At 44.1% G+C, this 71,892-nt stretch overlaps 1 protein-coding gene across 2 annotated transcripts; it reads left to right on the top strand.

Moving 5' to 3' along the window:
• Positions 1-34,848: 34,848 nt before the first annotated feature.
• Positions 34,849-62,977, top strand: LOC110203563 (SUN domain-containing protein 2-like). Of its 2 annotated transcripts, XM_020980071.2 has the most exons (17): positions 34,849-35,156; positions 46,261-46,311; positions 48,115-48,212; positions 49,414-49,567; positions 50,270-50,388; positions 50,611-50,706; positions 51,005-51,098; positions 52,322-52,395; positions 53,414-53,541; positions 57,647-57,690; positions 58,067-58,232; positions 58,641-58,865; positions 59,044-59,128; positions 59,364-59,479; positions 59,631-59,798; positions 60,610-60,702; positions 60,975-62,977. In XM_020980071.2, exons 4-17 carry the CDS (start codon positions 49,428-49,430, stop codon positions 61,086-61,088), a joined length of 1,662 nt encoding a protein of 553 aa, XP_020835730.2. In that variant the 5' UTR covers positions 34,849-35,156; positions 46,261-46,311; positions 48,115-48,212; positions 49,414-49,427; the 3' UTR covers positions 61,089-62,977. The 2 variants fall into 2 exon arrangements, with proteins under 2 accessions (XP_020835730.2, XP_078008948.1); XM_078152822.1 differs by lacking the exons at positions 34,849-35,156; positions 46,261-46,311; positions 48,115-48,212; ... (2 more) ...; positions 50,611-50,706; positions 51,005-51,098 and adding exons at positions 51,251-52,203; positions 52,670-52,781; positions 52,894-53,029.
• Positions 62,978-71,892: the final 8,915 nt, after the last annotated feature.

Here is a 71,892-nt window from a genome sequence, read left to right as displayed (position 1 = left end):
GGATAGCAATTTCCATCATGAATTTTTGGAGTTGTCTTATATTCTTGTGTTGCTGTGAAGAGTCAAGTCATCCCATAATGTGGCTGTTACTGTGTACAATGTTCTCCTGGTTCTGCTCATTTCACTCTGCATCAGTTCATGTAAGTCTTTCCAGGTTTTTCTGAAGTTGGCCTGCTCATCATTTCTTATAGCACAATAGTATTCATTACACTCGTATACCAAACTTGTTCAGCCATTCCCCAATCAATGGGCATCCCCTCAATTTCCAATTCTTTGCCACCACAAAAAGAGTTGCTATAAATATTTTTCTTTTGTGGGTCTCATGTTAGCTTTTTCAAAAGAAGCATTAAATTCCTAAATCTGGTATAACCATCTCTCTTGCCTTTCTACAGTATCTGGGAATTATGCAATCATTCGACTCAAACCAAACTAGCAAGTATTTATTGAGCTCCTACTGTGTACAAAGCAATGTGTAAGGACCATACAAAGAAGTATATTCCCTATTTATATGCTACAGCATTTTTCCTTAGCTATATGCAGTGTCCTACACATCCCTACTTACCACATTCCATGTCATTAATGAAGGTAAAATTCTACAAGTTGTCAGTCATCATAAGCGTATATCTGTATCAAACCCAAATACTATTCATCACTCACTCTCAAGCACTATGATACAGAATTTAATTTTTTTAATGGTCTTTCCTTTCACACATTATAAGCAGGGCATTATTACCTCTTTGGAATGGGCTGAGCCCTGATTTCAGTGCTGTACAATAACATGGAAAGGAACTTTATGAAGGCAGATTGATAATGGTGTAGGGTTTTGAAAAGGCAGAGCCACGTCTTGAGAGTAAGCTGCTTACGCGTTGTTACATAGGACATCTAACAGTGTTCTGGGTAAAAGATTGCATTTCACCATCTATTTGCAAAGCAGCAGCCCTTACTAGTCGATCCCCTCTTCTTGATCCTTTAGTATTCCTCTCTCATTCAGGGACGGTCATCTCAAACCCTTTGGGGGGGGGATCTCAGCTGGGCCTGAAGGCCCAATGCTCTCTACTGTGATATTTGCATTTCATACTAAATCTGTCTATAACATTACAAATTTCACACTCCTACATTTCTACAGTTACATCATCTTAATCATATTGAAGATCATTCTGGCACTTCTCTTTTATAAGTGGAACTAGCATTTCCACACGAACTGGAAATGCAAAATTGTTCATTGTCTTTCTAATGGGGAGGTTAATCTCTGCAATGTGTGTGCCTGTACACATTTTTTGTACTGTTTTTACGAGCACAGTTATATAAATTGTGTCTGTGTACACACATGTGTGAATCCTTAAAGGAAGAAAAGTCTGTGTGTGAGTGGGAGAGGAAGGAGAGGTAGAATGAGAGAAAAAATGAAAGGATTTTTTTTCCCTCAGAAACTACTCTGATGTGATGGGAAAGAACTTGTTGTTTTGGGGGTCTCCTGAAACTTAATCTGCCACAACCCCCACCTCTAAAGAATTTAGTCTTCTATTATTAATTTTATCTGTCCTTCTGAGGACATTGAGGCTTAAGGAGGTTAAATGAGTTACTCAAGCTCACCTTGGCCAGTAAAGGACAGAACTCATAGTCTTTACAATGACTACATATGAATGTATGTGTACATTTATACAGTACCTAATGCTTTTCACATATTCTTCTTCTCTTCATATATCTTTTTAGAGCATATTACTTCTCTGTTCTTGCGCTAAGAGCAAATAATGCAAAGACCCTTTCTTCAGCTTCCTCCATTTTTTTGAGGAAAAGATTCCTTTCCTCTAGTGAAGACAGACCTGGCCTTGGAGCCAGGAACATCTGAGTACAAGCCCTACTTCTAATACATACTGGCTGTGTGATTCTGGGCAAGTCATTCAACATTGCATTGTCCTGGACAACTCTTTAATACTCTATAAGTTGCAGAGAAGATGCTTTTGTTGGTAGAGGGAATGTCCTCACTATTTTCCACTAATTTTCTTCACTAATAACTTTCACTAATTTCCCTATACCAGTAAAATGATATGTCCACCCTATACCTCCTTGAGACGTGGTCATAAGGGAAACAGGAGAAAGGTCCTAACCCAGTAGAAATCAAGTAAGCCTCTGATATTCATTCCCTCACTAGTATTATAGGAGAGCTGCTCCAGGGCTACTCCATCATTTAAAAAGCCAGAGAAGGGTTTCTGGTACTGAAGTGAGAGGCAGGAATGACACACATAAAACTCCCCCTCCCCTGCCTTTGGCCTTATCTGGGTTTCTCTTGTTCCCTAATTTCCTCTTCCTAAAAGAATCTATTGCTCCATAACATGGGAAGATGTGGGGTCAAAAGCCATACTTGCTGAAGCTTTCTTTCTCTATCTATTAACTTATATCCCAGCCCCTCTAGAAAACATTAAGTGCCCATGGAAATGCTTCAACTCATCTTAGAATCATAGGACTTTTTAGTTTGAAGAGAGCTTAGCAATCAATTAGGCCAACTCCCTCATTTTATAGATAAGGAGAGAGACAAACAGATAAAGAGAGAGAGAGAGAGAGAGAGAGAGAGAGAGAGAGAAGAGAGAGAGAGAGAGAGAGAGAGAGAGAGAGTTAAGCAACTTCCCCACTGATACAAATTTGGTATGGTATGAGAGGGACCTGCCTTGGCAACGTTTTTGTAAAAAAAGATCTGGGGGTTTTACTTGACCAAAAGCTTAATATGAGCCAATAATGTGACGTGGCTACTAAAAAAAAAAAACACAGCCCAATCTTTGGCTTTATAAACAGTTGGGTAGTGTCTAAATAATGGGAAGTCACAGTCTCAATATTCTGTGATAAGCAGAACAGTGTCTGAAATATTGTTTTTGATTCTGAATACCACATTCTAAAAAGGACATTGGAAAACCCAAAGAGGACCAAAGGAAGAAGACCAGGATAGTGACAGGTCTCTAGACACTATTATCTATAAGGAAAGAACTGAAGCTGTTTAGTCTGGGGAAGAGAAGACTAAGCAGAGATAGGATAGTTGTTTTAAACTCTCTGAAAGACTAACATAGAAGAGAAAATAGACTTGTTCTGACAGAAAGTAGAACTAAAACTAAGAGGTAGAGTAACAAACAGGCAAGTAGATTTTTGGTTCAATATGTCAATTCAATTCAATTTAATAAATATTTATCAATTTTTAAGATTCTATGTTTGCATGCTTCTTCCTCTACTAGAAAAAGTTATCCTCCTTTCCCTCTCAGTGCTGCCCATCCCAAATTCTGAGAAGTCTTCAAGATTCAACTTCAATTACTTATTTTCTATGAACACATCCTTGAACCAGACTGATTTTTTCTATTTCTGACCATTGAACTTATTGTTTTTGTACCCTATTCTGGCTTTGGATTACATTCAATTTAACATTTTATTATGGCTTGCCATACATACACACACATACACACAGGTTGGTTTATTTTTTTTTCTATAGACAGGTTTATACTGTTCTCTTGTTGTTTCACATCACTAATGTCTATCCAAATAGATTGTAAACTCCTTGAGAGCAGTTTGTGTCAAATAATCCTCTTGTATATCCACCCAGCACCTAGCACTGTGATGGGCACATCTGTTGTTTTTGTTCAGTTCTTCAGTCTTGTCCCACTCTTCATGACCCCATATGGGGTTTTCTTGGCAAAGCTACTGGAATGGTTTGCCATTTTTTTCTTCAAAAAAGCAAACAGGCATTATGTGACTTGCCCAGGGTCACACAGCTAGTGAGTGTCTGAGCTTGGATTTGAATTCAGGTTTTTCTGACTCCTGGCTCAGCACTCTATCCGGTGAACTACTCAGCTGCATCCTATGAGCACACAGTAGGCACAAAAAAGTCTTTAAACTTAATTGAATCCTATCTTGTCTGCCAAACATAGATAAATGGTTACACTTGCTTTTTAAAATACTATATAGTTGTAAGGTATAAGTAGGGATCTTAAATAAAGTTTAAAGTGAAAAAAATAAGCTAAGACTTCTTGAAGGATACAAGATGACATAGGATGAGAGGTTGGAAGGCTTTCAGAGTAACATTTGCAAGGTGAGGCAAAAGATAGATAGATAGATAGATAGATAGATAGATAGATAGATAGATAGACAGACAGACAGACAGATAAGAGGTTGATTTTTTTTAAGTGCTGGGGATACAAACACAAGCAATCAACATAGCCCCTGTCTTCCAGGCACTTACATCCTAATGTGGAAAGACAGCACATAAAGGGCAGGAGGTCCTCCTGCATCAGCTTGCATTGGAGATGGCGGGAAGGACGCTGTAAGAGGCCTCCTCCCAGGAAAGAGATGATGAAAGCTCATTTTATCAGAGTCAGGTTCTGCAGGGGAGGAGATGGAAGGAGGTCTCCCGTTGACTCTGCCTTCCACTCAAGGATGAACAGTCTCACGCCTGGTCATTCCCTACACATCTCAGTGATTCTGAACCCCTACAGGTCATTATCCAAATTCATTTCCCATCCTCCATCAGCTGATCTCTTATTCCCACTACCTCAAACCTCCCATCCAGAGATCCAGCCAAACGACATCCTCTCTTCCAACTGTACCCTCTGGAATGTGTGTTCCATAGGCAAACTTCTCTTCATCCTAAATCTTTTCCTCTCCCACTCCTACCATCTTCTATTGCAGAAACCCCACTGATTACACAGCTTCTGGCCACCTTTTCCACTACTGGCTGCGCCTTCACTCATTCCCTTCAGCTCGCTGGTCAAGGTATGGAGTCCTCATTGCCACTTCCAAGTTCTTTCCCTACCTCCATCACTCAGGTACCTCTCCTACTTTGAGTCTCATGCTCTCTCCCATCCCATCAAAATCCTAGTAGCTGTTGTCTACAAACTTCCAAGTCACTCCCCTCCTTCCTTAATGAGTTTGGTACCTGGCTCACAATTTTTCTCTCCTCATCTCCTGCCCTCATAACAGGGGACTCCAAAATACATATTGATTCTCCCTCAAATACTCTAACCACTCAATTCCTCAACCCACTCACCTCTCATGAGCTACTCTTTCCACCCCCACCTCAGCTACATACAAAGTTGATCAACCCTTGATCTTGCCATCACCCAAAAATATACTGCCTCTATATTCAACAGTTCCAAAATCTCCATATCCAACCATAATCTATTGGCTTTTCACCTCTCTCTCTCTCTTTCCTTACCAAACCGTATTCTTTGTTCACACTGTGACCTCCAATCCCTTGATGCCTCAGTTCTCTTCCAGGCCTTCTTCCCTGCATTTACCACTCACTCGTCTTTTTCCCACCTTGACCCCTTGGTGAAGGGGTCTTCTTCCCTTAAGTCCTTAGTCCCATTATCATTTCACTGATTGCACCATGCTGAGCCTCAGCTTTGGATCACTTCCACATCTGCTGTCTTTGCTCCTACAACACATGCTGCTGAATGATGGTGGAGAAAATCACATAACTCTTTTAACTAGGTTTACTACAAATTTATGTTACACAACCTTTACACAACAATCTTACTACACCACCCTTATTAACTCACTGTCCCACTCTCCACCACAGCTCCTCCAAACCTTTTCATCCTTCTTCAAACCTCCCAGGGTTCCTCCTCTTCCCACCCTCATGGCTGAGAAGCTTGCCTCATATTTTACAGAAAAAATTGAGGCCATTCACTGTGAACTTCCTCTTCTCCCTTCTTCCTTAACTCCTATCACTCAAGTGTCTTCTGCCACTCTTTCCTCCTTCATCTCATCTCACATTATGAGGTGGCCTTACTCCTTACCAAGGCTAAACCCTCTACTTGTTCAAGAGATCTCATTCCATCTCATCTCCTCTACAGATTGCCCCCTCTATCATTTCTACACTATCACTTATTGTCTACCAGTTTATTCCTTACTGCCTATAGACATGCCCATGTCTCACCTATACTAAATAAAGCCCTTACTTGACCCTTCCATCTTGGATAACTATAGTCCTATATCTCTTCTGTCCTTTGTGGCCAAACTCCCTGAAAAATCCATCTTTAATAGGTACCTCCATCCACTCTGTCTCCTCCCTCTCTCTTCCCAACAATCAGGCTTCTGAGCTCATTATTCAACTGAAACTCCTCCCTCCAAAGTTACCAATGATCTCTTAGCTGCCAAATTCAATGGCCTTTTCTCTAACCTCATTCCACTTGGCCTCTCTGTAGCCTTCGATCACCCTCTCCTTCTTGACACTTTTGTAATCTAGGTTTTTAGAACAACACGCTCTCCTGGTCCTCCTCCTACTTCTCTGTCTACTCCTTCTCTGCTACTTTTGCTGGATGGTCTTCCAGATCACACCTTCTAAACATAGGTGTCCATCAGGATTGGTCCTGGGTCCTCTTTTCTTCTCCCTCTATACCGCTTCATTTGATGATCTCATCAGTTCCTATGGACCTAACATCTTTATGCTGATGATTCTCCTACCTATCCCACCCAAACTTTCTGCTGACCTTCAATCTCACATTTCCAAATGCCTTTTAGACATCTCAAACAGGATGTCCAGCGACATGTTAAAGTCAACATGTCCAAAATGGAACTCATTATCTTTCCCCTTAAACTTCCCTGCCTCCTACCTCTCCTATTACCACAGAGGACAACACTATCCTCCCTCAAACCTGAAACCTAAGTGTCACCTTCTACTCACCACTATCTCTCACAGTCATAATCAATCTGTTGCCAAAGCCTGTGGATTCCTCCTCACCTCCACCTTCCCTTAAATCCCAATCCCTTTTAATTCCAGAGCCTCTCCTTCTCTTATTTGTTTCTTATTTATCCTCTATAGAGCTTGTTTGTACGCATTTGTTTGCTTGTTAGATTGTAAACTCCTTGAGGGCAGGGAGTGTCTTTTATCTGTTTTTGTAACCCCAGCATTTAGCGCAGTATGTGACACATAGTAGACACTTAATAATTGTTTACTGACAGACTTCAGGGAAGAAACTAGTCTAACTTGCACAGGGGGAAAGGTTACCCTATTGCTCCCACCACAGTCAGACATCTCTCTCCAACTCTGGGCTACAGTCCCTCCACACTTCCTCTCTCTGGTTTTGTCACTCGGGGTGAGTGTTGTTAGCTCAACACTGGCCCTGACCAAGGTTTCTGTTTCTCTCCAACTTGTATCATTGAAATCTGCTGCCTTCTAACTCATTTTCTCAGCTCCAGCTAATTCAGTCTCAGAACTCTGCCTTGGGTCAAAACTGAATTTTGAGAATTCCCAAGGAAAGAGAGATTTCTTTATAGAATTAAGCCAGAATAGACTCTATATCATAATAAGATGAGAACTAAAGATGTATTCTTACTATGTATAATAATCTCCACTTCAGGGCAAGATGGCACAGTGGATAGAGCACCGGCCCTGAAGTCAGGAGGACCTGAGTTCAAATCCAGCCTCAGACCAAACATGACACTTAACTAGCTGTGTGACCCTGGGCAAGTCACTTAAGCCCAACTGCCTAAAAAAATTTTTTTTTAAATCTCCACTTCAATCCAGAAAAAGCCAAGTGTTTAGGATGAAAGGAGTAGCTTTCTTGATTAAAGAGTTCCAGTTAGGAGAATCTCTTTTTTAAAGTATATTCCTACTGATATGTTTATTTTTATATCACCTTCATTTAAAAATATATCTCTCTCCCATCCTCCACCCAGTGGAGGATGCCTCCACTGAGCCATCTGGAGGAATGTCTTTCTTATGGCCCCTGCAATCCCCAATACAAAAATCATTAGGCAAAACAGTAAGCCTCTCTTCTCAGTGTAATCTTTTCCATAATCCCAGACTACAAACATGAAGGCAGCTAGGTGATATTGTGGATAGAGCACCAAGATAGAAGTCAGGAAGATCTGAGTTCAAATCTCATTTCAGACACTTACTAGCTGTGTGACCCTGAGCAAGTCACTAAATCCCTATTTATCTCAGTTCCTCATCTGTAAAATGGGGGCACACTGGAGAATGAAATGGCAAACCCGTCCAGTAACTTTGCCAAGAAAAACCCACGGACTTTTGTCATGTAGATTCAGACGTCACTGAACAATAACAAATAAACATGAGAACCCACATATCTAACTAATCATTGCACCCAACATCTATTCTAAATGAATGCCTCTAAGAATCCAAGCTATAATAACAGGAGCCACTAGAATAATAGCATCAAGGCACAGAAGGCTCATACATGAGTTGTACATGAATTAAAATGAGTTATTTTTGTTATTGGACAGTAAGAGCTCATTTTTTTATTTTGCAAAGCACCTTAATTATAATTTTTTGTTATCTATCCTCATAGAAATGTTCTAATGTAGGTCAATATATTCTTCGTATTTTAAAGCTAGGGATACAGAGGCCTAGCAATTGAATCATTTTCCAAAATAATACTGATTAGCAGAGCCACCAGAATACATTCCCAAACTTGGACTGGTGCTAAGCCCACTTAGCAGTATTGTTAGATGGCTACTGAGGCTTGGTCCTTAATTAATGCATCTGTCTAGAACAATACTGAATTGTCATCTAGGGCTGTGGTGGGGTAGAGTTAATAAGTGATTACAAAACGCTATAAAGATGCTTAACATGTACGGCAACAATAGTAATTATCCTAATCACCATCTCTAGCATTTCCAGTGTTGAGAAAAGAGAGGTCTCCACTATCCTCATTGAGTATGCAGCTGCCTGTCAGATTCCCTTCCCCTGGGATTCAATCACCCTTCCATTCTACTAATAAGCAAAGCAATTCTCCACGTTCTAAATCCTTATGCTCAAATTGGCCCAGACTCACAGCATAGCTACAGTCTCTCAGGGTGACACTGAAGGGCTGATAGAGTCAACAAGAAAAAAGGAACCAGCTTTGTCCTTAATCTTTTAAAAATTTTGAAGTTCAAGTAGACTGGGGTCAAGGGCCTAGAAAAGCATGAAGTCCTTTCAAGTACACTGTCCCTACATCCATACCTGACCAAACCCCAAACAAAAAGGAGCTTTTCCTCTTCTCTCAGAAGCAAAATGGGACCAGCTTTCAAATAAGCATGGTGAAATGTTAGGTTGATGAACCAATGGTTATAATAGACCTTGCTATAGGTACTTAGATTTTTTTTAAAAAGGAAGTGGAGAAGCAGATACAAAAAGTACATGGAACCAGTAAACTCACATGTACACATAAAAAATTAGACATAAAAACCTACCAACGTCATGCAAACCATTAAGCTTTTACAGTGGAGCAGGAGGAGATAAGGTTGGAGAAGTAAGAAAAGTTCAGACTGTGACTGGTCTTGAATATGAGGCAGAGAAATATGGGCTTTATCCTACAGGAAAAGGCATACAACAGAGAGTTTTAAGCAAGTGGATAATGTATTCTAAAGAGATAATGTATGTGAAAGTACTTGGAAAAATATTAAGCTCTAACCTATTCTTATACGCAGATGCTGGCCATCACAGCAGAAACTGCAGAGGGCTGGAGGGCAATTCTGCATTTCTCCTTGCCTCATGAAATTGAAGGATAAAGATGGTTCCCCAACATGCTCCACCATTGGCTCTGTGACATCCAGAGAAAGCAAAGCAAGCCCCCCAGCATGGTGGGCGTGAGCCCAACTGCAAACTCACAGAAGGCGGGGGACAGATGCTGCATAGGAGTCACAGGCATGAATGGGCTGTGACCCACATCCTTACTGGGGGTGCCCACAATGATGAAATCCCAGATCCACCTCAATACATACAAAAGGTGAAAGTAATGACAAATACAAAAAAATGTCAAGGTCTAGCAAGAACTGTGATAGGAAAGTTAAAGCCTAACATCAGCCTAGGCCACAAATAAATGCTAACAACAATAAAAGGGCTTGGATTCCTGCTTGGTTTCAATCAACTAATCAGTCAGGTTTGGGTGAGAAGACAATGGTGGGTAAAGAAGAGAAAGTACTTGTTTTCTCTTTCAAGTAGAGTGATATACAGCCTCAGGACAGAACAAAAATGATTAAGAGGAAATTGAAATCCAAACTGAATAAGAGAGCACTTAGCTGCCCTCAATGAAGTCAAATAACCTCATCTTGCTAAACAATATCCCAAAGTGCTGAAAAAATTTAAAGATATGATTGCTGAAGTTGTAGCAGCGATCTTGAGGAATCATGATGAACAGGAGCAGTATTATGGGACCACATAAACAAAAATGTCCCAATTTTCAAAAACAGGAAGAAAATAGATATTTCATATGATAGGTTGGTGGGTTTAATGTCAATTCCTGTCAAAATTCTGGAATGGGTTATAAAAGAGACAGTAAACATTTGGGAAAGAAACAAGTAATCACAATATTTCATTATGGTTTAATCAAGGACAGGTCATACTAAACTTACTTTATTGCTTTTTAAAATAGGGTTGTTTTGACCAGAACTCGCTAATCAGAAATATACCATAGATATAGCGTTGTGTGGGTTTTAGGAAAGCATTTAACAAAGTGTGTGTGTGTGTGTGTGTGTGGTCAAGATAGATGCAGATTGAACAATGGTACTGGTCAGTAGACTTGTAATTGCCTGACTGGCCAGATCCAAAGACTAGGTAGGTATTCCTGGCTTGATGTCAACTAGGAAGGAGGTCTTTAAGAGGAGTGTCTCAGGAGCTTATTCTTTGCCTAGTGTTATTTAACAATTTTATCAATGACTTTCTTAAAGGAACACACTACTGGGAAGGACAGCTAACATACTGGAAAACAAAGGTGGGATCCAAAAGGTTCACCATGTGCTAGAATGTTAGGTCAAATCTAATAATATTAAGTTTAATAGAGATGAATGTAAAGTCTTATGCTTAGATTCAAACAAATTGAATTCATAAGTGTAAGATGGGGGAAGCATTGTCAGACAACACTTCCCCTGAAAAAGCTCTGGGGGCTTTAGTGAATTGCAAGCTCAATATGAGTCAGCATTTGATATGGCAGCCAAAAAAGCTAATGTGCTCTCAGCCCTTTAAAAGAGCATAATGTCCAGAACAAGGGAGAGAGAAGTCCTGCTGTGCTTTGCTGTGGTCAGACAATATCTGGAGTGTTTTGTTCAATTCTAGGTACTATATTTTAGTTAGACTATTAGTAAACCAAAAACTATATATATTAAATATATATATATATATATATATATATATAATATATATATATATATATATATACATATATATACACACACACATATATATATATACATATCAAGATAAGGGCACCCAGGAAAATGAATAGCTTTGAGATCATGAAATATAAGCGTTAACGGAAGCACTAGGGATAGATATCCTGAAGAAGGGAAAACTGAGGAGGCATATGATGGCTGTCTTCTTGTATCTGAAGAGCTGTCAGATACAAGAGCACTTAGGGTTATTAGACTAGTAGGTTAGAGGCATTAGACTGGCTCAGAAGACAGAACTAGAAACAATGTGTAGAAGTTGTGGAAAGGCAAATTTAGGCCTTGATTCAAGAAAAAGCTAACAATTAGAACAATCCAAAAGGGCAACTGGCTGCCTCAAGAAGTTTTACTTCTTGAGATGTGGAGGGAGACGTCTTCAAGCAAAGGCTGGACAAGCACGCTGGCATCCTTCAGAAGGGATTCCTGTTAAGATACAGTCTGGACCACGGGTTCTGATGTTCTGTCTAACTCCATGATTCTAAAGTGATAGAACACTGAACAGAAACTTTGGATTCCCAAGGTCCATCTCTAACTCCAGCAGGCAATCGCTTGTATTCTTGGGTAATGATGCCTATAAAAGAGGAGAAAAATCCTATTTACCTCACAGATAATTTTAATACTCTTCCTACTGCTTTGAGAAGTATCGAATGAAAATATTTATTGATAATATTAACAAAACATACATAATGCCTATAATTCAGACTCGAAAGATTCTTGCCATATTCCCATCCTCAATGACTAGAAAACCTGTGAACGTTTACCATTCTCCATGACCTTATATTTCAGATAGTTTCCATTATCTCCTGGTACCTTCCATTCCCCTTAATGTATTTTAAACTTGGTTTTTCCATAAAGATCTTAAACAAAACACATGCCTAAAGGTATAATTCCTTACTTGCATTCCCTAAGCAATCTCACATGCCATATGACCAGAATAACCTCCTTGGAATATCATGTTCGTCATTTCTGCAGGAAGAGCCTTTCACCTAAGGGTGTAAAGTTCTATGAATCAATTAACTTCAGACATTGGGAGAAAAATAGCAAGGACAGGGTTGCTGCAGTGTGAGAAGACAACTAACAGTAACTTAGAAATTCAACATGCCTGACACAAGCTGGCAAAACCCCAGTGATCCATTAAAATCACTAGTCTAGACCCAGCAGGAACCACAGACCCATATATAATTTGTTTTTATGAAATGCACCTATGTAGCAGTGCAGAGGAGTATCTGATGACAAATTGGGAGATCACCTGTGTGCTGGGCTGAATTATGGGAACCATAAAACAGTTCTTTATATTTCCTTAATTGTATAGGGAGTTGGAGTAGAGGTGAGGATAGGAAATTATACAATGAGCAAGTAATTACCTAATGCACTGGATTTGGAGTAAGACCTATGCTTAAATCCCAGGTCTGCTACTTATTACCAATGTAATGTTGAAAAAATCCCTTCACCTGTCTGGGACTCAGCTTATTTATTTGTTAAATGGGGAAACTGGTCTAGATGATCTCTGAGTCTCCATCCATTCAGCTCTAAATTCTATGATCCAAATATGTGTGGAGTACTATAAGCCAGCTGTGCCATCAGAAAGCTTTCTGATTGGTTGAGGATTAGCTTTCAGTTGACAAGCAAGAGGATGACCTCAATTCAGAGCACCCAGCTGGGTAAATTCCTAAATTAGGCAGGGGTCTCCTGGAAGCAAAGATATCTAAATAAGTCAAGTGCAGGGAGGATAACGATGGGTCAAATTTGGCCTAGAAAACTATAGCTTGATAGAATGGCTTACAAAGTTTAGGGCCAAGTTGCCTGGGACTGAGTGGATTTCTTTTAAATTCATTTCTATTTATTTGGTACTAGTGTATTATTTCTTTGTAAATACAGGTCAGTTCTGGCCTACTTCCACTGAGGGACCCTAGCTCTGAGGTCATATGGACCAGAATCAGTCCTATGGACTGAGCCCAGAGCTAGGGTCCTAGGGAGTTTTTCTAAAGAGAGAAGGTTTCAGACTCTTTCTTAAACTCTCAAGGTCTTTACACTCCCACCCCAGAGCCCCAGGGAAACTCACTCAAAGCTTAAATTTATTTCATGTCTAGAGTCTCTCAAAGGAAACAGATAGGCATTCAATGTACAATGTTGGACATGTATAGGACAGCTATTTATTTCCTACACACAAAAGAAATGCTTAAATCATAAAAAGACTCATAAGCACACTTTAACAAAGACCTAAAACATCAAATAGTAACCTATAGCTTCTATTATTCTCTCCTAGAAGGTTGATGTTTAAAACATCAAATGTGAAGCATTTTGTGAGACTGCTAGACTATTTTACTTTCACTTCAGTTCTATGCTGTATAAAGAACTCCCTCAAAGTCCATGGACTTGAGTTTACCCTCCTGTCATCCTCTCCTAGGAAGGTACAGAAAACTCCATTCAGCTCCAGCTGTCTAGTCAGCTCCAGCTGAGGGATCCAGAAATTCCTGACCTCTCAAACTTATGAAGTGGCCTACAAGGCTAGAAATACACATTTTAAGATCAGTAATTCTGGAGGACCCAAAGAACTAAATGTAAAAGCTATTATGACTCTCATTCATCTAATGATCTAGGGGAAGAGAACGATTTCACCACTCTTCCCCTGGTTTCCCCTGTTATAGTCTATGGTCTTGAGATCGGGTCCCAGACATATCTTATTCCTTTGCATGATGGTAGGTATGAATGATTTGGGAATTTCCCCTGCCATCCTCAAAGATCTGTGATGTTTAGCTGAAGCATGGTTTAGGACATAGCGAGAAGTGAATGGCTTGTACATAGGTGCATTTAGCCTATTTCCTTCTATTTAAACTATTAAAAAAAACAACTTTATGATCATAGTATGTTAAGTATCCAAGTCTAATTAATGTGGGGGGAATTCATGATCAAAGACAGTAAAGTTCAAATATGAGATGGGGGCTCTAGAACTGTGTATAGATTATAGACTTTATAATTTAATATTCTGAATAATATTATATTGCATCCCCTACATCAAGAATTTTTAACTTTTGTTTGTCATGAACCCCTTCAGAAGTCTGGTGAAGCCTATGGATGCCTTATCAGAATAAGGTTCCTAGATGCATAAATGAAACACAAAAGATTGCAAAGGAAATGTATATTACAATTAAATTATATATTATACAGTTATATACAATGTTATATTATGTATATGTGTATATGTATGTGCATATACATATATGTGCATTTTTTTCATGAATCCCAGAATAAGAACCCCTGCCCAAGATTAATTCTGGACCTGGCCATTGCTCTTCTTACAGCTATAGATTTGGTAGCGGAGGGAGCAATCTAAGAATATGTAGCCTAAGTGCCTGCTGGCAGTTAGTAGGGATACCGCAGCCTTTTAGGAAGGCTATCTCATGCATAAGACAGAGACTTTGATAAGACATTGGGCTGGTGCCTCAACTACAGAGCCCTTTTTGTGGGCAACTCAGATAATGCAACCTTTCAGTGAATAATAAATAAGTAACATGTCTTTCATAGGCTTAAGAAAGCCACATGACCCAAGGGCACCAGGAAAGGGAGGTTATAGGTACCACCCTAACAATCAAAATAATCCAAAAGTTGAAAGGACTGCCTCAGGAGAAAGTGAGAGGGACAGCTAAGTGGTGAAGTGGATACACAGAGTACCTCCCCTGGAATCAAGAGGACCTGATTTCAAATTGAGCCTCAGACACTTACTAGCTGTGTGACCCCGGGCAAGTGACTTAACCCTGAGACAGAGACAGAGACAGAGAGAAGACCCCCCACACGCACACTAGAGGTGTTCAAGCATAGGCAGAGATGTACCAAGGACTCTTGGTCAAGTAAGGTAAGGACAGATGCTCTATGATAGCTTAGACAATGAAAGCGAGGTCCCCTGGACCCATTCTAGAAACGGGAAGCTGCTGTGCTAGAAGCAAAATATGGTTCAGTTAGGCCTAAGGTCCAGACCTTGATCCTTGGGGAGCAACACAACAGCCTATTCCGTACTTGACATTGATGACAGGATTGTTGGATAAAGTTCTTTCTATGGTTGCATCAATCAATCAACAAGCATTTATCAAGCATCTACCTAGGCATCAGGTACCATTCTAAGTGCTGAGAATATAAAACCAAAAATCAAACAATTCCTACACTCAAGCTTACATTCTATTAAGGAGACAACATGCACAGACATACATATGGACAAAACAAACACAACATAAATGCAGGGTAGTTTGGGGGAGGACATTAGCAGGTGGGAGATCAGGAAGGGCTTCATTTAGAAGGTAGGGCTCAAATTGAATCTTGAAGGAAGTAAGGCAGGGGTGAGGAAGCTGCTGCCTTGAGGTGGCCTTCTACATCCATTAAGTGCAGCCTTTTGACTACATCCAAATTTTACAGAACAAATGTTCTATAGAAAATTGTTCTGTAAAATTTGGATTCAGTCAAAAGGCTGCACTTACGGATCTGGAAGGCCACAAAGTGTAGGTTCCTCACCTCTGAAGTAAGGGATTTTACACGGTAAAAATGAGGAAAGAGTATATTTGAGGCATGGGGGACAGCCAGTGCAAAGGTACACAGACAGGAGATGGACTGCCATGTGGAAAAGAAAATAGGAAAGTTTGTTTAGACCAGATTGTGTGTGGGAAGAACAGTGATGTATAACAAATATGGAAAGGTAGGTTGGGGCAAGATTATAAACAGCTCTGAAAGCCATGGAGATGTCTATTTTGTCCTAGAGGCAAAAGGGTGCTACTGAGTTTATTGAATAGGGGTGCGACACGCTCAGGCCAGCACTTACGGAAAATCGTTTTGGCAGCTGTGAGGATGGAGAGAAACCAGGTAGGCAGATCAATTAGGAGGCTATTTCCATAGCCCAGGCAAAAAAAGTGATGTGAGCTTAAACTACAGTGGAAGATATATGAATAGTGAGAAGAGAAAAAATGCAAGAGAACTTACATAAAAACCAACATTTGGAAAATGATCGGCTATGTGGGGTGGAGAATGAGTTACTGAGGATAACTCTGAGATTGCAAACCTGGGAGAACAGACGTATGGTTGTGCTCTTGACAGAAACAGGGAAGTTCATGACTTCTGTTTTGGACATGTTGAGCTTGGTATGTCTATGGGCCATCCAGTTTGAAATGTCTACTAATAGGTAGCAGATGATGTGAGACAGGAACTTGGTAAAGATACTGGGGTCACGTTATCTTTATATAAGCTGACGAGATCACAGAGTAAGAGAATATAGAAAGAGAAGACAAGAAGGCTCAGCACCGACCCACAGTCCATGATATGGATGATGAGCCAGCAAAGGAGACTAAGAAAAAACAGACAGGTAGGAGAAGCAGAAGAGAATAATGTCATGAAAATCTAGAGAACAGAATCTCAGAGGAAAAGGCGGTCAACGGTGTCAAAAACTGCAGAGAGGTAAAGAAGGATGAGGACTGAGGAAAAAACTGCCAAGAGATGGCAATGAAGAAATCATCAGCAAAACTTCAGAGAGGGCACTTTTAGTTCAGTGAAGGGGCTGGAAGTCAGATTCTAAAGAGTGGAGAAGAGGAGGAGAAATGGAGGCAACATTTCTAGACAGCTTTATCTTGGAATTTGGTTGAGAAAGGGAGAAAATATATAGAATGATAGCTTGAGGAGATGGTAGAGTGCAGTGAAGGTTTTTAAGGATGGCAGAGACTGGGATATGTCTATAAACATCAAGGAAGAAGCCAATAGATGAGAAGAGATTAGAGATTCAAGAAAAAGAGGGGATGGTTGAGGAAGCAATCTGTAGAAGACCAGGGAGGTTGGAATCAAGGTACATCAAGACGGGCCGAACTTGGCAAGGAGAAAGATCGCCTTGTTGTTAAAAATTAACCAGGAGAGAGAATAGAAGAAGGCAAGAGATTTTAAGAAGAGGAGGGAAAGAGAGGGAGCTCAAGGTAAAGGATGTCTATTTTCTCAGGCTAGTAAGAGTCAAGGTCCTTCACTAAGATAGTGGAGGAAGGAGGAGGTATGTGAGTTTTGAGCAAGAAAAGAAGGTTTATAACAGCTGCTGTGAGGAGTGGGACAAAGAATCAGGTAGGAAGAAGTAATGTGTATGGAAGGCCCAATGGAGGTTAAAAAACATAAATTTTTAGTGGACCCTTTCCAGCTTTCTTCAGCAGCACATAGGTAGAAATGGAGGAACCTGTTAGTGAGAGTAATCTAGGGTGACAGATTCTCAGGCATGAATGGCAATAAGACAGGGGCAAATGGTTTGAGTGTAAAAGAGGTGTAAATTTGAACTGGTTAGCTATAGAGCTGAGGTTAGGAAAAGAAAAAAGTAAAATTAGAGCAAGGGTAATAGCTTGAGAAAATATTGAGTGGTAGAGAGATTCAAGGTCACATTGAGAATAAAGAATAGGTTTAGGAGTGGTAAGTCATAGAGGTTATGATCAACCAAAATAATGTCAGAGATTTTTCTTGTAGAAATGGAACATATGTGGGTGATGGCAAGATGTAGGGTATAACCATCTGAGGTAGAGTGAAGAAGGTCATGGTATTTAAGAAGACTGAGAAATTAGGAGGTTATGGTATTTGAGAGAAGAGGAAGACAGAAAGCCAGGTAGTGAACTCCTCAAGAAAAAAGAAATTACCTCGGAGTCCAATAGGCAATAGCCATCATAACCTAGATTTGCTTATAAATTTTGGTAGAGTGAACTTCAAAAGAAAAGAGATTGCTGAGTAATGACAGCAAAGGGAGAGTCTTAAAGGGGCAGTGGAGTATTCCAACTTCTCCTTGAGGACCAATATTACAGAAGTATAAGAGAGGGTACAGCTAGTTCCAGAGAGGTAGCCAGGGATGCTGTGTCATCTGGGGGAATTCAAGACTGCCAGAAGGTGAAAGAAACATGAGAGAAAAAGAACAAAATGAAGAAAAATGTGTTAGTTACCCTTCAGAAGGCACAATGGAAGGGACTGCAGAATTGGATTAGTGCATGGGAGGGGTATAGCTGAGGAGGAGAGGGACGAGAAACCAGAGATGAGCTGAAGATAGTTTACTCTTAGGCATCTGGCAACTAAACATCACAGTGATTGAAAGAGTAATAAGAAGTGAGAATTGACTAGCCATAGGGGATGGATCAGTTCCTCTGAATTAGATTGTGATTACATTGAAATGTTCAGCTGTCTTGGCAAGGGACTCCACTCAGGGGCAGAGTGGTCAGAGAAAGGGATGGAAGGATCCTTATCCAGGAGTAGCACCGTCAAGGGAAGAAGGAAGGTTCCACCCATGGGGTGGCTAAGTAAGGCAGACCAAGCAATGTGGGATAAAAGAGTAATGTTTAAAAACTAAGGAGGTGATAGTATCACATACTTGGCCTAATCAGAACTATTCATCGATCTGTCAAGGGCCTTTAATACTATCAGTCACGAGGGCTTATGGAAGATCATGGCAAAATTTGGTGGCCCAGAGAAGGGCATCAGTATTGTATGCCAGTTCCCTGATGGCATGTTTGCTCAGGTTCTGGATCATGGACGATGCTCTCAAGCTTTCTCAGTCACCAATGGAGTGAAGCAGGGCTGTGTGCTTGCTCTCATGCCTTTTAGCATGATGCTTTCACTGATGTTCAGACACCTTCAGTGAGGATGAAAATGACATCAAGGTCAGCAACCATGCTGACGATAAATTATTTAACTTGAAAAGGCTACAAGCCAAGATTAAAGTGGAGGGAGAGTTGGAGCACAACTCTTTGTTTGCAGATGGCTGTGCACTCAGTGCAGCCTCTGAGGCTGAGATGCCACAGAGCACGCATCGATTCTCTGCAGCTTGTGCTACTTTTGGCCTGATGATTAACACCACAAAAAAAGAGGTTCTCCACCAGCCAGCACCACACCATTTGTTATAGCAAATGGAGAAATTTTGAATGTTGTGGATAAGTTCACTATTCTTGGCAGTATACTTTCCAGGGATGTACACATAGATGATGAGATTGATGCGACATTGTCAGGTGTAGCTTACTGTTTGGGAGAGTCCCAAGGAAAGTATGGGAGAGAAGAGATATTTGTTTGGCTGCTTACCAAACTGAAGGTCTACAGAGCCATTGTACTGACCTCTTTGTTGTGTATCTGTAAAACCTGGACTATATACCAGTGCCTTGCCAGGAACCTGAATCACTTCCATTTGAATTGCTTTAGGAAGATTCTAAAAATCATCTGGCAAGACAAAGTACTGGACACTGATGTCCTTTTTCAAGTTAAACTACCAAGCATTCAAACCCCACCACAGAGAGCACAACTCCAATAGGTGGTCCATATTGTTCAAATGCCAAATGTTTGTCTCAAAGACTATTTTAAAGAGAACTCACACAAGATAAGCACTTGCACAGAGGTCATAAAAAGCAATAAAAGGACACTCTCAAGGTTCCTCTGAAGAACTTTGGAACTGATTGGCAGACATGGGAAACGTAGGTACCAGAGCACCTAGCATGGCATGCCCATATCAAACAAGGCAGTGCTCAATGGGCAAAGCAGAACTGCAATAAGCTCAAAAGAAATGTGAGATGCACAAATTTAAAGACACTACAAATATTCACAGGGACTATCTGTGCCTGACCTGTGGTAGAGCCTTACAAGCTCATATCTGTCTGATCAGCCACAGTCAGACACACTGTACTTGACCCCAACACAGTCATATCATTTTCATCCTGGTTTTGATGGGGGGGAGGGGTTGGGTTTTGGGGTTTTTTTTGTTTTTTGTTTTTGCTTTTTGGTGAGGCAGTTGGAGTTAAGTGACTTTCCCACAGCTAGGAAGTGTCAAGCATCTGGGATCAGATTTGAACTCAGGTCCTCCTGACTCCAAGGCCGGAGCTCTATCCACTCCTCCACCTAGCTGCCCCTGTTTTCATCCTGTTCAAGCACAAAGTACAACAACCAACTTAGAACCACATCTGGATATTGTGTTTAATTCTTGGCACATTTCAGGAAAGACACCGATAAACTGAAGAACATCCAGAGGTGATGAAGGTTCTCAAAGTCACATTTTATAAGGATCAATTGAAGGAAATGGGGATATTTAACTGGACAAGAGAAGGCTTAGGGAGGAAATGTCTTCAAATATGAGAAGAGCTATTATCTGAAAAGATTAGACTTGTTCTGTTGCACCAGATGGCAGAACTAAGAACAAGGAGTAAATGATGCAGGTGTAGATTTAGACTCAGTGCAAGCAAAAAAATTCCTACCAGAGCTGTCTAAAAGTGGAACAGACTGCCTACAGATGTAGTGTATTCCCCTGACAAGACTGTTGGGACCATGACATCAGGAAGGTGATGCCACGACATGCAAGTGAATTGGATTTAAGTGAGGCAGGGCTGTACAAAGCCACCAGCCTCACTCTTTCCTCTGGAGCCATCTTGGTCCAGTGGCTAGATACAGATCAAGAGGACTGCAGATGGCTACAGACAGAGTGGGTGACCTTGGCCTTTTTAAGCTAAAGTCTTCAATAGGACTCAGGTTGACTGAGGTAACACCTCATTCAGTGATTAAGGCTAGGTAAGAAATAAGGAACAGAATGGGGCCTCTTTCACCTAGTCAAAAAAAAAAAATCAATCTGGGAGGGGAAGACCCTCAGGGTTTCTGGCCAAAACAGAAACAATTGCTATTTACATTTACTCTGAGCCAATCAGGACTCAAACAATGACCAAGTGCTACTTGGCCTGGGACCTATTTTTGACCAGTCAATAAGAGCCAGCAATTTGGGTCCAAGGCATGGTCCTTTAAGCAAAAAAATAAAAAATTAAAAAATAAAATATATATATATATATATATATATATATAGATATCTATCTATCTATCTATCTATCTATCTATCTATATATATATATATATATATATATATATATATCTCCCAAGATATCTTGGGAGGTTTCAGCGATCAAAATTTACTTTCTTTTGGGCAGAGCACCTGCAGGTAAGGGTATGATAACCTATGTGGACAGAGGGAAGGGAAAAAAAGAGAGAAAGAGAGAGCAAGAGCGAGCAAGTGAGAGAGAGAGAGACAGAGAGAGAGAGAGAGATGGTGTGTTGCCCAACTGACCAGTTCCAGTTGGGTCCCAGAACTTTCCAGGTGAAGATTGGGCAACCACTTGTCAGCCATGATGTACAAGGGATTCTTGTTCAGGTGCAGGCCTCTGAAGCCTCTTGTTTCATTTTGCTACCCTCAGATTCCAGCCTGACACTCTTCTTTCACAATCCATTCTTCATCTCTCAAGTCTTTTCTATTAATCACCTCCTTACTCGAGGTCATTTGTCTCTGGCCCTGAGATTCCTCCAGTTTCCAATTTCTCCAGATGTTTGTTTCTGCCACCGTCCTGATTCTGTCATTCAGCTTTTGTCTCTTCATCAAATTATCATCTACAAACCCCACATTTAAAACACATAAACAAGATGACTTGGCTTACATTCCTTCTCAGCTAAACTTGAAAAAGCTGTCTACATTCAGTGCTTCCATTTCCTCTCAAATGGAATGTGGAAGAATGTTACATTCTATTGATTTTATTGAAAGTTCTCTTTCCAAAAGTGATCAATGATCTCTGAATTGCTAAATCTAGCAGCTTCTTCTCAGTCCTCATCCTTCTTGATCCCTCTGAAGCACTTAACACTGTTGACCAGCTTTTCCTCTTCAATACTCTCTGGGTTTTTGTGACTATTCTCTCTTGAGTCCTTTTTCCCATCTGACCATTCCTTCTTAGTCTCTTTTGATGGACCTTCATCTTTGTCACTCCCACTAAATGTGGGTGGCCCCCAAGGCTCTGTGCTAGCAGGGGTGGGGAACCTGTGGCCTCGAGGGCAGTATGGCCTTCTAGGTCCTCAAGTGTGGCCCTGTGGTTCCCCACTCCTTAGTCTCTTGTCTCTTTTGTCTTTATACTCACTTATTTGGAGATCTTATCAGATCCTATGAATTCAATTATTATTTTAATGCAGATAAATCATCGATCTTTTTATCTAGTCCTTGTCTCTCTCCTGAGCACCAGTTCCACATCTCCAACTGCCTACTGGGCATTTCAAACTGGATATCCCATAGCCATCTCTAACTCAACATGTCCAAAAGAGAATTTATCTTTTCCCTTAATGCTTTCCCTCTTTTGAACTTCCTTATAACTGTGCAAAAGCACCACTATCCTATCAATCACTTCAACCTCTGTTATGAACTTTCTCCCACACATCTAATTAGTTGCCAAATCTTGTAATTTGCTTCTAATATAACAAAGAAAAAAAAACAAAGAAAAAATTATGCACATTAAGGAGAATGTATATCAATAGCTATATGAGATAGAAAAAAGATATATCCTTGTCAGTACAGCTGGTTGCACTAAATCACACCAATCTGGCCAGATAAAGAAGGAGGGCATTCCAAAGACTGTTGAAGTCCATTTTCTTTTCTTTTTAGCAATTTAGTCTTTTTATACCAATTAAGGGAGGAAACAAGACACTAAAGGGAACCAAGTATTACAGCTGGTCTTGCAATTCATGAAGGGGTGAGACACAGCAAAATGGCAAATATATAACAAAATGGAATCAGTTATACTCTTCCAAAAAATCACTTTCAACTCTTCTAATTGCTCTCCCTGCCTCAAACCTCTCAATCCATCCTCTACTCAGCTACAGAAAGGGCAACCTGGGCCCTTTCTATCCTTCCAATTTTCTCCTACCTTCCATGAACATTATGATTCAACCACACTGTCCTAGTTACTGTTCCTCACGTGGGATGCTTCATCTCCCGCCTCTGTACTTCTTCACTGGCCGTCCCCTATGCCTGCAACGCTCTCCCTCCCAAACTCCAACTCTTAGAATCCCTGGTTTCCTTCACTTCCTCCAAAAGGTCTTTCCTGCACCCCCAGCTGCTAGTGCTACTTATGCCCTCTAAGGCTACCTACCATCTACCTCATATTTCTCTTGTATGTTTTGACATATTTGCTATCTCCCCCATCAGAATATAAAGTCCTTGAGGACAGACATTGTTTTTTACTTTTCCTTCTTATCCCCGGCACTACAGGTATAAAATATGTGCTTAATGAATGAATATTGAACATTAATTTATTTATAGACTGATAGTGATATATTTAGAGATTTATTAATAGCCAAGGAAATAGAGGGAGCTCTGAAGGTTGGGGCAAGATGAAAAAAAAGAGCACAGGATCATTGATTTGAAGCTGGAAGACACCTTAGAGGTCATCTAGTCCAATCTTCCCCCATTTTAGTAGATAAGGAAACTGACCCCCAGAGAGGTTGGGTGACTTAGCCAAGGTCACACAGGTAATAACAAAACAGGTGGGATTCAAACCCAGGCCTACAGTTCTAAGGTAACAGATTCTATTTGTTCCCATATGCATGTGTTTGTATTCTTGCTTAGATAGCTGCTAGGCAAATTTAGCCTTGCACTTCCACCCCTCAAAGTGGTGAGAGAATCTAACGACCGGAAATATATAGAAAGATATTTGGAGATCAAGAACGATCAGAAACAACTGGATTTTTGCTTGTGGGGCAGCTTCTGTTTGCTTCTGTCTATGTTATGGACTAGAATGAATTGTCCATTATAGGAAGCTGAGTAATTGTAGAATTATATCACAGAAAAGATAGAAAGCCCACCCTAAGTAAATTAAACCTTGCTCAGGGCCCCCCAAAAGATTAAACGTTTTCTATCTTAAAGGCAGATTACCAGAGCAATTAGCAACATCATAAGCCATGTGTCACCCCCCCCCAAAAAAAAAAGGAAAAGAAAAGAAGAAAAAGGCAGTAGTTCTTGAATCAAGTAAGTATTATAGACAAGGAACATTTTGCAGAGGCCTGCAGAAAGCTTGCTAAATTTGTATTTCTCTCACTAAAATGTATGTGTCTGTACAGAGTTAATGTTGCTATCCACCCTAGAAGACCACATGAAAAGGTTAGAGGAACAGGTCTAATCTATAACTTGGGAAACATGAAGTATTTCTTGAAAGAATGGAAGCTCTTCAGGAACAAAAAGAAGATGAAAATATGGAGAATTCTCACCTACATCAGAGTTGGAATATAGAAGAATGTTACAGAGAATAAATGGAAACACTACAAAATATTTGGTGTTTGGTTCCCTGCTCCCCCTGCAGCTACAAGATCCCCTCTTTGTTGGGGAGCTAAACCATTTCAGGAATATACAGTTTCTAATGCTCCAATGAACAACGATGAGAATTCACATAAGATGAGACAGCATGCACGAGAGTCAGAGAAGTAAAGACAAATCGTAGTAGCTGGGGATTTCCTACTGAGAAATAAAAAATAGTCATTTGTTTCAAGTACTTAAAGACTGGCATGTGAAACAGGAATTATTAGGCTTACCCTGTTTGGCCCATGAGGTAAAAAGTAGGAGCAATAGCTGGAAGGCACAGGGGCCAATTCCAGCTCGATATTAAGGGAAAACTTCCTAATAAGTAGAAATGTCTAAAAGTAGAATAAAACTTCCTCAAGAGAGAATCAGTACCCTTTCAATAGAAGGGATACTTCACAAGCAGAGAATACGGATGTTGTAGAAGCAATTTTGGGCTAGGTACAAGTTGGATAAGATGACCTCTGGTACTAACTCTTTGAGTGTGTGATTCTGTGAAAAATGCAGCTGGCAAATTACTCATTTTTAATAGATTTCTATAGCCTCTTTGCTAGCATTTTATTTACAATTTTGCACTAATAGTCATTCAGATGAAAGTCTGATTTCAAAGATATATAGGGAACTGACACGGAATAAATATGACTAAGAGCCATTAGCAATAAATAAAACTCTTCAAAAGAAGAATTGCAAACCATCAAACCATATGAAAAATGCCCCACATAGCTAATAATTAGAGAAATGCAAATTAAAACAACTCTGAGGTTTTACCTCACACCTATCAAATTGGAAAGATGAAAAAGAAATAGTGTTAGAGGGGCTATGGGAAGGCAGAAACACTAACTCACTGTTGGTGGAGCTGTAAATTGGTCCAAACATTTTGGAAAACAATTTGGAATTGTGTGAGGAAAGTTATTAAATTATTCACACCCTTTGGCCCAGTAATCCTATTATTAGGCATACGTCCCAAGGAAGTCAAAGAAAGGTCTCATATGTATAGCAAAATATTCATAGCAACACTTTCGTGGTATCAAAAGGCTAGAAACAAAATGTATAACCATCAATTCAGAAATGGCTGAGCAAATTTTGGCGTACAAATGTAATGGAATATTATTGTATCATAAGAAACAATGGATATGAAGAATTCTGAGAAACCTAGGAAGACTTGTATGAACTAATGCAAAGTAAAGCAAGCAGAACTGGGAACTTGGTACCCACAAAAAGTACAGCCCTATAATTTAAACAACACTAGAAGCAATCAAACTCGGATTAATTGCAACATCCACCGCAGTCCTAGAAAACAGATGATGAAACATACATCCCTTCTCTTAGTTGGGAGATGAAAGGCCATGGATGCTGAATATTGCAAATGTTATTAAAGAGGGTCAGCTAGTTTTGCTTAACTGTTCTACTCTGCACCAGAGTTCTATTTGTGGGAGAAACTACTATAAAAATATTTGTTGTTAAAAAAATCCTGGAGGGTGGAGCCAAGATGGCAGAATAAAAGCAGTGACTTGCTTGAGCTCTCCCCCAAACCCTCTCCAAATACCTATAAAAATGGCTCTAAACAAATTCTAAAGCAGCAGAAAACAAAAACAGAGTGAAACAAATTTCCAGCCCAAGACAACCTGGATGATTGATTGGAAAGGTCTGTTGCGCTGGGCTGGGAGAGGAGCGCAGTTCAATGTGGGCCACACAGGCAAAGACAGAGCCTCAGTGAACCTGAAGCAGGCCTCAGGGGACTGAATCAAGGGAGCTACGGCAGTTTCCAGACTTCTCAACCCACAAACGCCAAAGACAACTTAGAAGGTCAGTAGGAAAGGTCTGTCAGACGTTGGTGAGAGAGGAGCATGGTCCAGCCCCAGTCCCAGCACAGCCCCAGGGTGGTGGCTGCTTCTAGAGCTCTCAGCCCATAGATTGAGGGGAGATCGAGTGGCTGATCAGAGGGGGATTGCAGGGATCTCTTTGCTGGTGTTGAGGCGGGATTTTCTTGCTTTGCCCATGCCTGGATCTGAGTCACAGTCCTGGGTGGTGGTTCTGGGGAGAGGAGGAACACTGGTGTGGTGGAGTTTATGGTGGTATTGAAGAAGGAATCCTTACAGTTCCAAAGCAGAAAAGAATGCTTGTGGTCACTCACAGACCAGAGCACAGGCCAGGAAAGGAATAAACACCTCGCCTTTGATCATATCACCTTGGAAGAACTGAAAATTTATAGATCTCTAGAAGTATCTCTGAAAACAGCTACACAAAACCCCTAAAGCTTGGGACAGTACATTCTCCAAACTAGAAGCAGACCCCTACCTTAACAAAGAGTTTAATAGTCAATTAATTGGCTGGGAACGTGAGCAAACAGCACAAAAAAGTCAGACCATAATGTCTTACTTTGGTGACAAAGAAGTCAAAGCTCCTACATCCAAAGCCTCCAAGAAATATATGAATCAGTCCCAGGCCATGGAAGAGCTCAAAAAGGATTTTGAGAAGCAAGTAAGAGAAGCAGAGGAAAAACTTGGAAGAGAAATGAGAATGACGCAAGAAAATCATGAAAAACAAGTCAACAGGTTGCTAAATTCTGGAGAAAATAACACCTTAAAAAACAGATTAACCCAAATGGCAAAAGAGGTCCAAAAAGCCGATGAGGAGAAGAATGCCTTTCAATTTCTATTTTACCCTCTGGTTCAAGAATATCAGGGCAGTTTTCCTTAATAATTTCTTGAAAGATGATGTCTAAGCTCTTGTTTTTGATCACGGCTTTCAGATAGTCCAATAATTTTTAAATTCTCTCTCCTGGATCTATTTTCCAGGTCAGTTGTTTTTTCAATGGATATTTCACATTGTCTTCTATTTTTTTCATTCTTTTGGTTTTGTTTTATGATGCCTTGATTTCCCATAAAGTCATTAGCTTCCATTTGCTCCATTCTAATTTTTAAGGAGTTATATCCCATTCTTGAACCACACAGTAAAATAGAAATGAAAAGAATCCACCAATCACCTCCTGAAAGAGATCCTAAAAGGAAAACTCCCAGGAATATTATAGCCAAATTCCAGAATTCCCAGATCAAGGAGAAAATACGCAAGCAGCCAGAAAGAAACAATTCAAGTATTGTGGAAACACAATCAGGATAACACAAGATTTAGCAGCTTCTACATTAAGGGATCAGAGGGCTTGGAATATGATATTCCCAGAGGTCAAAGGAACTAGGAGTACAACCAAGAATCACCTACCCAGCAAAACTGAGTATAATCCTTCAGGGGAAAAATGCATATTCAGTGAAATAGAGGACTTTCAAGCATTCTTGATGAAAAGACCAGAGCTGAATAGAAAATATGACTTTCAAATACAAGACTCAAGAGAAGTATGAAAAGGTAAACAGGAAAGCGAAATCATAAGAGACTTAATAAAGTTGAACTGTTTACATTCCTACATGGAAAGATGATATTTGTAACTCATGAGATTTTTCTCAGTATTAGGGTAGTAGAAGGGAATATATACAGGCAGAGGGCACAGGATGAGTTGAATATGAACAGATGATATCTAAAAAATAAAATTAAGGGGTGAGAGAGGATTTTACAGGGAGAAGGGGAAAGGGAGAATGGAGTAAATTATCTCACATAAAAAAGGGAAGAGAAAGCTTTTACTGTGAAGGGGAAGAGGGGGGAGGTGAGAGGGAATGAATGAATCTCATTGGATTTGGCTTAAGGAGGGCATAACATACACACTCAATTGGGTATGGAAATCTATCTTACCCCACAGGAAAATAAGGGGGAAAGGGATAAGAGAGGGGGGATGATAGAAGAGAGGGCAGATTGGGTGAGGAGGTAATCAAAATCAAACACTTTTGAGAAAGGACAGGGTCAAAGGAGAGAATAAAATAAATAGGGGATGGGATAGGACGAAGGGAAATATAGTTAGTTTTTCACAACATGACTATTATGGAAATGTTTTGCATGACTACACATGCATAACCTGTATCGAGTTGCTTGCCTTCTCAGTGACGGTGGGTGGGCAGGAAGGAAGGGAGAGAATTTGGAACCCAAAGTTTTAAAAACAAATGTTAAAAATTGTTTTTACATGCAACTGGGAAATAAGACATACAGGCAATGGGGTATAGAAATCTATCCTGCCCCACAGGAAAATAGAAAGGGGAGGGGAAAAGAGAAGGGGGAGGGTGATAGAAGGGAGGGAAGATCAGGGGAAGGGATATTCAGAATGTACACCATCTTGGGGTGGAGATGGGGAGAAAATTTGGAACTCAAGATCTTGTGGATCTTGAAAACTAAAAATAAACGAATTAATTTTAAAAAAGAATATCCTGTGCTTACTACCTGATGGGCAAATTTAACCTCACCTCTCCCACCAAGTAGTGAGAGAACCTAGTGATAAGGAATGCATAAAAAGATATTTGGAGATCAAAACTTTTTAAAATAAAATTTACAAAGTAGGGCTGGAGAGGCAATATAAAAGAGTTGACAAAACTTTATCCATCAATTGACCTTCATTAAGCATCTACTATCTGCTTGGCATGGTTCTTGATGCTGCAGTGAGTCTTTGAGGACTAAAAGAAAACACCCCATTCAAGAGGCAAAAAATTAGACGAAACTAAATAAATTGTGGATTAATCTTCCCATGAAGAAGAGAGAGGCAATTGCTGGCTTAAACCTGACAGTGACTCAAGGAAGTGACCTTTTAGTAGCCCCTAAACATTAACCATTTCTGAACAACTAATTATGAGAAATATTCCTTTGCCACCCTTGGAAAATAATGGTTTATTTCTGAGAAACAATATAGAAGGGCATTGCATAGTAGGTCAGGCCAATGATCCATCCAACTCAGCATCTCACTTCTGACAATGGTGCCAAGATACAATTGATGGGACTAACATCTACTGGGAGAAACCTTCCTGCCATTTTCTTTTTTTCTTTTGGCTAGGCAATGGGATTAAGTGACTTGCCCAGGGTCACACAGCTAGTAAGTGTTATGTGTCTGAGGTTGGATTTGAACTCAGGTCCTCCTGAATCCAGGGCCAGTGCTCTATCCACTGCACCACCTAGCTGCCTCTCCTGCCAGTTTCTTGGTGGATAAAGAGCAAATGGAGCAGCCTAGAAATTCCAGACGGAAAAGCCCTGGGACTTCTCTGAAGGGAATCCAGTGATTCCTCGTTGGTTGCCATAGTAATTCCTCATTCTAGGTCATCAAGTAAGAAGAGAAGCATGGAGCCTGTGTTTCAGCAGTAAATAGGAGCATTTGGCATAAGCAAGCAACATCTTAAGCACTTCAGTGAACTATATCCCAAAACCAATTTAGGAAAGATGTTCTTGTGAGGCACCTATCTCTAAAAGCTAATAAGCTACTTTATTAAGATGGGAGAGTAGCAGGAATTAATGAGATACTGTGTTTCTCTTTCTCCCATACACAAGGAACTGTTATAAAATTAAAGGACTAACACCTAAGTTAAGTGTCTCTCTTCTTTATAATTAGATAAAAAATGTTTTTTTAAACAGTAGGCAAGAAAAAATATGAACTACCATTTAGTCTTTTATCTAGGAGTCACTATGCAGTTTCAACCGCATTATTCCTCTGCTTTTTGTTTTAATTTTAGATCCCTTACGGAGGATGTATGTGAAGAAACGGAGAAGAGTCACAGGATGAGAAAGCATGCGTGGATAGGTTGAGATCTGCACCACTGAAGGGAATACCTACCCTGAAGACATCATAGGCCCAGTGAAGTATTACCCTGCTTAAGAAAATACAGTGCCCCTCTCGCCACGCATTTATAACTGGTCTCATTTTTGCTTCTCAATCGTTTGATCAATAAGTATTCACTGAACATCAGTTATCTGTCATACGCACAGTTCTCTACTTAAGGGAGATGAAAAAGAAATTGAAAACACAAATCCGGACTTTTGAAAAGCATCAGTCTGGTTGGGAAAACAAAACATACACACAGCAGGAGTTAGACTGGGGCACACTCCATGGAAATGCGGAGCCATTTCTGGGGAAGGACTCTGGGATGAGGAAACAGTCCCCTTATTGACACTGAGCAAGAACAGTATCGGGGGACTTTAAAAGGGGAGTGACTCTACCTTCTACCTCTCTTCTATCTGGAGATGTCAGCATCTCAAGGGGTGAGGGTGGGGCTGATGACCTGCAGAAACAGTAAACTTGGCAGACGGCAGCTCCAGCATGCTCAAGATTAGGTGACAGAGACTAGGCCTTGGGCCCGGGGCTGCTGCTTCTGTTTTATTCCTTTCCTGAGTACAGGTTTATGAAAAGTAATTTCTGAGATAGACATGTCCAGCCTCAGAGACAACCTTTAAGTTCAAAAGACCCGGAGATCCTGGGTCCCTTGTTTAGAGGCAGTAGAGAGAGTTTCTGCATTGGAGAGGATAACCACCGACAGGAGAAGATCAATCAACCCTTGGTCAGGCTTTCCAGAAGACAAGAACATGGTGAGAAGAGGTGAAATGTGAAATCCAGCAGTCCTGCAAACTGCATCATGTGCTGATGTTTTGAGTATCAACCTCTGGAAAAAGAATAAGAATAGCTAAGGTTACTGGCTTCTTCTGGCAATGGGCACTTGTGGGTTTTGTGTGTTAAACATTTCTTTTGGAGGAAATAAATAACTGGCCTTATCTGCATTGTAGATTGAGTCCTTTTCTACTCCCCACTTTTTGGAGGAGATCTTGGGCATGAGCCCAAACTAAAACCTTAAGCAATTCTCGGTGGGGCTCCAGGTTAGGATTATAAAGAGCCAAAGAGTGTGAGAAAGAGGCTGACCCTTCTCTTAGGTTGTCAGACTCCCCCAGGACTGAAGCTAGTTCTTGTTCATGGGTCCAGACCCATCCTGGAGAGGGGAGAGTATACACCACCACAGCCTCCAGGGCCAAGCACACGTAAAACAACAAAAGACCAAATGATATAAGAATATGTTACAAACTACTTCCCATCACATCCTTTCTATTCTAATCAGGTTAGCCCCATCCAAATCTCACACACTCATCCACAGGGCTTTGTTCATTCCTTTTCCTCTTCCTAGGCTGCCTGATGCTCTTTTTTCTCCATTATGACTCAGCTCAAAGCTCAGTTTTTTCAAGAAGTTTCTTCTGAGTATCCCTATCCCACTGTGATCAATCATATGCTCTGTCTCTCTTCAATCCAAGGATCTAGTATATCCTAAAATCACTTGGGCAGAGGAGAAAGAAATGCTGCAAAGGGCAGAAAAATATAAATAAATTAAGCTATGGCTTATTATACTTTTAGATAAGCAATAATGTACATTTTATGCATTTTATACATTATCATATTCCAGGAAGTCAGCAGAGATTTCTTAAGGAGCAGATTTGTGACATCTTCCTCTTCATTGATAGCTCTAGTTTTAACCCAGAAAGAAGCTCATCACCCTTTACAGGGTCCTCTGCCTATACAGTTACTGGAGTAATTCAGCTCTGAAGGGGGTCCCAAACACCACTGCCTACCTGCTTGTCTGGGCTGTCACAGCAAATGATGTAGATGTTTATTTATCAAACATACCGAGAAAGGAGTGAGGGTTGCATAACTCAGTACATTATTAATATAGACAATTGAGCACCAGGAAAAGTAAGTTATGATAATGTAAATCAGGGGGTTTATTGAATATCATTGGCACTTATTCATGTCTTTTTATAATTTTTTTGTTTCAGGCACATATCACTTTCTTTTTTGGTACAACCTTCCATCCTAGCTTTGAACACTAGGTATTCAAAGAATGTATGATAGGTGAACAGAAAAATCCATTGTATTAATCAGTTGTATAAAGTTCCTGAGTAAATGTTGTCAAAAGAATCTTGGGCAGTCTAGACATAAAGTAGGCATTCATTCTTTCAAAAAACACTTATCAAGTGTCTATTGTGGACAAGCCTAGGACAAGGATTGTCCTAGGCACTGTGAGAGATGTAAATTTAGCTAAAATACAATCTCTGTTCCCACAGAGCTTACAGCCTAATGAAAGATAAGACACAATCACGAATAATTACAATATATGATATTACATGATACATTAATTAGATTTGCAAAACAAAATGTTATATGAATTCCAAAGGGGCGGGGGGGGAGGGGAGTCATTACAGATCAGGGAAGGATTCACAGAGGAGATGGCATTTACACTGAGCTTTAAACAACAGGTAGGAATCCAACAGGTGAAGGGGGGAGAGAGACATTGTTGATATAGGAAAAAGCATAAGCAAAGGCACATAGGCAGGAAAGTGTGTAAAGACAGCTAGACAGACCTTGCTCTTAAAAATAGAAGCCTTATTAATTATGTCAGGAAATGGTACCCAGAGGGCTGGTGTCATCAGCTCTCGAGGGCTTAGTTATCTCTATGAGGATGATTCCCAGATCCAAATCAATCAATCACTGGCTTCTCAAACTCCAAGAGAGCTCATGATTTCTCCCCCTAAATTCCCTCCTCCTCCAGACTTTCCTGTTCCTACTGAGGGTACCACAGCTCCTCTATCCGCCCAGGTTTGCAGCCACTGTGTCATCCTCAACTAGTAATCCCCCTCCTACCACTTGCCCAGTTACCAGACCTCACCAATTCCACCAAACTCTGTCATTCCTACCTCCCCAACATTTCTTGCTTAGGCCCCTTTCCCTACCCTTATATAGGCACCACCTCTGTTCTTGCCTGAACTACTCCTCCAGCCTCTCATTTTGTCTTCCTGCCTCAGGTCTCTCCCCACTCCAATCTACCCTCCACACAGTTGCCTAGTAATATTCAAAAGCACAGATCTGACTGTCATTCCCTTACTCTCTAAACTCAAGCGGCTCCCTATTACTCTAGGATAAAATATAAGCCTTTGCTTGGCATTTAAAGCCCTTCACAACCTGGCTGGCCCCAATCTACCTCTCCAAACAGCCTTATTTCATGTTATTCCTCTTCATGAATACCAAGGCTGTTCCTTGAACACAGCACTTCATCCTCATATCTTTGCATGGGCTGCTCTTTCTTGTGCGGAATGTATTCCCTCCTCACTTCTCCAAGAACCGTTGGTTTCTTTCAAGGTTTGGCTCAAACATCACCTTCTACATGAAGCCTTTCCTATCTCACCAACTGCCAGTGCCTTTCCTCCAAACTTATCTGGTATCTGTTTTGCATATATACCTATAAATGTGCATGTGATCCCCCTCTTCCCCCAGACTAGGCTTCTCAAGGTCAGCTACTGCCATAAAAGGTGCTTAATAAATGCTTCTGGATGGATTAATGTGACTAGTCAACAGTTAGCAGAAGTTAACAAACAGAATACATGTCATGTTTAAAAACTGTGACAGAGCTACTGAAAATGAGCTCCTGTGATTGGATGGGTCTGCCTGAAAAAGGTCAAGGAAAGGAGCGAAAAGTCCCAGAGTAAGTGGGAAGATCAGAGAACAAAATCCTACACTTTCCAAGGGAGCGGGTGGGGAACAACTCTAGTTGTTCTATTTAGCGCTTTTGTGACCTTGGAAAAATCACATCCTCATTGGGCCTCAGTTTCCTCCCCTGAAAATCGAGGGGTTGGCCTAAAAAGAGCTGGAAGGTATCTCCTAACCAAAGCTAAACCTCCTAATCAGTCATTCCCGCTTCCCCAGACAGATGTGCAATGCAGAGCTTCACTCTCTCAAATTGCCAATCTGGCTCCACTGCAGCTTCACGCTTCACGGCTCGGGTCCACGTGGGAGTGCTTTCTAACGTAAGATACCTGTGCACCCACCACGAATGCAAAGCCACAGCCAAAGGTGAAGCCGGCTGGACCCCAACAGCAGCCCCGCCCGCCCCCCCCCCGCATTTATAGAAGGGTGGGGGAGGGGTCTGAGTTCAGTTTCAGTTTTTCGATTGTATCGGGTTCCTTAGGTCCAAATGCTCTAATATGAAGCTCAGATTGGGTTGGATTGGCGCCTCCTCCAGGAGTCACAGTTCCTCTGACCTCCCCCTCCCTCTAAGATGCTTCCAGAGACTTGAGTCTGGAGGGGAAGTTGATGAGGGCCCGTGAAAGAATGAATGAACGAATGAATGGACAGATGAATGAATGAATGAACCAATGCATACACGCATGCATACTTCCACAAACTCCCAGCAATCTGCTGCTGGAATGAATGCATGTATGCACGCACGCATGCATACATGCACACAGCCCCCTCCGAGGGGCCTAGCAGGGGAAGGCTCGGCTTGTGACTGACCTTGCTGGTGCAGTCACAGGCTCTGCAGTCCCCGGGCTTGGCGGGGGGGCGCTCATTGGTATTCCCCAGCCCGCCTGCGTCAGGCCGAAGCTGCTACACCGCTTCCCCCCCACCCCCGTAGCCTCGACTCCTGCCCCAGCCCGCCAGCCCGCCACCCTCTTCGCTAGCGAACAGCACGCGCTCTTCCTCACTCTCGCCCCCTCCCTCCCCACCTCGTGCGCCTCCTCCCTTACCCCTCCACCAGGCGGCGCGAGCTGAGCCTCGTACCCGTCCCTGCGGCTCTGCTCCCCCCACCCCGCCACCGCCTTCCAGCGCGCTCCCGCCCGCCTGTCGAGAGGGGAAGGGGAGGGGGCGCACAAGCTCCCGGCCCGCCCCCCTCCCGCCCACCAGCCGAGGGCGCTTCTGCCAGCGCGGGGCCGGAGTAGTCTCGGCTGTTGGAACGGTGGGGCCGCAGCCGCCGCAGCCGGTAACAGCCGCCGCGCGAGCGGGTGCAGGCGGGGGACTTCGCCCCGGGCTGGGGTCTCTCGCTCAGCCCCCCGCGAGTCCGGCCCCCGGGTGGGGCAGGTGGAGGGAGCTCAAGGTAGGACCCTCCCTCCGAAGCCCCCGGGAGCGAAGGCGCAGCAGCTGCCCCAGCTCCCGAGCAGGCGGGGATGCGCAGGGCGGGGGTCACGTCGTAAGTCCCGGACCGGAGCCGGAGCGAGTCCCCGGGTAAGCGGTGGGGACGGCGGTGGGGTATGAGCTTGGGGCGCGGCCGGGCCGGGAGGGGGCAGGGCAAAGGGGGCCCCCGGCGGAGCGCGATCTCCTCCAGGGGCCGCCTGCAGCTGGCAACGCCCTGCAGCTCCCCCCACCTGGCCTCGCCCCCGCCCTGGGCCCCCGGGCGTGGCTACCCCCCATCCCTGGAGATGAGGGCCCCCGGGGCCGAGCGTGAGCTCAGTCCGGTGGAGGAGGTGCCCCCTGATGCTGAAGAGCCCACCCTCGCCTGCCTTCGGCCGGGGTCTGGCCTTGAACATTACCGATCTCCCGGACTGACCACTTACCCCGCATGGCACACAGTAGGTGCTTAATCAATACTTGTTGTCTTGGGAGAGGAGTGGTTTTGCACCTGGCAAAATGTTTGGCGAAATGACCCCGCCAGGACTCAGAAGGCGCTTTGGGTCCCATCTGCAGGAGCTCCCCAGAACTTGACCGTGGGAAGGAAGAGTGTAGAGGAACTGGCCCTGGCAGGTGCCGAGATCGAAAGTTGGAGCTTTGTAGTTGGGGGGGGGGAGGCAAACTAAGAGGGAAGCCAAAGGAAGATTAAAGGACCCGTCTGTCACATTTGGCAGAAAGGGAAAGATTTCCAAACTGGGGAGTATTTGGCCTGAGGACACAGGCATTCCAGAAAGATGCTTTAGGTTCTTTAGGTATAGTATATAGATTGTTAATTGCCATAAAATTCTGTGTTGCTTTAAATATAGGTGGTATAGCTCTCTGTACATTCCTAGCTTGGTATGTACTGAGGTTGGAGAGGAAGGCGGTAACCAAGGAGAAAGATGGATTTTAGCTAGTGATCCTGAAAACTGCTGAGTGGTTATTTGTTAAGAGCATGTAAGAGAGAAGGCTATCTTAGAGACAGTAAAGAATTTGTGTTTGTTGGTGTTGCTGCATTTAGAGCCTAAGGAAAAAAGATAGTCTACTTAGGCAGGAGTTCTTAACCTGGGGTCCACAGGACCACAAGGGGTTGGTGGGATAGATTTCAAAGAGTCCATGAACTGGGGTGAAGGAAGAAAATTACATCTCTATTTCAACATAACTGGTTTCTTTTGTAATCCTATGTGCTTTATCTTATGCATTGTAAAACATTCTGAGAAGAGAGGTTCACAGGCTTCCCCAGACTACCAAAAGGGTGACAAGTAAAATGTAGGGATGGTACCCTATGACTGAGTTCCAGTGGCTCCTTTTATTATTCAGCCTATGTAGAGAGCTCAGCCAAGTTGAAATGATAGAACTGGAAGGGACTTTAGAAAACATTTTTACAGATGAGAAAACTGAGCTCTTGGAATTCTCCAGGAAAGAAATTATTTGCCCAGGTCACTTAGTTGATATCAAAGCTAGAACTAAACCCCAGATCTCCCGACTCCCAGTTCAGTGCTTTTTTTTTCCTACTGCATCACAGGGTTTCTTTCCAGGCTCTGGCCCTTGACATCATAAGCATTGTGATATTTCCATATAATTTGGGAAATCTCAAATCAGTAGACAAGAAAAGGCAACTTGAAAATGGTCACTGATCCAGAGCTAGTACAAGAAGTGAAGGGAAGCACGGTGTAATATGATGGTGACGCAGAGGTGACCTTACCGGTTGCGAAATAATTGAGATTAATGAAGGACTGTTAGTCTTACCGTGTCTGACCATCTCTCAACTCAGCAGGCCCATTCTCACAGCCATTTGTGTGAGGAGTGACTAACGCTAGAGCTTGGGGTTAGAGCTGGGTGGCATTGAACTAGGAGAGTGTTCCAGTAAGTATAGAGCCACAGATCTGCACCAATACCTAAGATAAGCTCTGCTGGGAATCAGCAAATAGGAATCAGGAGTCAAGCAAAGGAAAGTGAAAAGCCTGGGTCTGACATTTAAGCAAATACTCTAGTTAACTTAATCCATGTCACCAAAGGACCATTTAGAGAGAATATTCCTCCCACCTCCATAGAACCAAAGGTAATGCGCTTCCCTTTTTTTTCTGGTGCCTTGATTGCCCTCAGTCTACTGCTCTTAACACTCTTGTATGTGCCCTCTGACCACACTCTTAGGATTTTCCTCCTACCACTCATATTGTTCTACCAGCACCTTTAATAGCTCCTCTTCTCTACATCCATTAATACTAGGCTAGTGGTTTAAACTAGTTCAGTACATAGGTGACTAATCTCTTACCTCTATCTCAGTTCTCCTGCTTCTAGATACTCTTTCAACACAACAAAAATGAAACTGTCTTTCTTCCTATCCTTTCCTTTGTCCAGTTTATACCTTCAGGAGTTTCTCCTTTGTCTACTACTGAAAGTACAGACTCTTAGCCTGGCATTCAAGGCTTTCCCTAATCTATCTGGTTCCAGCCTTCTTCCAGGCCTTATTTCATACCATTTCCCTTCATGCATCCTACACTCCAGCCAAACTGGACCACTTAATGTTTCTGGGTTTCTTCTAGCCCTATCCCATCTCCATGCCTTGTACATGCCACCCTGTGTCTGCAGATTTCCTTACATGATGAACTTTTTTTTTCCTCCAGCTCAGTGCAACCTCCTAGAATCTAGACCTAGATGCTACCTTCCCTGATTCACTACCATCTGATCAACCACTATACTCCTCTTCTCAGATCACATATTCTAATTTGTATTCTGATTTGTGTACCTCTCTTATTTCTCCGTACTGGATTCTGAACTCCTTGAGTGCAGAGACTATTTTCTCTTTCCGTTGTTATATTCTGAGTTCCTACTAGTGTGCCTTATATACAGTAGGTTCTTAATAAGTGTTTGTTGAATTGAGTTGAAATATCTCTTCCCATCATAGCCCCAAATCCAGGAATTCAGGAGACTATGATCCTGGAGTTGACCACAGCCACCCATTTGGCTTCTACCTCTCCTGTTGATCCAGGGGAATCTATAGCATTTCTCACTTTCACCATCCAGCTAGGGGCACAACAACTCATTTAATAAGGCACTTTAAGGCCCACTGAAGCTCTCCTCCACTATCTCAGCCTGGTATGGAGGTGGCTTGGGATTCTCAAAGCCTATGACAGGGAGCATAAGCTCTGGCAGGTCCTATCAAGTGAGACCAATTTCAAATAGGGATCTTACAGTTGGCCTGTAGTCTACTGCCAACAGATCAGCTAGCTAACTAAGATCAGAGATTCAGGATCAGGTTAGCCCCAAGATGATCAATTTTTTGGCCACAGCGAATCCTCAAAATCATGTACTAAGTTATAGGAGCAGAACAGTCTGTTCTCTACCGTGGGAGTACCTACACCAGTGAAATCATACACTTGAAGTGTTTTAGATCTACAAAAATACTTTGCTCATAAACGCTGTATGAGCTAACTATGAGTTTGTGTGAGTATTTATCCCATTTTACAAATGAAGTCAGAGAAATTAAGAAATTAGCCCATAGTCACGTAACTGGTAACATCGGAGCCAGGGTTCAAACTCAGGTGTTGGGATTTCCATTGCTGTGCCCCTTCCACTGTACCAGGCTGTCTTCCAGCCTACTGGTTGGGGGAAGGGATGGGGGTAGGGGTGGGGAGGCAGTAACAGTAGTTCAGTAGAGAATCAGAGAAACTGGGCTTCAAATCTCAAGCTTTGCTACTGCCATTGTGGCCTTGAGCAAGTTATTTCATTTCTCTGGGCCTCAGTTTCCTGATTTATAAAATGAAGATAGTGGAATAGAAGATGATCCCTGCTAGCTTTGAGTCTATAATCCTAAACTTTCTATCTCCCTTAGCAGCTAGCAAAGGGCTCTCTGTACTTAGTAGGTGCTTAAATATTTCTTGATTTATTTGCTGGTTAATGTGCTTATATAACTTCTTGACAAAGCAGTTTTTACCAGTTCCTCCAATTTCATACAATTCTGTGCAGTTTGGTTTTTTTCTAATTACTACTAACTAGGGCTCACAAGTGTTTTAAAGATTTACAGAGTTCCAGAGTTACTTATAAAGCTGCATAGTGTTTATTTATCTTCCTTTATTACATTGAAACTGTATGGCTATCCTATGCCTAATGTCCCAGTAACATCTTGATGAGTTGATCTTATTTCTCAGCAAACATACTTTTAGGTCCTAGAGGAGAAATGGCATTTCCTATCTGAACTCCTAGGTTACTATCCTGACTGTAAGCTGCCTATATAGACTTTCCTACTTGGTGGAGTTAAGGGACCATTCTTCTCCCCTATTTTCCTCTTTGATCCAAGGTTTTCTCTTCTAGTCATTCTATCTTAACCATACTGTAAGCAATCTAGAAAAAGATTTTAAAGACCTAGCATGGCATGATCAAGAACAGGTTAATAGGAGGAGTTAGATTTGTTCTAGGCCTTAGCTGGCTGAACTAGGAACAATGCGGTAGATATGCAGAGAGGCAGATTTAGACTTGATACAAGAAAAAACTTCCTAACAATTCACGCTATCCTAAAGTTGAATTGATTGCCTTGAGAGATAGTAAGTACTCCTTCAGTAGAGATCTTCAAGCAAAGGTTGGATAACACTTGTGGATGGGTTGTAGAGGGACTTTGTATTCATTTATGGGTTGGATGACATGAGCCTTTGAGGTCCTTTCCAACTCTGAGATTCTGTGATTATTCCGTGATTCTTGTAGGTGGCTGTAATTTTTATGTGAGGTCATAACCATGGTGGCCCCCATATTTTTTTTGTTTCACAATCTATCTGTTGCTCACTAGATCTTAATTGTTTGACCATCCTGAGAAAGGTTCTCCAGTCTCCAGTCCCTCTTCCACAGAGCTGCCAGTAATCTTCCTATTCTAAAGCACAGGCCTGTCTATGTCACTCTCTCCTCAAGAATCTTTAGCAGGATCCTGTTGACTTGAAGATTAACTCTGAACTGCTCAGCTTAATCCTTCCCAGTCTGTCTCCAGCCTGCCTTTCCAGCTTTGTTGCATTGCACTACTCTTCATGAAGTCTACGTTCCAGCCAAATTGGCTAGTTGCTGCTCCCAGAATTTGACAGTCCTTTGATCACTTCTTTGCCTTTGCACAGGCTGTCCCCTGTGCCTGGACAATGTACTCCTTCTTCACCTCTACCTTTTAGAATCCCTAGCCTCCTTCAAACTCACATCATGCACCTTTGCCTAGAGAAAGCCTTTTTTACCCCACCTTCTCCCCTCCCTCCAATTTATTAGTAGTCTCTTGTGTTTTGTCTTTTATGGTTTTGTGTCTCTCAGTAGAATATAGCTTCTTGAAAGGCAAATTGCTTTTGTGTCTCCCTATGCCTTGCACAGAATAGATGCTTAATAAATGTTTATTAAATGGAATGGAGTTTCCATTCTTGAAAAAAAAAATGAGGGTCAAACAGGAATCAGTGCTCTATACCTGTGGTTTCATTGGTATAAGGAACTACCAATGAGGAAGTTCCTTCTGCCATTACAAATCAACAATTTATAGTTCCTGGAGCGCTGAGAAATTATGAATTACCCAGGGTCACAGTATTTCACTGATGCATATGAAGAGGTAGGACTTGAGTAGCCAATGTGTATGAGAAGCTGGATTTGAACCTAGATCTTTCCAACACTGAGGCCAACTTTTTAACGACTACACCATATTGCCTCTTCTCAATTTCTCTTCTTTCCATTAAAAACAAACACAAATCTAGTAGTTCCATCTTCTGGTTCCTTTTTCTGGTATACTCACTATGGCTTTTTCCTTTAACGAGGTGTTCCCGCCACCATAAACATGATCCTGGCCCAAACCTGTGATTCCACCCATTCCCATGCCCGACCTCACATGCAGCATAGAACACGAGAAGGAAATTCAGATGCACAGCTCTTTCATTTGATAGATGAAATGGCTTGCCAAAGATCACAAGGGAGTTGACTGTAGAATTAGTTTTCTAACCCAGGTCTTTCGACCCCTAATTCATGTCATTTCCACTACATCTGAGGCAGAGAGTGGAAAAGTAGCTGAGGTTTCCAAGTAGAATATAAGAGCATCAATTCATGGGGCCTGGTCTGGCTCCAAAGATGTTCCTCCATGTGGGCATAGAAGCGGAGGAAGCGATTGATAGGGGTGTGGATGAGCCAAGGCTGTGAACGATCTGGTCATGCACAGCAGAATGAGAGAGGCATGCAAAAATATCTAGAGTGTTGGAGGAGCCGTAATTTTAAATGTAGATTAAAAGATCTTTTATTGAAAGCGACGTGGAGGAGAGGAAATATGTTGAAACTCTGGCAAAATAGGTGGGGTTATTAAACATGGAGACAGCAGTAAAACCAGCAGGCTGGCCCTGGAAATAGTTTGTGAAATGTGTAGGAAAGGTACTGTGGTGTCTTAACCAAAGTTCTGGCAACAGTGAAACTTCTCAAGTGGTATTCAAGAAAGACAGTAAGTATAAATGTCCAACAATGGTAACAAAAGTGAGGATGGAGGTTGGAGGAATAGATTGAGGAGAACCAAGAAGAGTGAATTCAGTTCAGTCCAGCAAACCTTTATTAAGCAACTTCTATGTACAAGGCTCTGTCCTAGGTGCTAAAAATACAAAGATGAAGTTTAAGATAGTATCTGGCCTCAGTGAGTTTAAGATATGCCATGATAGAGGAAATAAGACATAAATTCGAAACCGCAATGTAAATTAGAAAATAAGAAAAAGTCTGAAGTTGTATTTGGAAAGAGAGATCACTTCCAGGGGATGTTCAGGGATAGATTCTTGTAGAAGATAGCACTTAATCTGGGCCTTACAAGAAGAGAAGGCATTCAAAAAGCAGAAATGGAGGGTGGGGCATCTTTCCAGTATGGTATGCTGGATGAGAAGAAGCATGGAATTGGGAGGAGAGGAACAAGATGAGATTGGCAAATGGCCTGTAGCCTAGTTTGATTCTAGAGCATACCAAGGAGAATAATGTATGAAGTCATGAAAGGGAAGTTGGAGGACCTTCAGTAAATGACTAAAAACCTAAGGTGTTCTTGCTTTATTTCATAGGCAGTTGAGGTGCCAGAGGTTTTCTTTTGGGGGAAGGTGTAGGAGGTAATAATATAGGGAGGATTAGGGAAAGAATGGAGGCAGAGAGAAAAATTTAGGAGGCCTTTGTAATTATCTAGGTGAGAGGTTGTATTAGGATCTGAAGCAGAGTGGTAGATATGTGAATGGAAAGAAAGGAGGTACTGTGGAGGTAGAATAACAGCAATGGAGATGAAGGGCATTAGTAGACTTACGTGGGGCCAAAGCTTATAGAGAATAGGAACTTGTATGTGTTAGCTTGTATACTATCCTGCTACACAGAACCATCCCCAGTTAGGAACTTAATAAATACCTTGCGCAGTGGTGGTGAATCTAAAACAAACAAACAAACCCACATCAGTTGTAGGTGGATGAGTGATTCCTAAAATGACATCTTCCTGGTATGAGGAGGTACAAAGTGCTTAACTGCCAGAGCCACAGGTATGAAATATGGAGATGAAACATTACCTAAAAGGCATTCAAGGTTTCTTATTCATTTCTCTGCAAAATCTCATTTTCTGTGCAAAAACTATGTTGACAGTTTTAGCGCTTAACTGTTTGAATCACTGTTTCATTTCAAATCTATTTGATTTCTTAAAATAAACCACAGAACTGATGACATTTTGCCCACCAAATACTCCTGGCTTGGGTTTCCTCTTCCTCCACCTCTGAGTAATGTTCTTATTAATTGCAACACACCAATAGGTTCTTTGAGGGCAGCGGGGTAGTGCAGTGGATAGATTACTGGCCTTGGAATCAGGAAGAGTCATCTTTATGAATTCAAATCTGCTTCAGACACTTCCTAGCTGTGTGACCCTGGGCAAGTCACTCAACCCTATTTGCCTCAGTTTCCTCATCTGTAAATTGAGCTGGAGAAGGAAATGGCAAACCACTCCAGTATCTCTGCCAAGAAAACCCCAAAATGGGGTCACAAAGAGTCAGACACAACTAAAAAACAACCAAACAACAATAGATTCTTCAACTTGTGCTGTGCTGATGCCAAAAGTTTATACTAGAGATAAGTTTTCTCTTAACAGAGAGAAAAGACCTAGTTCCCCAAAGGCCAAAAACCATTGTCATACTTCATTCTAATTACTTTCAGTGCATTATGGCTACCTAATCCCTGGTGTTTTTGAATGGCGGGCAAGAAGCCTCAGCTGTTGGCTACATTATCTGCTCCCCAGGAACCCATATACCACTGAGAACAATTTTGGTGACTGTGGTCTCCAGATGCTGACTGTAAGCTGTTGTTGCAGCCCAGGGCAAACAGGTGAAGTACAGAGACTGGGTGGCACCAGCTGTATCTCTTTCTGGGACTAGGGACAAGTCAAACCTAAAAATAGCCCCCCAGGTTATTGCCAGGAGACCAAATGACTAGAACAGAACCCACACCGGGAAATATGGGACTGTAGTATATATACTGAAATCTTAGTGCTACAGTCATTGATATACCTACAGATCACCAGCCCCTATGTTGCATGTAGATCTATCATGGACGTTCATGTTTTACAGTCAACAATAAGAGGACTCTGACTTCTTTCCCTCTCAGGCTTAAAACTTACATTTATATCACTAACAAGAGCAAACCTAGATTGTAAAACGAGCACATGATGTATGCAGTTAACAGAATGCAGTATGTCTTATTAAAAGTCATAGTACTTTCATAGTCATGTTTGGTCATATTCTTTATGAAGCACAGGCTTTTCCTGGCCATTCAGACATATTGTTTGGTATTTGTTTGGACCAATCACCAACCAATCCTAAATGCTGTGATCCTCAAGTATTGGTGGGAACTCAGGATATGCTCCTCCACTAGGCTGAGGAAACAGACATCAAATCTTAGACCAAGAGCTCTCCTTTGATGGTCTCTTGTGCTGGGGGCAGCGTACTACAGGACATGATCCCCCAACCCTTGGCACCATATTGACTTTGGTATTGTTAATCTCCCTTGTTCTGCCAGTGTGGTTTATGTAATTGGATGAGTATCAAAATCCACCTCTAGCTAGCTGTGTCCTGTGGTCAGAGAAGTCACCACACTGCCGTCAGCTGCTGATTCCCTTTCATTTCTGCTGACCCTGATCTCACTTCTTAGACAGCCTAACTACTGGAGAAGCAAGATAGATATGAGTCATGATATAGGTTGGGTGATTCCGTAAAGGTTTTTGAAGATAAGTATTTAGTCTCACTGACCCTTACACCATCTTGAGGAATTGTTTTATGTGGTATAAAAAGAGCCCTTGAACTTGGGGTTAGAAGTCCTGGGTACTTATACAGGCTGTCTTCAAAGAGTTCTTATGAGAATCACATGAGATAATATATGTGAAAACAATTTTTACCTGTAAAGGGCTATGTCAATGTACATTACTATAATTATTGAGGAAAGGTCCTTGACACAATGAACTAAAATAAATCCTCTCAGCTCTTCCCGTAGTCTCCCACAGCATTCATGAAATAACTGTTTTGGAGCCTCTACTGTGTACAAGACAGCAAGAAACAGCAGCTCAGGGGGCAGCTAGGTGGCGCAGTGGATAAAGCTCTGGCCCTGGAGTCAGGAGGACCTGAGTTCAGATATGGCTTTAGACACTAGCTGTGTGACCCTGGGCAAGTCACTTAACCTTAATTGCCTCACCAAAAAGCAAAAAAAGAAGAAAGAAACAGCAGCTCAATTTGCAAAGCACTTCCCATACATTATATCATTTGAGTCGCACAACAACCTCTTGAGGTAGAAACTACAGGCATTATTGCCACCATTTTTTTAAAATTTATTTTTATTTATTTATTTATTGGTGAGGCAGTTGGGGTTAAGTGATTTGCCCAGAGTCACACAACTAGTGAGTGTTATGTGTCTGAGGCCAAATTTGAACTCAGGTCCTCCCGACTCCAGGGCCAGGGCTCTATCCACTGTGCCATTGCCACCATTTTAAAACTGCCATCAGTTGCTGATTCCCTTTCATTTCTGCTGACTCTGATCTCGCTTCTTAGACAGCCTTAGACAGAAACTGAGGCTGAGAGAAATTAAGTAACTTGCCCATGATTACACAGCCTTTCAGTGTCAGAGGTGTGATTTTAACTCAGGTCTTCCTGAGTCCGAGACTCTCTTCACTATGTTACACTGCTTTTCATTCTCTTCCCAAGAATATCCCAGAGAAACATGGGATCAAGGGGCTCCAGCCCTAGCCATTAAGCTATTCACTCAGCTATTAAGGCTACAGAACTAGAGTAAGATTCCTTCACAACTAGTGGATGGTCCTTCCCCAGAGACCCAGGGAAATCTCAACCAACGAGCACATCCATCCTCGCTGTAGCTTCTCCCTAGTTCTTTGCTGAGAGCATCCAGCTCTCACCAGTCCCCACCCCTTGATTTTTTGCTTGCCTGCTGCTGTAAATAATTTATCTGCATTGTGAGCAGGTGTTCAACAGAAAATGGGTGTGTAACACACACACTCCACTGCCTACATAAACACGTTTCTCTCACTCTTACTGTCAAACAGACACTTTAAGACAGACTTTTACTTGGCTCAAATCCTCTTGTCCAAGCTGTCCATCTCTTTCTCCTCTCTCTCATGTTCCTCTTCCTTGGCCTCCTCCCTCACCTTTGTGTTCTTCCTAAAAGGATACTGAATGTCTAACATTCATATTCTCTTCCCCTTACCCCAGTGTCTGATTCCTAGTAATCTCCTCCTACGCAAGGAAACGAGGGACTCCAGATCTATCTCCCAGCCAGAGAAATAGTCATGAAATCTCTGAGGACCTCACCATCCACTGGACTTCACTAGCCCCAGGCTGTTACTAAGCAGATGGGAATCTTTTTTGACCAATCACTAATTACTACCACTTGTCCTGCAACTAAGCTTGTGGTTTTTTTTTTAATTTCCCAAAGCACCCCAGGCACAAATCACTGTGATTTAAAAACAACAACATTTAATCAAGGTACTTTTTATGAACATTTCTAATTTGTTCATACCAAAAGTTGCAAGTAAGTTAGTCTCATTAGTGGAATCCAATTCTGTTGCATCCTCAGTTTCCCCTCAAAATCAAAACTATATTAGTTCTAAAAGTAGCTTGTTTAATTAACCCAGAGATCATAATTTTGATGGTTTTCTTTTTTTCCTTTCGTGATCCTATAACAGTACTGCTGCACATACAAATCTAGTGTGGCCAAGGAAATCGAGCCATTTCGGGTAAGAACAATACAGAATCTCACAGAGAGTTTATTCAAAAGATAAGGTGATTTTGTGCTGGTGAATACTCGAGCAAATCTTTATCAGAATCCTTTTGAAGATGAACTGCAAAGATCATTACAGGGGTATCATTTACAATTGAGATTTTTAAAATAGTGATTATTTTTGTAATTGTAAAGAACAATAGGATATAGAAAGAAAGGGGGCATTGAGAGGTTAGGATATTTAATATTCTGATACAATATTAGTAAGTCAGATAACTTTTGAGAGCATCCATTTCTGGTTTCCTGGCTTTGTTTAATAAATTTTAATATTCCTTCCCACAAAGCCCATAGGAACCTACTTGTATGCACTGCCTTTATTTTACCCCAGTGAGCCAGTCTTTGACAAGTGAATTTGATGTTTCTCCGATTGTCTATACTTTGTCTTCCCACTGCATTGAAGTTCTCTGAAGAAAAGCATGACACTGGTAAATCTAAGATTGCATAAAAGACAAATCTAGCATTTCCTAACTGGAAGAAGGAAGTATATAGCCCCTCAAAGTCAAGACTCCCGAGTTTCATTTCTAGTTCTGCATCTTATTTGTAATCTGATTGGTGACTGCCCCTCTCAGTGTCTCAGTTTTTCCCATTGTAAGATAGGTAATTGTTTTGTTAAAGATCCGTTTGAGCAATGTAGCCAATGACATGAATTCAGTAAGTGAATCAGTGATTCACTGAGACAACACTCATTCATGTGAATATCCTTGCCAGGTGAGAGTTGTTGACAGAATTCATTCCACTGGCTAGGGTATCTCCTTTGAACTGCATAGATATTTTTAAAGAATTTTAAAGTTGTGATTAAGGACATTTAGATGCTCAGAAGAGAGATATTTTGAGGGGTTTGTTTTTGGTTTTTTTAGGTATTCAATTTCCCGAGATGTGAATCCCCTAAATGTATCCCTGAATTTGTTCCTAAATCTTTCTTAAACATATCCAGTCTACAAAAAGTCAATGCTATTTATGCTCAGTAAATCTCTGTTAGCCAATTCTAAAAAGAAACAACTTGAAATTATCTATTTTAAAAACAGAATGCTTGAAAAAAATCTTTCTTCTTCTACTTGCCAAGATCCCAAATTCAGGAATCTGGGTTTCCTTGGTAAGAACTGATAGCAGAGCAAACACTAAGGCAGAAATTTGCATCACTGTTGCGCAGGTGATGTCATCACCTGTTTCGGGGGACAGCACAGAAACTTCTGGTTTCTGGTCTCTAGTCCAACCATGTATGTGAAGAATTAACAGTTTCCAAGTGTTGGTTGAAACAGTTAAGGCAATGCAAAAAAGATCTGGCTGCCATTTGGTTATATTCAACAGCTTATGACGTATCAAAGTTTGCAAAAAGCAAAGAAACTTAGAGACCAAGATTAAAATGAATTCCCACCTCCTTTTCCCTCATTTCTCTGTATCAAGCTGAATAGCCTCTCCTGGCTGGTATGGTAGACCAGAATGCCTAGAAAGTGACAGGATCAGTGGAGATATACAATGTAATGTCTTTATTTTCCTTCCAAGTTAACATCATTAGTACCATGGGAAAATGGTAGTTGTCAGGTTACTTCTTACCTAAAATCAACTAAATGAAACTAGTCCAAAAAATGGAAGCAACAGATATGGGAATGATAATTTGACTAAGATGAGAAGTAACGAATAAAATGCGTTCCTATCTCTGTATGCATGTATATGCATGCAAGAGGGATTGCAGGAAGGAATTAGAGATACAGCCACTGACTGTTCCTACTGCCATCTCACACCCTCTTTGTCCTTGCAGTGCTTCTGGCACGCGCCCAGCGTTCGCCAGGCGTTACCTCGGTAGCCAAGCAAAGGACGCGGACTGGGACGCGGACGCGGACTGGGCGGTCTCAGCAGGTACCCCGTAGGGCCCACACTGGCATGGCGGGGCCGGTAAAACAGGTGTTAGAGAGGTGCGGGGTCTGCAGCTCGGTGCCCTTCTCTGTGCCAGGGCACAATATCTGCACCTCGTCTTGTCTGTGTACCTTCTCAGCCAAGGAACAACACCTGCCCCTCCCAAGAGCTGCCAGCTGTGCACAGCTGACTCGGCTCCATCCCCTAACCTCTCCCCCCAAATCCCCAGATACACAGGTGTCCATGATGGAATTCAGTCCTCCCATACAAAGCCTGCTTACCCCCCGACTTCATCTTCCTCTCCCACAAACCACCCCATTATCGAGTTGCATAGGCCTTGACAGTTCAGAAATCCCTCAGGAGGCATTGAGGTTGGAGCTCAGTGAGCAGGCACAGAGGAAGGCTCAGGGTCTGCCTTGGAGGCTCTTCCTGGTGCTATGAGAATCCCTGGGGAGCTTACCACTTGTCCATTTACTCATCTCTAATAGGAGTGGGATAATCCTTCAGAGTGGTGATGAGGAAATGAAGACCAAAACAAAACAAAACACAAAACCCTGTCCTTCCAGCACTGTTAACCCATGAAGCCCATTGCTGAAGGGTCAGGGTTAGTATCAGCTGGCTAGCTGGGACCAGGACAGAGCTCTTGCAGATGACACCTGCCACCCTTCAGAACAGGCTTTTGGCTGCTGGGGGGACCCAAAGATATGGAAGACAAGGCAGTCCTCAAGCTTACCATCTGTGGGGAGAAGACAAATTCCTGCTTGTGAAGCAACCTGAGAATAATCACAAGCACAGTGTCCAAAGCCCAGATTCTAGAAAGATATGCTAAGGGGCAGATCCAGAATGGAGGCAGCAGAGAGTGGAGCCTCCACTTCCTCAGGGAAGCCTCCTGCAGGATCCTCTGGAAAGACGACTTCCTGCTCAGGATGACCCAATGCTGAGATCAGGCATGAGACTGCTGGGCCTGGCCCTGCTAGGCAGCCATCATCAATGTGCTTTGGAGCCACTTCACACACACTTTAGGAGAGTGCCTCTCTGTGCCAGCCCAGCTAACCTTTTGGAGAAATTAGTCTGGGGCTTTTGGTCCCTGTCCTTCAAGGGCACCCCCTTAACACCCTTCTCAGGGTCTGCCAGAAAATAGCATCGTCACTCAGGCAGTAAGCACTGCTTCTCATTCTTTTTTCCTTCTTTGGGGAATCTCTAGAATTCCCTTGGAAGATGTCTCGGCGCAGTGAGCGCCTGCGCCTCCGGTACCACCTACACGTTGATGGAGATGGCGGCGGCAGCAGCACCAGCAGCAGTGGCTGCAGTTCCCCTGTGGTCGGCCAGCACATTCAATGCAATGACAGTTCCCTCAGGTAAGAGGAGCCAGAGCAAGGCTAAGCCACCTTCACCATCACAACTGCCCATGGCAGCCAAGGCCCTCAGCTGTTGCCATGTGCATATTGCTTTCCTGCCCCCATTTTTGGTGGAGACATCACTCTATTGCTTTCTTTCCTCACAAAGGTGAGAATTCCCTGTCCCCAGCACCATCTCTCCCTCCTCTACCCCAATCTGGCCTACTGCTGCCTTCACTGTCTGAGAACAGGAAATAGGGCGGGGCAACTTTGAGCATGGAAAAGGCCAGGTCCCCTGACACCTCAAGCTGGGTAGGGAACAACCCCTCTCAGCCACGGAACTCTTTTTCCTAGCCCCAGTGCACGTGGTTATTAGAGTGAGTTTCAGGGCCCAGCAACAGCGCAGGAAGCCACTTGGGTCAAGGGCCTGTGGGGGATGAGACAGCTTCAGGTGGCTCTTCGCTTTTCTCATACCTCATCATGGTAGTTTAATTTGGAAAGAGGTGCTCCCTGGCCCATGGGAGCTGTGGCTTGGTTCAATCCTGCCTCTGCTGTGAAAGATCATTCATCTGTTTAAGGAATAAGAACAGGAAGAGAGGCCTTTCGGTATCATTTCTTTCCAACCTCAAAGTCTCCAGCCAAGTCTCATTCCCCTCCCTTTCTTTTTCACCCTTGCTTTCTTCCACTCTCCTATCTTTGCTCTTCATACCTGCTGTTCCCCAGGACTCGGAGGAGGAAGTCAAGTAGGGTCAAAGGCCTCTCACCATCCCCTCTCCTGGCCACAATCACCTGCAGCACCCCTGGATCCTCCTCAGGATATAGGTCTGAGGATGACTGTGCAGGTAGGCATCACTTCTCCTCCCTAGAGCCCCATCCCCCAGGCACTGCCCCACTGACTTCCGAGGGTGACCCATAGCTGGGGGCGGGGAAGAGAGCTTGCAGTCTGGCTCTCGATGAGGGTTTGCAGGGTGGGAGTGCTCAAGCCCTCAAGCCTGGTAAGGGGGATGCTCCAGGTCCACTTGTCTCTCCTTCTGGTGAATCCTCATTTCTTCCCTTCCTTGCAGGGCACTCGCTTTTGGACCAGCCTGGCTCTGCATCCAACCTAAAGAACAGGGCTTCCCCAGGTGGCCCTTCCTTCTGGATGGCCATCCACTTCTCAGGTGGGTTCTGCCAGTGGGTGGGCACAGTGCCCAGGGTAGTTCCTGCAGTGCACCTAGAAGAGATTCCTCATTCCTATGTAGGGACATGCTGGGCCCGGCTAGAGTAACTCTAGGACAGCGTGTAGAGATGGGCTGAAGAGAGAAAGATCCCCAAGCACAGCTACAGAGCCCTGGGAGGATGCGAGACCAGAATAGCAAGAAGCGGCTTCAGAGCTGGCAGGCTGGGAAGGGGCTAGCTCTGGGACATGATGGGCTTGCAGGGTGAAGCCTTTCAATCTCTCTGCTGGGACTTTTGCAGGTTGGCTCTTTGGCCTGCTCCGCTGGTGCCTTCATAACACCTGGTACCGCCTGACCACAGCTGTCTCCCTGCAGGACATCTATGTTTTCACCAGGTCAGTGAGGACTACCTGGGGCCTGCCAGAATCAAAGATCCACAGCTCCCAAGGACTCCACAGTCCCTCAGATCAATTTCCCCATGTGCTTTGTCCTGTTCTTTTCCAGCTTTTTCAGACTTTTATGCCATGAATCTTATGACAGGGTCAGGTAGGGTCAGGGGTGTGCTGGAACCAGCTGGAAACTACTTGTCAAAGTCAGCTACCATTCAGGCCCTGATTGAGTGTCTCCACTGAAGAAGATGATGGCAAAAGTGGGTTGCGTGTGCCTTGCCCTCCTCCAGAGCTGGTGGTTCGGCATTCACCGGCACAGGCCAGCCCCCATTACCCTTGGTTCTTCAGGGAAGTGGGTTGGCTGTCACTATCGCGGGGATTGTCTTCCTGAGTTTCTTTTAGGAGATCTCTCCTCAGTAGTTCCTGCCTCTGATCACAACTGACTCTGGTGAGTTCACCTTTGCCAGTCGGCGGGTCCTGAGTTGCCAGGGACACTCCCTACTTTGGGTTTGAATCCAGAATTTTCTGCCCAGACCTCCAGGTGGCCAGGTCATTCTAGCAGTTTCTCTGTGGAGGAGCATGCCTAGGATTCTAGGCTGCCTCCAGGGCTGAGTCCAGGAACCTCTAGAGCAGGGGTGGGTATCTTGCGGCCTCCAGGCCACATGTGGCCTCCTAGGTCCTTGGGGGAGGCCTTTGGACTGAGTTCAAATTCTATGGAACAAATCCTTTTCTGAAGGGGATTGATTCTGTGAACCATGGCCACACTGGAGGACCTCGAGGGACACATATGTCCTTGAGGCCTCCAGGTTAGCCACCCCAGCTCTGGATTCCTGGGGCCACAGGCTGGGCCAATGGTGACAATCCCACTTTAGCAGCAGTTCTTCCTGCAGCTCTTCCAAGTCCCAATTGACAAGAACTGGAAGGATTTAGAAACAAGAAGACTGCCTAATTGCAGGACACATCTGCCACCTGACCTCACAAAGGGCAGCATGTCACCTATCCTAACAACATGAATACATTTCACAAAGGCCAACTTTACTACTCGCACTTTACCCTGAGGGCTGTCCATTAAACCCCAGGTCTCCACATGTTCAGTGCCCAGTGGCAGGGGGTGAGTGGGGGGGCACACACTTTGGGGTTTCATTTGCCACGCAGAGAGGGTCTCACCAGATCCTGTGATGGGGAAGGGCAGACCTTAACATCTCCTCCTTCATCTCCATGAAATCCAGGAGCTTTTCCACTGGGAAGAAGTTGCTCCTCTCTGTCTTGGGCATGCTGTTTCTTGTGGCTTTGCTGGATTATGGTGAGCATTGTTGAGTCCCCAGGGCAGCTGGGGTGGGCAGTTGGGGTAGGGGGAACAGACAAGGGCTTGGGGACACGGCAGCTAGAGGACAGTTTGGAAGACAGAGCTTTGAAGGGGAGCCTTTAGGGAGCCAAAGGGACAAAATCACCAACAAAAGGCAACCAGGTCACGGACGGACACGTTCTCGTGCCTAAAGGGTGAGAATTATGCCTTGTCTCTCATTCTCCTCTCCATTCAGCCCAACACACTTTGATTGTGCATTTTCTGTATGCAGGCCTCAGAGCCTCAGGCTGCAGGGTATGGGTGGTTGTCCTGCCCACTTTGAGCATGACCCGCACTTGGAGCAAGGAGGTGTTTTATCTGTGCCCTCCGTGGTCACAGACAAGGTACTGGAGGGTGGGTGATTGGTAGAGGAGCTGACTTAGGAAGGAATCGGTTATGAGGGCAGGACATACCCAATGCCAGGTCTGGAGGGCTTCGTCCCTTTTCTTTGGTGAGAACACACAGGGTGGTCCTCCCGGGATGATCCCAGAAGGCCTGGACTCTTGGTCAGGAGCCACGCCATTCCTCAGCCCATACTGTGAGATAAAGTCCACCTCAGAAATGATGACACCACAAGCTGAAGGTCACCAAGGTCTGTCTGCAGGCAACCTGTCTGTAGAGCATCCTGCTCGTCATTCAGAAGGGACGGAGCTCTGTGTTGACCAGGCTTGGGACCAGGAGGCATGACTTCTGGCTTCAGGCTTCATGTCCTCTCCCCAGCTTATTCTTATCCCTCATTTTTGCCATCATCCAAATGTGTCTAATGACTTCTGAGAGGATCATGAGAGAGTGAACTCTTGGGGTAGAAGGGGCTCTAGCTGTAGCCTTCCAGATCATGATGCCCCTCATGCATCTGCCTCCTTTGGGCTGCGGTCTATGCCCCCTTTGATGTGACACTGCCAGTGTCAGTCCGCATGGAGTTCCGTTCTGGCTCTTGAGACTCAGTCTCAGATTAGCCTTTCCTCCCATGTGCTAGGTGCTTGGTATTTCTACCCCTCTGGACTCCGGACCTTCCACCCTGCTATGCTCTCCTGGTTGGCAGCAAAGGGTAGCAGCAGGAGACAGGACGTGTGCGAATCAGGAGAATTCACACCAGATTTCCAGGTGAGCACCCCACTGAGTGCCAGGAAAGCTTTGCACAGGACACACAGACGACTCATGCACCATCCAGTTCCTGTCTCTTAAGCTAGGGTTACTCAGCCAAGCAGCACTTATGAAGCATGACCTACTGTGGGTCAGGCACTGTCCCAAGGCAAAAACCAACCAAACAACCCCACAGTCCTTGCCCATGAGGAGCTGGCAGTCTCCTCATGAGGAGACATCTAGGTGCCAAGGAGACCTGACAGGACAAATGGGAGTGAAGCATTAGAGGGTGTTGGCTCTGCTGTTTCTTGTAGGGCAGCCATAAAGCCTATTGCTATGCCCTCCTTGAAGGCAACCCTGGTTTGGCAGGATCTGCCAGCTGGTGTCCTCTGCTGCCACTGTCTTTGGGACCCCAGGGTCAGCTCTGCGGGCATCAGAAGAGGGAGAAGTCACATTAGCTAGAGAAAGATGCTTCTGTTTTCATTCTTTTAATGAACAAGAATCTATTTTCTTTTCTTCTCGCCTCCTATCCATTTGAAAAACGGAAAAACAAACCACTTCTTACAAACATACAGAGACAAGCAAAACAGTTCCTCCTGGGCCATGTCTAAAAGATGTATTTCTCCTTCTGCCTTGGTCCATCCCCTCTCTGTCAGAAGTTGCATCATTTGCCAGAAGAGTAGCTGGTCACTGCCTTCAACAGAGTTCTGCACTCTTTCACAGTGGTTTGTCTTTGTGCTTCTGCTCACTCTTCTGCACATCAGTTCATGCAAGTCTTCCCAGCTTTCTCTGAACACCACCCCTTTCATCATCTCTAAGAGTATGGTAGATTCAGTCCCTACTCCATAATTTCTTTTTTTCCAACTCCATCATTTGTTCAGCTCTTGCCAAGTGCGGGGTTTCCAGTTTTTTGTCACAGCAAGAAAAATTGGCCATCAATATTCCTGTCCAGATCGGACTTTTTCCTCTTTGTTTGATCTCTTTGGGGAATAGGCCCAGGAGTTGTCTTGCCAGGTGAGTGGGTAGACATGTTTTATTATCTCGGGGGGCAAGGCTCCTAACTGCTTTCCAGAATGGCTGGACTAGTTTCCAGTTTCTACTTAGAGCACTGTTGAGTCGTGTCTGGTGAGGTGCACTCTTCGCCGCCCCATTTGGGAATTTTCTTGGCAAAGATCCTGGAGTGGTTTGCCATTTCCGTCTCCAGATGATTTTTAAAGTGAGGAAATGGGGGCAAACAGGGCGAATTATCTTACCCAGGATCACACAGCAACTAACTATCTGAGACCAAGCCTAGAGTTCTACGCACTCTCGCGCCCCCTAGCGTCCCTAGTCCAACACTAATGTGCCTGACTTCGCCCAGCCTGCTCAACTTAGGGCATTTTGCCTGATTGTCCTCTTTGCCAACCTGACAGGTAGGGGGTAGAACCTTAGACTTGCCTTCATGGGCATTTCTCTACTTCTCCGTGATTCGGAGCATTTGTTTCATTTGATCATTGATCCCTTGCATTTCTTCTTTGGAAAAATGCCTGTTCATATCCTTTGACTGTCTACTGGAGAAAGCACCACAGACACCTGAGGGGGGGAAAGCCAGCAGGTCATTTTCTCTGATTTTCTTTTCCTTTCCAGTAGAATTGACGTCAGCTTTCCTGGGTTTATGTTTTTGTATAAGCCGCACAAAATTTGATTTTGGTCACACTTCCAAGCATTATTTCTCCTTCTCCTCCTTTTCCTCCTCCTCCTCCTCCTCCTCCTCCTCCTCCTCCTCCTCCTCCTTCTCCTCCTTCTTCTTCTTCTTTACAAATACGCAATTAATTAAGTGATAGTTTTTAAGATTCACTTCCATAAGACTTTGAGTTTTAAATTGTCGCCCCCTCCATCTCCCCTCCTCCCAAGATAGCGTGCAACCTGATATAGGCTCTCCTTCTACATTCAGGTTAAGTATATATTCCCATTAGTCATGATGTAAAGTAGAAGTAGAACTAATGCGAGGAACCATGAGAATGAAGCAATAAAACAAAACCACAAAGGAAAAGGAGATCAAATAGTATGCTTCCATCTGCATTCAGGCTCCATTGTTCTTTCTCTGCATGTGGATAGCCTGTTCCATCACGAGTCTTTTGGAGTTGTCTTTTTACATCCTTGCATTGCTGAGAAGAGCCAAGTCTATCAAAGTCAGTCATCACACAGTGTGGCTGTCAATGTGTACAGTAGTTTCCTGGGTCTGCTCATTTCCCTCAGCATCAGTTCATATCAATCTTTCTAGGTTTTTCTGAAGTCCACCAGCTCATCATTTCTTACAGCACAATAGGATTCCACCACATTCACATACCACAACTTGTTCAGCCATTCCCCAATTGATGGACATCCCCTCAATTTCCAATTGTCCTCCACTACAGGAGGAGAGACTAATAGTTTTCTACATGTGGGTCTCTTTCCCATTTTTTATGACCTCTTTGGGAAACAGAACTAGAAGTGCTATCACTGGGTCAAAAGGTAGGCACAAGTTCTGAGCCCTTTGCACATACTTCCAAATTGCTCTCCAGAAGGGCTGGATCAGGTCACAACTCTACTGACAATGCATTAGTGTTCCAATTTTCCCACATTTTCTCCAACATTGACCATCATCCTGTTTTGTCACATTAGCCAATGTGATAAGTGTGATGTGATACCTCAGAGTCCTGTTGACTTGCATGTTTCTAATCAGAAGAGATTTAGAACATTTTTTCACATGGCTCTAGATAGCTTGAATTTCTTCCTCTGATTACTGCCTGTTCATATCCTTTGCCCATTTATCAATTGCGGAATGACTTCTATTCTTATCATTTTGACCCCAGTCTCTACATATTTTAGAAATGAGGCCTTTATCAGAGACCCTTGTTGTAAAACTTCTTTCCTGGTTTTCTGTTTCCCTCCTCATCTTGGATGCATTGGCTTTGTTTCTGCAAAAAACTTGTCCATTCAATGTAAGCAAAATTATCCATTTGGCATTACATACAATGTTCTCTATCTCTTCTTGGGTCATAAATTCTTCCCTTCTCCATAGATCTGAAAGGTCAACTATTCCTTACTCTCTTTGTTTGCTTATGGTCTCATTTTTTATATTTAAATTCTGCCCCCATTTGGACTTTATCTTGGTATAGGATGTAAAATGTAAAAGGGTGGTCTCAGCCCAGTTTCTGCCCTACTCTTTTCCAGTTTTCCCAGCAGGTTTTGGTAAATAGGGATTTCTTATCCCAAAAGCTGGAGTCTTTGGATTTCTCAAAGAGTCGATTAGTATAGTCAATTGACCATTGTGTCTTGCCTACCTAAACTATTCCACTGATCCGCCACTCTGTTTCTTAGCCAGTACCAAGTAGTTTTGATGCTTGCTGCTTGATGATACAATTGAAGAGCTGGTAGAGCTGGGCCACCTTCCCTTGCATTTCTTTTCATTAGTTCCCTCGCTACTCAGTACCTTGTCTTCTTCCAGATGAATTTTGTGTTTGTTTTTTCCAGCTCTATAAAATAATTGTTGGTAGTTTGTTTGATATCACACTGAAGAAGTCCATTAATTTAGGTAGAATTGTCTTTTTTTACCAGCTGAGCTCGGCTTAACCATGACCAACTCCTACTTTTCTGATTGTTTACACTTGACTTTATTTGTCTGAAAAGTGTTTTGTAATTAGGCTCATAGAGTTGCTGGTTTTGTTTTGGCAGGTAGACTCTGAAATATTTTCTGGTGTCTACAGTCATTTGAAATGGAATTTCACTTTCTGTCTCTTCCTGTTGGGCTCTGTTAGTAATACATGAAAAGATGAGGGAGGAATAAGACTGTCCATATGACTTAAGAGCTGAGTTGGAAACTTTCCTCAGGGGACTAACAAGTGACCTCACCACTCTGGGGACAGTGGTTTGTGCCTCATCCCAGCTGACCTTGGAGGCCTATTCTTGGTGGGAGGGTAGAAGGGGAGCCCAGGCTCTGAAAAGTCTAGCTGGGACTTAAGGTCAAGATTTCTGGAGCCCAGCAGTTTGTAGCGACTCATTTGCTCCTCAGCAGAGACAGGGCCCAGCCGTAGGAGGCCACGAAGCCCCAGAGTGCAGCGCTGATGTTTTCATCAGTTTCATCATGTCTTCTTTTTCCTTACAGGAGCTGGAAAGCGGGGTGCTGCAGCACATGTCTGAGTGGCAAGGGTAAGGCCCCAAACTGACTGAGAAAGAGAAGAGGAGGGCAGGAGGGCAAGAAAGCTACACCAGGGAAACCAGTTGCCTGGGGGGTTGAGGAGGGCAGGTCAGTGGAGCCAGAACACTTGGGTTAGCATGTCCATAGGCTTGATCCCATCTAGGAGGGACCTCAGAGTGCAGATGAGGTTACTGTGGCCCCAGAGGGAAATGACCTAGCCAGGGTCCCCCAGGGAGCAGATGTCAGTGAAGCCTTGCAGCCAGTTCTGTGGCTCTGTGCTTTCCATTGGGTGGTGCTTTTCTTCAGGTGACACTTGTTCTGTTGGAGTCCATCCTCCAAGTGCCTATGCCAAGGTTGATCCTGAGTTTTCCTTTTGTCACTGGCTAGTTTGTCCCAGGAAGACTCCCAGGACAAAAGGCCAAAGGAGATGGCTTCCCTGGAGGCCCAGCTGGCTGGCCTGAGGCAGGAGCTGGCGGCCATCAGCCAGAGACAGGCTGCAATGGCCCAAGAAATCCACCTTTGGCGAGAAAAGATGGTGGCCCTGCGCAGTGATGTGAGTCCTCCAGTCCCCTGGTTAAGCAATGCATGCCCCTTGATCTCAGGTGGGCTGCTGCTGCCCGGATAGCTGCCCAGGGAGCTGCAACCATCTGAGGTTTCCACAGGGCACTTGCTAAAGATTGAGCCTCTTGGGGGGACATTGTGACATGGACGAGATTTTCCTCATCTGTCAAGTGGGATAATATCAGGTCCCAATGAGATCTTTTCTGCAAACCTGAAAGGCAGTGGAGAAATGCCAGTCCTTTGGTTCACCACCATCCCTTCTCTGGCACCAGGCAGGCATGTGCTGGCCCTGACCTCTCAGATGTCTCTAGACATGCCAGGCCCTGTCCAGGCCCTCTTCCTTCCTCACCCCTGCTGTTTCTCGGGTGCCTGCTGAGCTGTTTCCTCTGGTGGCTTCTAGATGGAGTCTCACGTCCCAGCTTTAATCCAGGAATACTTTGTTGGAGACAAGGGCACTAAGGCCGGACTTACACAGCTAGAGGAGGTGCAGGCTCAGCTTTGGGACCTGGAGCAAAGACTCCTCAGGCATATGGCAGAGGAGCAGGACAAGACTGCCAGCAAAGTTGCTGCTGACTTGAGGCTGACCCTTCTGGAAGAAGGAGTGACCACGGGGGTGACAGAGGAGGTGAGCCTGGCCCCTCTGCCTGTCTCCTGCTTAGGGTCGTGGTTTGCCCTGAGAGGAGCCTGCCAAGAGGAAGGGGGAAGCCCAGGCTGAGCAGGTAGCATGCTTGCCCATCCCCTACAGGGGCTGGGCGGAGCCTGCAGGTGGCCCAGCCCACAAGGGGTGCATGCCTGTCTTTTAGGAAGTGCGTGAGATCGTGCGGCAGGCCCTGAAACTGTATAGTGAAGATCGCATTGGGCTGGTGGATTATGCCTTGGAGTCCTCAGGTAGGTGACCTACAGAAAACCAGAGGGCTTTGGGACAAGAGGGAATGCAAAATCAGGATAGCCAGTATGAGACAGGAAGAAATGACAACTGGGGATGCCCTTCCTGGGCTGGGGCATTTAGGAGGGAAGATGCCCCCGTAGTGCCCTCTCTCCTTGAGGGTTACCCTAAGCCATCTCTCTGTCCTGCCAGCCCTTGGGTTGCCCCCTCCACCTTTTCTCTCTGTTGCTCTTTCAGGGGCCAGCATCCTCAGTAGCCACAGCTCAGAGACCTATGGCACCAGGACGGCCGTAATCAGTCTGTTTGGTATCCCCTTGTGGTATCATTTCCAGACCCAAAGAGCCATCATCCAGGTAGGGCTGAAGAAAGGTTCCCCAGCTTGGCTCTCTGCCTGCCATCTCCCCCCTCCTCTGTGGGGGCTGGGCCCTCAAAGCACAGGGGCCCCAGGATCTGCATCTGGCCCATGCGCCGCCACCTTTCACATGATTTGTCTTCCACCCACAGCCAAATGTCTACCCCGGCAACTGCTGGGCATTCCGGGGCCCCCAGGGCTTTGTTGGGGTTCGCTTGTCTGCCCGCATCCACCTCACTGCCGTCACTTTGGAGCACGTGCCCAGAGCCCTGTCCCCAGTCAGCAACATCACCAGCGCCCCCAAGGACTTCGTCATCTTGGTGAGTACCTGAGCCTGGCAGCTCTCCTTTCGCGAAGTATGGAAAGCCCTTTCTTCACAGCAGCAGCATTTCGAGGTGAAAAATGGAAGGATGTGCCCATTGTACAGAGGTGACATTTAAGGCTGGCCTCTTCACTCCTCGGGGCCAGGCCTGTTGCTCCTCCTCCTCTTCTTAGGGAGGAGCCAGGAAAAGACAACCACAGCAGCAACAACAGCGAAGATTGCAATGTGCCTTAGGGTCCTTTATTGTAGCCAGTGGGCCTCCATGAGCAGGTGTCCCCTGGGCGACTTGGGCAGGGACGGGGATCGCCATTCCCTACAGAGTCACCTAGACAGGGCAGACATGGAACATCCACATAAGGAGGATTTGGGAGAAAAGATGGAGCCAGAAGAGAAGGTGAAATATGCAGAGGGACAGGGATACTTCAGGCCCCAAATCCTGATACAGATGAAGAAAGTGAGGCACACAAGCTGAAGGGGTTTCTCCCAAGCCCTTCAGCAGCTTTGGGGAAGAGGCTGAGAAGAAGGCCAAAGGGCTTGGAGCAGAAAGGCTCTGTCTATTGAATTAGTGAGAGAGATGCTAGAAGATGAGGGGATCGAGAAAGGCAACGTCAGGGTGGATTGTCTTTGCTTCTCTTTCCCCTCCCCAACATACCCCTCCTTGTCTGCCGCCTCCTCTCCCTGCCACCTCCCGCGTTTTTCCCTCCATGGGCTGATTTGGATTCTCGTCCTAATAGCACCTCTTTCCTGCACCCCACTGCGGCCATCCATTTGTCCATCCTTCCATTCCCCTTGTTTTTCCTTCTGTGCAGGGGCTCAATGAAGATTCCCAGGTGGAAGGGGTGGCCCTGGCGAAGTTCACCTATGATAATGCTGGGGAGGCCATTCAGACCTTCCACTTTCAGGTATGGAGGGCTCGTCCCACATCACTCACCCAGTGACCCAGGCATGCTGCTGACCTCAAGGGCTGGATCACCAGCCATGAGGACGCTGTGGCTCGGCAAGTGGCTGCAGTGGAAGCCAGGTCCCAACAGGTCTGAGAAGAAGCTGAGGGATAAGCTTAGGGCTCAATTCAGCCACTGCTCTTGGAAGGAAGCCTGGGGCAGAAAGCCTGTGGGGGCTGGGCATCCATGAAGGCATCTCGGGTCTCCCTCACCCCACTCTCCTCTTCCCACAGGGCAACGGCACAGCCCCATACCAGCTGGTACAGCTTCAAGTTTTGAGCAACTGGGGTCACCCGGACTATACTTGCATTTACCGCTTCCGGGTCCATGGCAAGCCTGCCAATTAGAACCTCCCTGCCGGGTCCCTTCACCCTTTCCTCTGTCAGCCACAAGCAAGCAGTTCTCCCACCTCCTCGTCCCTTCTGGCCACTGTGACTTCTGGGAAAGAGACAGAACGTGGGAGCCCACCTCCCTGGAGCCATCTTGCCCCACCAAGCCCTCTATGATATGGAGGAGACCACCAGCTGAGCAAGTTCTGTTTCAATCCACAGCATCTGCAGTGTCAGGTGCCTCAGCTCCCTGCCAAGCCCTGCCTACCTCCAAGACGTGTAGAAAGAGCTCTGTAGTAGATGTTGGGGGGGTGGTAGGGAGTAGTCAGGGCCTTGCTATGCTCAGCAGCAGTCCCACAGAAACACAGCTTACACCACCCTGGGTCTAGGGCAAGGAATTTGGTGCAGTAAGGGCATGATAAACTGGGCAGCGGCAAAGGGCAGACTGGGAGCCAGTCCCACATGGGCACACTCCAGCAGGTGGCTAATGCCGCTCTCCATGGGACCTTGCATGGTTCTCTTTACCACTGGCAATGATGGGTGCAGTCTTTGAAATCCGAAGAAGTACCTGGGAATGACCGCACCTGTCTGTGCTTTTGATTCTAACAAGGCCAATGGCCTGGATGTCAGGGAAGTTCTGCCCCCAGGATTACCTGCACTGGCATTTAGTACGGCAGCTGGGGATGTACCCATGGCTTGGTGGCCCCTCCTACCCACTGGGGCTTCCTTTAGAGAGGACTGGAAGGTTGCAGGTGTGTGGCAAAGGCAGTAGCATTACATACACAAGTCATCATGAATTAGCTACTGCTGAAAGGAAGCTGGGTCCAGAGTACAGCTACCAGCCATGGGGAGAAGAACTTCCCCTATGCCGCTGGTACGAGATGTCTCCTGCCTGCCCCTCGAGAGCCCAGAGACCCTCATTCTCCACTCTAGCCATGCTTTTATCCACCTCCTCACCTGGAGCTCAGTCACTGTGCTCTCTCCTTTGGGACCATCAGCTCCTGTGGTTGTGGCTATGGGAGGAAAGAGACTGGCCAGGATACTGTTGGATTGGCCTTTCCCTATCCCTGTCTAGGGCTGGCATTGAGCTGATGCTGTCCTCTATCCTTGAGGCAAACATGACATGCCTCAGGTGCCTCTGCAGGGAAACAGGGCATTGGAGGCTCATCAGTCTTTTACCCTCAGCTCGGATTCTAGTTCTTTTTCAGCCACATTAGCATATGGGGAGGTTGAATGGGATAGGGTTGGGGGAGGGGCTTGTTGAAGCTAAGTCTGGGATGGGGGAGGGAGGGAGGGGAAATGTTTTCGGCTTCCTGGCCAATTGTATTAAATATAGAGAGATGTTTGTATTTCTATACAGATTTATTTCATGGTTCCTTTTCATCAGACAGAAAAGCTATGGGCTTCATTCCTGGGTGCCTCCCCAGGTCCCCAGAGTGATAGTCACTGCAGCCCCAGCTTGGGGGTGGGGGGCTGACCATGAAACATGGATGTCCACCGTAGTATTGCTGTGCTTTCTGCCTCTTACCATCAGGAGGGAAGGCAGCGGTTCACATCACAGGGCTAGCCACTGATTCCAGAAGCTACCAGGGGCAGCCCACTCTTCTGCATTTTCCACTCTTCAGGGGCAGCAGCAGTAGGTGTGAAGCTGCCCCTCATGCCCAGTCTGCTCGCTCAGCTTTTGTCACCACCCCAGGAAGTTAGGATATGAGCAGCCCCACATAGGAACTTACAGATAGCTTACCTCTTCCTCATCACAAAGACTGTTGAATTCTCTAGTTTTATTTAGTTATAGACATATGCTTATTTCATTCCCTAGTTTTATTTCTCTTGTTTAATTTTCTAGTTTTATTTAGTTATAGACATATTCTTATTTGGGCTTATGCAATAATAAATATTCTCTTGGATCCGTGGTTGCTTCTTAGCTACCCCACACAGGGAGGTTGTTCTTGAAATCACATGCCTGAGTAATAGGGAAAAAAGAGCCAGCATTGTGGTGGAAACCCTCTGTTCAAAGGGCAGCTGCCCTTCTGCTAAGTGAGCACTGGAGGGGAATGCCCTGAGCAGTAGAGGGAGCCAAGCTCAGGTGTGGGCTTGGAGAAACAGAGCTGAGAGAGGAGGCCAGAAGAGGCTCAAAGTGCTGGGGCATTTGCCCTAGGGCACAGGCAGCCACTAGCAAAGCCAGAATGGTAAGAGCCTCTGCTGTATCAGCTTCTTGATTCCCAGAGAACAGCAGGCTGGTGGGGAATTGTGAGAAGACACAAAGTGACTTCCCAATGGGAATTCCCCATCACAAGGCTGGAATTTCACTGTCAGAGCATCCCCTCAGCACAGCCTGTTCCTTAGGCTGTTCCAAATAGTCTTCCTTCAGAGCAGCCCTGTGGCCAGCCTTGGGGTGACCACATGGTCCCCAGAGATGTCTATAGGACAGAGGCACTCAGGCAGAAGGAATTCCATGGATAGCAAAAGAGAAATGCAAAGAGGCCTTCAGGAGGCTCTGCTTTTTCTTTCACCCTATCTAGAGGGGGCACAAAGAGGAGTTCGGTGCCCCAAGGGCCCCCCAGCACTCTACAAAGGTTTTCCGTCAAAATCTCTCAAAACTGCCAACCCACATGAAAAGATTGCTTCAGGCCTTTCAGACACTCCATCTGATGTCAACTCTGAAGGAATTAGGGGTCAATGCAGTGCTTTGGGCTGAGAGGTGGAGGTTAGGGAAAATGCTCTCTTCCTTTCCCTGCTAATTTCACTTGACCCCTTAACTGTTTCCAAATCCACCTGTCATCTGTCACTCAGTCTGAGGCTTTGCAAAGCCCACTCTGCAGCATTTCTCTGATCGAAGCAAAGACTAGCTAATCACAAGGCTCGGTCCCGTCTATCAAATGGCATAATATGAGGTCCCAGAGGATCCCATGAGATCCTTCTTGCAGACCTCAAAAGCAGGGGAGAAATGCCAGTCACTTGGTTCACAACTATCCCTTCCCTGGCATCAGGCAGGCATGTGCTGGCCCTCAGAGTGTCTTTAGACAGCCCAGGCCTCCTGTCCGGGCCCTCTTCCTTCCTCATCCCTGCTGTTTCTCGGGTGTTTGCTGAGCTCTTTCCTCTGGTGGCTTCTACGTGGAGTCGAAGGCCCCTGCCTGGATCCAGCAATTGCTTCTTGGTGACAAAAGTGCTCAGGCTGGGCTCCTACAGCTAGAGGAGGTGCAGGCCCAGCTTGGAGACCTGCAGCACAGAATCCTGACTCATGTGGCAGAAGAGCAGGACAAGTCTGCAGCAAAGCTGCTGCCAGCTGGAGGCTGATCCTTCTCAAGGCCGGAGTGACCACTGGGGTGACAGAGGAGGGGAGGCCTGCCTCACTGCCTGTCCTCCTAGCTGAGCTCACAGGGTTGCCCTGAGAGGAGCCTGCCAGGAGAGAGGGAGAAGCACTGCCCAAGGAGGCAGCACCCCTGCCTGTCACCTACCTGGGCTGGGCCCGTCCTGCAGGAGGCCTGGCCCACAAGTGCATATCTGTCTTCTCAGAAGTACACCAGATCATGCAGCTAGCCCTGAACCACTACAGTCAAGACTGTGAGAAAGAATACTATCACAAGAAAACAAACAAACCAACCTAGCATCATGCATCCTAGGGAAGCCATTACCAGGGGAATGTGGCCACTCCTGTGGCACCTGACCTTCTGTTACTGGAACCCTCAAGGTTGCTAGGTACAGTCTGCTGGAACATACCAAGGACACGAGGTTCTGCCAAGCCAGGCAGCCAAGCCAGAGCCTTGAAGGATGATGGCATCTGTCACCACATGCTGCTAGAAAGGCAGGATTTCCTTATTCCTTCCTGAGATTGTCCAGAATGAGCCCCACAACCCAGCCAGGCTTCCAGGGGGCTCAAGACCCTAGAACACACGCTCTGGCTGGCCCTGACTACACTGCCAATGACAAAAAGCTCGTGGCCTTCCAGACTTCTCACTCCCTGGCGAATAGGAGCTGCCTTGAGGCCCTGTACCTGGGCACTACACAGTCAGGGAGGACCATTCTCTGGACAGCCGAGCCTGGCCTGCCTTAGGAGGAGCCACAGCATCTGGATTTAGAAGGGCTGGACAGCTGCACCTTGGGAAGTCATTTCACTGGCTGTGAGGAGACACCCAAGAACCCACCAATCATTTTGAAAATGTCTCCTTTGAAGGGTTAGTGATGGCTTCCCAGACCCATTCTGCTGCAATACAATGTCCTGTTGGGTCTGGAGCCCATGGTGCTGCCTCAAAGAGGTGACATTTTGGGGTGCCACGTTAAAACATCCACTCTCATTCTCCCACCCCTTCAACCTGTGGAATAATTACCAAGGAAAGCTCCCCTGAGCCTAGCACAGAAAGACTCTTTTGCCTTCTTTTCCATTTCCCCTACAAGCTTATGAGTGAAACAGTGCAAGCACCATCTGTTCCATTTAAAACAAGAGGAAACTGAGGCTCTGAGAGGGGAGATGGCTTCCTCTCAGGGTGTCTCCTAGTCCCAATGGGAGCAGCTGCATCTTCTTCTCTTCTTCTGTACCCACTCCATTCTCTTGATTCCCTCGTGATCAAAGTGACAAGAACAACTGGCCTACCATCCAAGAGATGGAGAGCAGAAGAGAGAAGAGCCAGTACGAATGGACACAAACAAACTCACTGCCCTCCCCCCACGCCCCCCCCCACCAAGAGACAAAGGGCACTAAGGAGAGAAATTCCAATTCAAATGACCCGGAAGCTTCACCTCTTGCCGAAAGGCTCTGGCTGCCTGGACATAATCCCAGGCCATGCTCACCCAGCTGGTACACAGTCCTGCTGTGGTGTGCAAACTATCCTTGGCCCCAAATAAGAGAGATGGCAGAAACAATCCTCTTCAGAGGGGCCACAGGAAGAGAGCAGCACACACACATGCTGTGGCTAGAACCAGGACCTGGTCCCTTCATTCGAAAAAGCAATTGGAAAATGCTGTTCATATATTTGCCCTTTGATGTTGAGATACCACTTTGATCCCAAGGAGGTCAAAGTCAAACTAAAGCATTTTAATTCTAATAAACAGCAGTACTTTTCAGCTAAAGCAAAAAAAAAAAAACAAACCGGAAACCAAAGGAATGCCCATTGATTGGGGAATGGCTGAACAAGCTGTAATCTATAAATCTACTAGACTACAGTATTCCCCAAATATGAGGACTATAAAGACATTTGAAGAAATCTAAGGAGATTCTAACAGAAAGATACATAACAAAGAAAGCAGAACCAAGAGAAGAGTAAACAAAAAGAAAACAATGTCAAACATGACAGGAACAAAGACCAAAGGAGAGACCAATCCATGCTCTCAAGTACTGTTGGTGAAACATTTCTCGCCCTCCTGGAAGAGACTAGGGGTTGGGGGTGTGGAATGAGACATACAAAACGGGGTCTCTGTGCGGCTACAAATGTGCTCTGCTCTAGCAGGCACAGGGGATGAGAGGGAAACAAGAGGCACAGCATAAAAGAATCCACAAAGTGGTTCTAGGATGTGTGCCCACCAAGTAGACCACTGCTTCTTAGAAAGATAAGACAACAAAAGGGTCCCTGGTTGGGAAAAGCACATGGCACATTTTCTACCTCTTCTCCCATGTGCATCCCACGGAGCTCACTTGCATTCCTCCCATGGCAGACAAGGTTCTGCTTATGTCAGTCTGTGACTCCTACAAGTCTTCTCACACTCCTCCCATTCTTCCTGTCATTTTTCAAAGAATACTAAGGGCTGCCAGGGGGCGCCATAATGCACAGAGTACCTGGCCTCCAGTCAGAGAGAATCATATTTGCCCAGTTCAAAACTGGCCTCAAACACTATGGAAAATGACTCAACAACAACAATAAAGAAGAGTAACATTCACTTCCATTGCGGTACCACAATATGGCAAGACATTTGTAACAAGACATTTTACATAGCTCTGAAATACTAGGGCAACTTCAAACCAGCTCAACAGTTCTTTTCCAAAAGACTGATGGGAGCAAGGACATGAATGAGACACCCACCAGGTGGCTGTGCTCAGTGCCACGGGAGGGAGACCTGACATCCCCGAGAGCATGAATCCACAGAAAGCCCTACGACAAGCTGATGGCTCAGACAGGGTGAGCACTGGGACCCCCACTGGACTCTCACGACCATATGTCCAATGCGAGGTTCTGGAGTTAGGGCACCATCGAATGAAGACAGGGCGCCTATAACTCTACAACAGGGCAAACGCTGAAAATGAACTTGTCCAAATGGGAATCTTCAAGACCAACAATATAATCGAATGACAATCAAGCAACAAGTATGTATTTAGCACCTGCTGTGTGCTAGGCACAATGCTAGAAGCAAGTCTTAACACTGCCTATCCTGGAGATTCCATTCTAGTGGGGGAGAGAAGATTGTACGTACATACATACTCATAGATGTCCTACACATGTACATTTGTCTCCACAGGATACAAAGTAGATAGAAGAGAATGGGGATCACAGGTGGGGATCACAGCATTAGCAACTAGAGTCCAGGGCAGGATCACGAAACGCTTCTTATACAGGCCTCTGTGGGAATTTTGAAGGAAACTTGGGTTTCCAAGAGGTGGAGGTAAGGAGGAATATTCCAGATGCAAGGGGCCAACAATCTAAAGAAACAGAGACAAGACATGGCTTGCCATGGGAAAGGAACAGTAAGGATGCCCATCATGAAGCAGGGTAGCATGATGGAAGGGGAATGATGCACAATGAGGCTGGGAGAAGGGTTGGTTAGGTAAGGCTGTGAAGAGCCCTCAAAGCCACAAGGAAGAGTTTATAAGGGATCAGAAAGGACACTGTAGTTTCTTGAGGAGTGACATGGGCACATGTCACTTTAGGGAGTTCTCTTTGGCAGCTGTTCCAGAGGATAGATGGGAGGGAGGGAAGCCAAGCAGGAAATTTTACAACAGCTCAAGTGAGAAGAGATCATCTGAACTAGGGTGATGGCTGGGTGGGAATTCAAAAGAAAAAGATGAAAAATGAAGGTGGTGAAAGCCTAAGATTTGGTAGAGGACTGGGTAAATCAGTAGAGAGAGAGTGAGGAGCAGTCCATCCCCAGTCATTTATTATTGTCTGAAGACAGAAAGAGAGAGAGCTATGGGGTGAGGGTGGGGGCACCCACAGGGCACAGTCTTGGCCACTGTGAGGTGGGTGACGAGCAAGCAAATGAGGCTGAGAAGTAGATCGAAAAGGAGAACAAGGAGAGAACGCCCAGGAGGAGGATGCAGAGGGGGCTGACAGTGGCAATAATCACCAGGACTGAGAAAAGGCCAGCTGCTATGGAGTGCTGGGTTACACATGAAGTGAAAGAGGTCAGACTGCAGAGGTGTGACCCCCGAGGGAGACAAGAGGTGGAGGCAATGAGGAGCAAGAACTTGGCAGTGAGAGAGAGGAGAGACATAGAAGGATGGTTTCTGGAGAAATGGTAAGATCAAGTGAAAAGAGGTGGGCATATCTGTGCAAAGCAAAAAAGTGATGAGTGTCTAAGGAAACACTGAAGACAGCAGCAGGGCCAGGGCAGAGATACCTCAGGGAACAAAAGGCTGCAGGAGACAGGAAAGAAAGACAGCAACACTCAGTCTGCTGAGAAGAGTTGCCTCTCATCAGAGTTTGGGGAAAAAAGGAAAAAATGGGTGATAGCGTCAAAAGGCTCAAGACATGGAAAAGGGGAGGAATAAGAGGTCAGTGATGAAGGAGCCAAGAGGGGAGGGAACGGTTACAGGAGGCCATGTTCTTACAAGTTTGTGAAACCTACCATTGATCCAATCACACATTAACATTACAGCTTTAATTCTGGGTATGGTTCATGTCAGATCTCAGAAGACATATTAGGTTCATCCCTTGCTCATCCTCTCATTCACACCATTCCTGAAACTCTTCCAGCTCCCCATGAGTCTCTGTCACTTCATTAATTAAGGACAAGACTTTTTCTTTCAACTGTTGGGAAGGAGACACAAAAACAACACAAACTCCATGAGTCATCACAGAAATGTGCTGCTGCCCCCCAGGAAAGAGGCTTCCAGGAACACTGCCCTGAAATGGTCTTCCAATCACAAAGTCAGCCTGTGCTGCTCCAGGCTTCCAAGGTAAGGCCTGTCTTTCAATACCATCATCAGTGAATGAGGCAGTGGCTCACCCAGCCTGCCTTGCTGGTGGTTTCTCCTTCCTGAGTCACTAGGTCAAGATAACACCTAGCTCTACCCCAAATACACACACACACACACACACACACACACACACACACACACACACACACACACACATATATTAACAAAATTCTTTTATTGGAGAAGGTTACTGAGCCCAAAATTTTATGGAGAGTGCAATTAAAACAGACCCACAATCTTCCTGTCTGGTACATAAAGATGTTTTTTCTTTTTTTGGAAATTTATTTATTTTTAGTTTTCAACATTCATTTCTTTTTTTTTTTGGTACATGTTTTATTCATTTTATTTCATATATATTTATTTATTTTTACGTTTCAACATTCATTTCCACAAGTTTTTGAGTTCCAAATTTCTTACCCCTCCCCCCACCCCAAGATGACATGCATTCTGAATACCCCTTCCCCTTTTCTGCCTTCTCTTGTACCTCTCCCCCCTCCCTTCTCTTATCCCCTTCCCCTTCTATTTTCCTGTACAGCAGCATAGACTTCTGTACCCCATTCCTGTATTTCTTATTTCCCAGTTATATGTGAAAACATTTGTTTTCAACATCTGTTTTTAAAACTTTGAGTTCCAAATTTTCTCCCTTCCTCCCTTTCCACCCACCCTCATTGAAAAGGCAAGCAACTCAATATAGGTTATACATGTGCAGTTATGCAAAACACTTCCACAGTAGTCATGTTGTGAAAAACTAACTCTATTTCCCTTAATCCTATCCCACCCTCCTCATTTACTCTTTTCTTTCTTTTGACCCTGTCTCTCCTCACAAGTGTTTGCTTCTCACTACCCAATTTCCCAATCTGCCCTCCTCTCTATCATCCCCCTGCTCTCTTGTCCCCTTCTCCCCTTATTTTCCTGTAGGGCTAGACAGATTTCCATACCCAATTGAGTGTTTCTGCTATTCACTCCTTAAGCCAAATCCTAGGAGAATAAGATTCACTCATTCCCTCTCACCTTCCAATTTCCCCTCCACTGTAAGAGGCTCTTATTTTCTGGGGGTTTTTTTGTGGGATGATTTACCCCATTCTACCTCTCCCTTTCTCCTTCTCCCAGCATAATCCTCTCTCACCCCTTTACTTTATTCTCCAGATATGACCTCTTCCTCTTCAACTCATCCTGTGCCCTCTCTCTATTTGTATCTATGTCTATATCTATATGTATCTGTCTATCTATCTATCTATATACATACATAGAATTTTTTCCCTCCAAATACGCCAATACTGACAAAGGTCTCAAGAGTTATAAATGTCATCTTTCCATGCAAGGATGTAAACAGTTCAACTTTAATAAGTCTCCTCTGATTTCTCTTTCCCATTTACCTCTTCATGTTCAACTTCAGTCTTCTACTTGAAAGTCAAATTTTCTATTCAGCTCTGGTCTTTTCATCAAGAATGTTTGAAAGTCCTCTATTTCACTGAATAACCATTTTTTCCCCTGAAGGATTATACTCAGTCTTCCTGGGTAGGTGATTCTTGCTTGTAATCCTATCTCCTTTGCCCTCTGGAACACTATATTGCATGCCCTCTGGCCCCTTAATGTAGAAGCTGCTAAATCTCGTGTTATCCTGATTGTATTTCCACAATACTTAGTTATTTTTTTTTTCCTGGCTGCATGTAATACTTTCTCCTTCACCTGGGAACTCTGGAAATTGGCTACAATATTCCTAGGAGTTTTCCTTTGGGGATCTGTTTCAGGAGGAGATCGGTGGATCCTTTCAATTTCTATTTTGCCCTCTGCTTCTAAAATATCAGGGCCATTTTCCTTGATAATTTCTTGAAAGATGATGTCTAGGCTCTTTTTTTTGATCATGGCTTTCAGATAGTCGAATACTTTTTAAATTGTCTCTCCTAGACCTACTTTCTAGGTCAGTTGTTTTCCAATGTGATATTTCACATTGTTTTCTAATGTTTCATTCTTTTGCATTTTTTTACAGTGTCTTGAGTTCTCATAAGTCACTACCTTCCATTTCCTCTATTCTAATTTTTAAGAAAGTATTTTTTTTTTCGGTAAGCTTTTGCATTTCCCTTTCCATTTGGCCAACCTTACTTTTTAAGGCATTCTTCTTCTCATTGGCTTTTTGAACCTCTTTTGCCATTTGGGTTATGCTCTTTTTTAAGGTGGTATTTTCTTCACTATTGTTTTGGGTCTCCTTTAGCAAGCTGTTGACTTGTTTTTCACGATTTTCTTGCATCACTCTCATTTCTCTTCACACTTTTTCCTCTACTTCTCTTACTTGCTTCTCAAAATTCTTTCTGAGTTCTTCCAAGGCCTGGAAATGATTCCTATTTTTCTTGGAGGCTTTGGATGTATGAACTTTGACTGTGTTGTCTTCTTGTGGTATGTTTTCATCTTCTTTGTCACCAAAAAATGATTCTGTGGTCTGACACTTCTTGTGAGGTTTGCTCATGATCCCAGACAATTACTTGAGTTATAAACTCTTTGTTAAGGTAGAGGTATGTTTCCAATGTGGAGAATGTACTGTCCCACGTTTCGGGGGTTTGTACAGCTGTTTTTAGAGATACTTCTTGGAACCTGTAAATTTTCACTTTTTCCAAGGTGGTATGATAAAGGGAGAGGTGTTTACTGCTTTCCTAGCCTGCGCTTTCCTCTATAAATGACCACAAGCTTTTTTCTGTCTTG

This window comes from Phascolarctos cinereus, unplaced genomic scaffold (assembly GCF_003287225.1).
Source record: "Phascolarctos cinereus isolate Bilbo 61053 unplaced genomic scaffold, phaCin_HiC Scaffold_4;HRSCAF=312, whole genome shotgun sequence".
Taxonomy (NCBI): Eukaryota; Metazoa; Chordata; class Mammalia; order Diprotodontia; family Phascolarctidae; genus Phascolarctos; species Phascolarctos cinereus.
This window is presented reverse-complemented; position numbering and strand designations above follow the sequence as displayed.

Coding starts and splice junctions, on each gene's coding strand:
- LOC110203563 (XM_020980071.2), top strand. CDS start 49,428: ATGTCTCGGCGCAGTGAGCGCCTGCGCCTCCGGTACCACCTACACGTT. Junction 53,542..57,646: donor AATTCACACCAGATTTCCAG/GTGAGCACCCCA, acceptor TTTTCCTTACAG/GAGCTGGAAAGCGGGGTGCT. Junction 60,703..60,974: donor TTCAGACCTTCCACTTTCAG/GTATGGAGGGCT, acceptor CTCTTCCCACAG/GGCAACGGCACAGCCCCATA.